Genomic DNA, 72,089 nt, shown 5'->3' with positions numbered 1-72,089 from the left:
CTTCTAGTGTTCAAGCTAATGTGGGTGAAGCTTTTACTTCTCAACCTAAGCCGAAAGGCAAGTGTAAGAAGAAGAAGAAGAAGAAGAAGAAGAAGAAGAAGAAGAAGGACTTCACTAAGCAAGAAGGTAAGCAAATTGCCTTAGGGGTTGCTAACAAAGGAAAGAAGCTCAAAGAAAAGTGTTTCCATTGTGATGAAAAATGACATTGGAAGAGAAATTGCTCAAAGTTTAAGGCTGCCAAAAGCAAGGGTATAAAAACTTCTTTTCTTCTTGAAATATGTTTGGTAGAGAATCCCACGGATTCCTAGTGTGTGGATTCGGGTTGTACTAATCATATCTGCAATTCTTTGCAGGGGTTTCAGGAGACTAAAAAGCTGAATGAAGGAGAATTGTTTCTTACCTTAGCGGATAGGAGTAGAGTTCTAGTTGTAACTGTTGGTGTTGTTAATTTATGTTTCGAGTCTAGGGTTTTAATATTGCAAGACTGTCTGTTTGTACCTAATGTTCGTAGGAATTTAATTTCTGCTACTTACTTAGGTAAACATGGGTATTGTATTATCCTGAAAGACAATATTGTAATAAAGAAGGATAATATGTTTATCTGTTCTGGCAATATTATGGATGGTCTTTATATTTTAACTCCTGATGAGCATGAATTATACAATTCTGAATTAGATAGTAACTCTCATGTAAAATCATTAAAGAGAAAGTTTCCTTCTACTAGTGAGACTTGTCTTTGGAACTTGCGTTTGGGTCATATTAATTCAAACATAATTCAAAGACTTATCAAAGATGGACTCTTGGGGCCCATGGACTTTGATGGATTTCCAGTTTGTGAATCATGTTTAGAAGGTAAAATGACCAAACGACCTTTTAATGCAAAAGGTAAAAGAGCTCAAGATTTGCTAGAACTAGTACATTCCGATGTATGTGGTCCTATGTCAATCCAAACAAGAGGTGGTTATGAGTATTTCATCACCTTCACTGATGATTACTCTAGATTTGGTTATGTGTATCTAATGAAACGGTAGTTCGAAACTTTTGACAAGTTCAAAGAGTTTAGGGCTGAAGTTGAGAATGAATTGGGTAAACGCATAAAGGCCATTCGATTTGATCGAGGTGGCAAATACCTTCTTGGGAATTTCAAGGATTAACTAATTCAAAACGGGATTATATCCCAGTTGACTGCACTTGGAACTCCACAACAAAATGGTGTAGTAGAAAGAAGGAATAGGACTCTTTTAGATATGGTTAGATCCATGATGAGTTATTTGACTCTACCAATTTCTTTTTGGGGACATGCCTTAAGTACTGCATTGTATCTTCTGAATTTAGTACCTTCGAAGTCTATTCCTAAAACACCTGTAGTTGTGGAATGGGCGTAAGCCTAGTATGAGACATCTCCATATTTGGGGCTGTTCAGGACATGCGTTAAAAGGAAAGTCGGATAAGTTACAGTCTAAAATAGAAGTTGTTTTCTTTGTAGGGTATCCATAAGGAACAGTTGGAGGTTTATTTTATAGTCATAAGGATAATAAAGTGTTTGTTAGCACAAATGCCAAATTCTTGGAAAATGACTATGTGAATAATTTTACTCCTAGAAGTAGAGTTGTCTTAGCTGAAATGAATGAACCTGTAGTTAAACAACCAATAGATGAAACTAGGGATGATGTGGTTGTATTGGATACACCACAAGATACTACTTATGAGATGTTTAGTACACAAGGGCCTCGTCGTAGTGGGAGAATTGTTCGGCTTCCTATGAGATTCATGGGTTTGGGAGAAACTTATGAAGCTATGTCAGAAGAGGCTGAATCAGATCCTTACACTTATGATGAAGTGATAAATGAAATAGATGCACATCATTGGCTCCAAGCTATGAAATCTGAACTAGATTCTATGTATTCCAATCATGTATGAGATCTTGTAGAGGCACTTAACGACATTAAACCTGTTGGTTGCAAATGGGTTAACAAGAGGAAGAGAGAGATAGATGGAAATGTTGAAACCTTTAAAACAAGACTAGTGGTGAAATGGTATACACCAAAAGAAGGTATTGACTATGGTGAAACTTTTTCGCCAGTAGCCATGCTTAAATCTATTAGAATTCTCTTATTTATTGCTGCTCATTATGATTATGAGATTTGACAAATGGATGTCAAGACTGCATTTCTTAATGGCAATCTTGAAGAAGAACTCTACATGATGCAACCGGAAGGTTTCATAGCAAAGAACCAAGAGCATATGGAATGCAAGTTGAATAGGTCCATTTATGGACTTAAGCAAGGGTCTAGGTCATGGAACATCAGATTTAATCAAGCAATCAAGTCTTTTGGTTTTGAACAAAATCTTGATGAACCATGTGTGTACAAAAGACATCGAGACAAAGTAGTAATGTTCTTAGTACTTTATGTTGATGATATTTTACTTATTGGAAATAATGTAGGGGTAATGTCATTGGTTAAAGTTTGGTTGTTTAGCCAATTTGATATGAAGGACTTGGGCGAATCTAACTATATTCTAGGGATTAAGCTTTGGCGAGATCAAAAGAATAAGATGTTAGGTTTGTCACAGGCTGGGTATATAGATAAGGTTCTAGAACGGTTTAGCATGCAAAAATCTAAGAAACGTTTACTTCCTTTTAGACATGGAGTTCTTCTGTCTGATGACCAAAGGCCTAAAACTCAAGAGGAAGAAAATTTGATGAGACAAGTTCCCTATGCTTCTGCTGTGGGAAGTCTCATGTATGCCATGCTTTGTACTAGACCGGATATTTGTTATTCAGTTGGCATGGTCAGCTGATATCAATCAAATCCATGACCTAAACATTGACAAGTTGTAAAGCATATTCTCAAGTATCTTAGGAGAACAAGAGATTATATGCTTGTTTATCGGTGTGAGGATTTGATTCCCATTGGCTATACAGATTCAGATTTTCAGTCGGATCTAGATTTCAGAAAATCCACGTCGGGATGTGTTTTCACCTTGGGATGTGGAGCCATAAGCTGGAGGAGTGTTAAGCAATCTTGTATTGCTGACTCCACCATGGAAGCTAAATGTTTTGCTACTTGTGAGGCGGCAGAGGAGGTTGTTTGGCTCAAGAAATATCTTTCTGATCTTGATGTTATGAGAATTGAGCAAGTTCCTATTACATTGTTTTGCGATAATAGTGGAGCTGTTGCACAATCCAAGGATCCAAGGAATCACAAGAAAAGAAAGCACATAAAGAGAAAGTATCACATCATTTGAGACATTGTTGCTCATGGAGATGTGGTAGTAGCAAAGATTGATGATGCAAAGAATCTAGCGGATCCCTTTACCAAAACCTTGCCTCAAAGGACTTTCGAGTCACATTTGGAGGAGATGAGAGTTAGATTAGTGCACAATAGTCTTTAGTGCAAGTAGGAGATTGTTAGGATTAGTGCTCATAAATCCAATTGTATGATGCTATGTATGTTATTATGTATGACATTATATATGACTTAATGTTGTATTTAATAAAGTTGTTTTATTATTATTTGAAATAATGGTAACATGAATATTGAGACATTATCATATAATCCATAAGATGCATAGTATGTGATTTATGTGAAAAGTCACAGAAGATATGAATCACAAGTTCTTTTGTAAACTCAGAATTGTAGTTTGTAGTCGGTGATGAAATTGGGCTTTTCATCTATGAAGATTATAATATATCAACTAAGATGATTTGTCTTGATCATGGACATGGAGATTTCTAGTTGGTATGTTGATATGTTTTAAGAGTTAAAACATATTGAACTGGACCGATGTGAGATTTATTATTCTCCTAACGACTGTCAAATGAATAATAAACTCACGACTTATATTTGCATGAACTCTTAATCCTGAGAGAATAATGGACTTGATCATGAAGTGTGGGTTGCTTTAATATATCAAGAGTGAGCTCTAAAGATACGATCAAAACTTCAGTATGTTGGGTAACCACATTTAATGTTGATGGAACATATATTCTCAAGATAGAATTCATAGTCTCTTAACAGAGATACAAAATATTCTCTTGAGATAAGTTTAATGGTTTTGTTATTCAGAATGTTAGGCCTAACTATTTTAGTAAATTGTTGCTAGAGTTTATATTTATGAAATTGGATTTTATAAATATATGATGAATAACTTAAAGGATTAAACCGGGTACTCAAAGATAAGATGTAGTAATTTATAAAGTGACAATCTACATTTATGATTTTGTATTACTACAAATATTTTATGAAGGGGTTGCATGTACAATAAAGTCTTGGATGTAATTTATAGATAAGGCCTAGAGTGCAACTATATTTATATAGTGGTATTAAATATAGTTAATGGTAACTTTGGACTTGTCAAGAGTTGACAGAAAAGCCCAAGGCCCATTGGAGCTAGTGTCTTAGTGGTTTCTTTTGGTCCCACTCCAAGCCACATACTAAAGCCCAGTTGGAAAAGCCCAAAAGGCCAGTCCAATTAGATAATTAGTTAGATACAAAGGGAGAAACATACATAAATTTTTGTAGAGATTTTTGAAAAAATACTATTGAGAAGTGGTGTAAGAAGTGTTAGACCCTTTGACATTCTCCATTTGGAACTGATTAAGAGACCACACATCTTGGGTGTTAGTGGAATTGGAGTGAAGATCAAAAGTATTTCCAAGTGCTTCAGATCTTTGTTTTGAAATTCAACACACCAAGGTACGCTCTCTTGTTCTTGAATTTTGAAACTTACATAGTGCATCTTATCGATTGTGAATGAAGTAGATCCGTTAAATTTCCACTGCGTATGTTTTATATGAGATTCAAACCATGTTTAATCCTACAGTCTGAACTTCCCTGCTTTCCAATCAGTCTGAAACTTGTGGTAACACTACCAACTGTTCTACTATTAGGTGTACTACACCCATCACAGATGCTACAACTATCATTTTCCTTGTTGATATTGCCTTATAAAATTCTTTCTGTTCTTCCTATCAAAAAAACTAGTGAAAGACAAAAACTTTTTCATGGGCAGTTTATTGGCCACTCTTGGTTGAATTGAGCTTTTTACCTTACCATTCCTTCTTCGTCTCCAGAGTCCAACACTTCCTTTAATAAATGTGACTTGGAAAGTGAAAATTTTGATGCACCCAGAAGTGGACGATCATCCCCGCAATCCAAGTTGTTTATAGTGCTTTTAGTGGTATCTTGTTCAGACTTCAATGTCTCTGTCCCACCTTGTTCATAGTTGCTTTTCTGTAAACTTCATCATTTTTGTCATTGGAAGAGCATGCATCTACTAATTTCTTTTTACCCATGACACCCGAGAAGACTAAGCCAACTTCTTTATCCCATTTCTTCTTGTTCTTACTGTGATCATCTTTGCATTGCATGATTTCGGCTATCAACTTGGGGACTTTGATCCTTATCTTCGGTTTGAAGTATGACATTGAAAGGTTTGATGAAATAGTAGGGTTCCTTCTTCTTGTTGTAGTGAGAGCACTACAAATGATAGGGCTTTTTCCTTTAATTTTCTTTGTGTGCAAAGAAGCTGCCATTGTTAGTGACCTTGAAAACAGGGCTGACCCAAGGCCCCACAAAAAAAAAAAAAATCCCAACCAAAAAAAGGCCCCATCCCCGCCCAAAATTTTATAAAAATATAACATTTTTTAAATAATTGGTACTTTTTTTTAAGAGTGATTTTAAAGATACCATAAATTTTATTATAGGTTTAAGTTTAACAGACATGTCACCAATCACATAAAAAAGTAATTCAAACACAAATGAATTAAGTTGTTGCAATTCATCAATTATAGTCATTATCACATTATATTTTGAGCATTTTGTAGTATCTTTAGTATTTTTCTTTTTCATTTTTAACAATGCTTCCAAAATAGGAGACCAACAGAAATTTAAACCAATTGAAACCCTAAAATGTTTCAAAAAAATAAATGCTGCAAATGTAGATCATCAATGATGACTAATCTCCTCTAATAGTTTGAGACTTAATTTTTGTAAACTACTCTCCTACAAAGCCACACACCAAATAATATCTATCTATATCTTTCTCTTGAATATATAAAATTGAAATTTAGATTACACTTGTAATTAACTATGCATAGTCATATATCAAAGTTAAAGTAAGTTTCTTTTTTTAAAAAATAATATTTTGTTTTGTTCTTTTTGTTTAAATTTATGGTTCAACTATGATATTTAATCCTTTGTATGAAATTAACCTTAGTTTAATTAGTATTATTCATCAACTTCTGTATTTACATCAAATTAGTCTTAATTTAATTAGTATTATATAAATTTATTTAATTAATGTTTGTTGAGGACTCTTTTTTCACCCCACGTGGCACTACTTTATTGGCAACCCATGCCACATCAACATATGGATTGGGCTCACACAATGAATCAAAACTCATGGCCCATATCACATCTCTTACACTCATGGCAAGCGGCTTCTTTAACAAGAGCCCATATTTACACAAAATCACAACAAAACCCGAGGTACGTCATCTCATCTTCGACTTATGATCCAAGCTTATAAGTCTCTTCGGGGAAACTTTGGGAGTCATGGTTTGGAGGGCCAAGATGTATGTTCAGTAAAGCTCCAGTGGTTTAAAGTTAATAAAAGAAACATGTTGCTTGGCATGTCTTCTCCAACTCCCTAAATTCTGACGAGTCCGTGTGTAGCGGGTAACATATGGTAAGCATCTCTTATCACATAGCACTTAAAATGATAAAATTCCCTATTGCTCTTCTCCTAAAAGTTAATATTCATCATATGACACATATTCAATATCTCTAGCCATCTAACTGCTGGGAATATAACTGCTCATTCAATCCCTAGCTGTTGCTATACAAATTTAGAAACTTCATTATTTTATTCTACATAAATCTCATTACTGCTTTCAACTAAAATCCAACTCAAACACATGGCCTAATCTGATTGACAATCTTTTATCTCCAACCATATACAAAATATTCATTATATCTTTCATACCCAGCTGCTGTCTGCCACAATTAGACCATATATTTCTCTGTCAGCTGCTAGAGCAGAATATTAAATACTCTTCTTGCTCACAAGGATTATGTCACAGCACAATGAGACCTCAATTAAATCTCTAAAGCTTCTTTACCTTTCAACCAATCCTTCTATTACTTGCTAAAAATGTGTTGTAATGGAATCTTGCACCAACAACACAAACACCCAAAAGGGGAAACATTTCTAGCCGAACCCCAGCAGTGTATTCAGCACTTGACACCTGATTAGGAGTGATATTAGCAGCCATTTAATGCTGAAATCCCAACTGTCAGCTATTATGCCCAAGATAGCAAGATACCCTTGAAAGAGATCTTACCATTTTTAGCCAAAACCATAAAGTAAATGCTGAGTGACCTCTCCAACACTCTGAAATCACCATGCTGACCTCTTTTGCTTCTACCTAAAGTGACAACTGTCTCATGATAGCTGTCACAGCTTTTCCTGATAGCTGGGACAACTTTTCCTGACAGCTAGGACAGCCTTTTCAGGACAGATGTAACAGATGACCCAGCAACCTTAGCATTACTATTTTTTCCACATTTGGCTAAAACCAAAACTAGCTAAACTAACCATATTTTTCTTGCCAAAATACCTTCCTATTCTGTTACTTTTTCTCCAGCAGCTCTTACCCGAAACAGCAAAAACATCTTGAACCGAAACTTACCATTTTTGCCCAAATCTTAAGATGAATTTTCTAAAGATTCATTGCTACTTGGGACAGATTTTGGCTGAGATTCTTTGCTAAAATATCCCCTTAAATTTAGCTTTAAATAGGACCCTTCATCAACACCTCAAAAGGGGACATCAAAAGGAGAAGAACTTTTTCACAAACCTCTCTATTCTCTCTCTCTAAGCTCTGAATGAAATTCTGAGTTTTTAGTTTCAAAATCAAGAACTAAACTCTTCAGCCCTTAGCTCATAAATGCCTTCATAAGCCCTCATCCATCCTCCAGCAGAAAATCCTAGCAATACATACCAGCAGAAAAGCCTAGTAGTAAATTCCAGTAGCAAATCCCAGCAGCTTTTCTAAACACACTACAGCCCTGTTACCTCTCTTATACTTATTCTCTCACTCTCCATATTCAAAAAATACACTTATCTTACTGCTCCTATCTCCAAATACCTAAACACATCTCCATACTCTTCTCTTACAAAATCTTTCCTCTTGGAAAGCAATCTCTACAACTTCTCCAATGGTTATAATCTCATATTTTTACTATCTTTAACCACCATATCTTTTATGCTTCAATATACCATACATATTACAAATACTACATTCCACAAAATATCACTTTCTCCATTTCTCTTACACAATCTCATACACATTTACTACACCATTACATGTAACACACTACACTCTTCTAAATTTCACTCTCATACTCTCTCACTCTGAAGTTCTATTATTTTGCTGCTTATAAACACATATCAATACTCTTCTCTATCTCTCTTATAAAAGCCCTTCTTATGGAAGGCATGAACTTCTATTACTAAAGCCGTTCTTTTAGAAGGCATCAAGATCTCATACCAAAACCCTTCTCATAGAAGGTACAAATTCATCTTACATAAAACCCTTCTCTTAGAAGGCACTAATACTCCATACAAAAGCCCTTCTCATGGAAGGCAACACTATTCATAAACAACAACTAAAAGAGCACTGTCAAGGAGAAAACTCATTTAAGTGCATGATAAGAGGGCAAGCTTAACCAGCCCCTACACACAGTTGGACATACTCTCTCTCCCTCCAGTTGCACCCATTTTTCCCCTAATCTTGAAGTTATCATGGCAAACTGCCTCTCTACCGTTGGGGTCACTCTGCTGGGATATTATCAGCTCACAGAAGCTGTATAGCTGGGCTACAAACCATACAAAGATAAGTGACTTTGCTTCCTTATCTTTAAATTTACATTATTGAGTACATGATTACTTCACATTTAAATACACATTACTTTATTCCAACTATTAACCAAGGCTTAAACTCATTTAAACGCATGATAGGAGGGGCAAGCTTAACTAGCCTCTACTGCTGGCATCTTGCTGGAATTTCATTAGCTCACTGATGCTACTCAGTTGAGCTACAAACCATACAAAGATAAGTGACTTTGCCTCCTTATCTTTAAATTTACATCATTGAATACATGATTACTTCACATTTAAATACATATTACTTTATTCTAACTACTATTACAACTACTAATCAAATCTATTATATCAAACACATATTATATATTTATTCAACCATTATCGTGATAATTAGACTTTGGCTTTAATGGTTTGGTAGGTTTAAAAGGTACACCGGTAGCCGTTGGACCACGTGGCCCAATGTTGAGTTTTGGGACGTAACTCCCCAAAAAGAACCCGGACCTAGCAAGGTCACTAATCTAGTGGATAACATGTGGCCGAGCAACCAAAAAAGTTTATCTTTATACTATTGAAAGCAACAATGTGTACTAATTAAAAAGTTAGAGTTGGTTGTTTTTTCCTTTGATGAATTTCCTTGAATGTGTTTGATTATAGTTGTCAATCGGACTCACATTTGATTCAAAAGAACAAAAAACAAGCCCTCCCTTAAAACTCCTTTTAAAGAGCAGAGAATGCCAAGAAGAAACCTGCACCTGACCATAAATTAGGATTTTTAAAATACGATTATTTCAATTAATTATGTAGATTGCTTAATCTATCCTTTGGAGCTTTTTCCCAGTTTCAGGCTTCTTTTTCCTTGGGTAAACAATATTGAACTTCTTCTTTTCTTTTTTTGAAGCTTCATCCTAATGCCAAACTCAGGAGTTACCCTCAAAATCAAAGGGATGTAATATACTGCCATTCTTGGTAATGATGTGGCTGAAAAGCACTTAGCATCAAAAAAGGATTAAAGGGAACATCCCAACAAACCTACAAGATAGCTTGAGGGGGATATTCTGTGTAGTTTGAGAGGGAATTTGCAGCTTGAAAGTGGATGGATTTACTGCATTTTGTATGTTGATAGTAATTTTCCATTTTGATTTGCAGGGACATTTTCACAAATTTGGAGACTACTACCTCCCTCTTGGCTCATCAGATATGTATTGAGTAGCTTACTTTACAATGAGCATAAAGCATGATATTCAATTTGTATCAATGAAAATGGTGTCCTCACACACTTTATACATAAAAGAAACTAAGGAAACATGAATTTTTTTTTATAGTTATATTTTTCCAGCTTCTTTCATCCCGTTGTAACAGAGAGATAGAACTAAGTTAATCATGCAAAAGGTTAAACTTTATTTGAATTTTCATGTTTTATCAATAATTTTGTTGTGTCTATTGCTATGAAACAAATTGGAAAGCTTAGAAAGGGTACTTTTTTCATCTTTGATTCCTATGTTTTTAGTTATTTTAATTTTTCGACTGAGTCAGTATAGCGTATTTAATTGTATTGTGGTTGTCTAGATTAGTTATATATCTGCTTGAATGCATCAAAACTTTCCTTATAATATCTATTGAATTTTGCATAAGAATTTGTATCATTATTACTAGCCTCTAAGTACGTGCTCACGCGCGTGCTAAAACAATCTTTTATTTTTTAGGGAAAAAGTTAATAATTTGCATCCATTATAATTTGGGATTACTACATTTTATAATCACAAAAAAACCTAAGGGTGTGATGAGTATGATGTGTTTGCAAGTGAAATAATTTTTCATTACATTCCTAGGTTTTTTTGTGGTTAGAGTTATAAGGTAATTGTGATTTTTGTTGATGGAGGACGAAGTGTTATATAATACTAGCATGTAACTCCATACAAACGCATGGATGCATTTAAAATTAAACAAAATTTTTATTATAAAAATATAAATAATTAGTCAAATTAATTTTTTTTAAAGCATGTAACACATGCATTCATGCATACATATAGATACATTTAAAATTAAACACAATTTTTATCATAAAATATAGATAATTAGTCAAATTATTTTTTTTAATGTAAACGTAATTAGTCACATATTAAAATTCCTATCTAAATTTAATACTACTTATGATCATTTTTTTTCTAATTTTTAATAAGATAGAACGTATGGTGATTTTAATTGAGTATATGTGATTTTTTTTAATTTTTAATTTTTATAGTTCTTTAATATTAGATTCTTAGTATTTTGCACACATTAAGTCACTTGACACAAAGATTAAAAAACTTAAGTAGACATATGACACAAGCTGAAGTGGTTAATTATGGTGTAGTTGTACATATATTTAGACACATGGTGTACAATTGGATTATAATTTCAAATTCTAAATCAATTTTCTCTAAACTTTACCTATATATATATATATATATATAGATGACTCATAAATTTGAATTTTTTTTAGTTATATGATTGTGTTTTTAATGGTTTATTATATTGGACTCCTCGTTTTCTACATTAAATTAACTAATTTGGCACAAAAATTTAAAATTTAGATTAGATGGGACACATGGCACAAAATTAAACTCTAATTAAAATTCAATTTTTATACTAAATTAACTCATTTGGTACAAAATTCTAAAATTTAGATTAGATGAGACACATAGCGCAAAATTAGACTTTAATTGAATTCCAATTTGAAATTTAATTGGATTTTCTCTTTGCTTTACCTATTATTATATATATATATATATATATGTATGTATGTATATATATATGCATGCACTCATAAGTATGAGTGGATGTAGCTGTATCTTGTTTGAATTGTTTTGCTTTGTAGATTTTTGTTTGGTTGATGAGAGAGTGGAGGAAGAGGACGGAAAACCAAAATTTTTGGAGCTGCAAAAGAAGAAGAAGTAAAAATAAAAATAAAAATAAAAATCATAGAGGGAAAATATTTTTTAATAAGTTTTTCGGTAGTTGCTGTGGAAGTAGAGGGAAAGTAAAAAAAGAGAGGGAAATTTGGGGTTCTCATGGTTGCTATTGATTCTTTTTAGTGCATAAAATATGAAATGGAAACTGATTTTTATGATAAAAAGAAATGATTATGGAATTTGGTGATGGTTTCAGTTGATTTGGTTTTGAAAATGGTACTTGTTAGTTTGCAGTTTAATGAAATGAGAATCTGATATAGTGAAACACTAGGGTCCCATTAGTATCCGTTCTTTGCTTCTTAATGACAATGATCAAGACACGAGCTGAATTAAGTAAGGCCTTGTCAGTTTCCAAAACTTCCATTTCTTTTTCTGGAAAGATTTGGCTTGGAATCTGCAAAAGGGGAAGTTTTCTGCCAATTTTTTCAACTGTTGGACTGCTCTCTAAGTATACAAGAGGCCTATTTATAGGCAATAAGTTACAGCAAAAATATTTTACAATCAGAAGATAAGGAGATTCTAGATTGTAGGGGCTAGCTTGTTCTTGACATTTGTCCAAGAGAGTTGGGGACCTAGAAATGTGTTGACGGGTGTCATCTTGAATCAGGGAGCCAGGGTCAGTAGTGATCCTTCTCCGAATATGCTGTTGATAGAGAGAGAAATATTGTCTGGGGGGAAAAGATAAGAACATTCTAGGTTCCTTGCATGCTTGACAACTGTAACAAGAAAGTGCTAGGGTCATGGTCTTCAGAAATATTTGGCAAAGAAAGTTTTCTATGGTTTGCTAGTGGACATAAAGTTCTCTGACAGATAATGCCCGTGCTTATGGACGTTTTTGGAACCTCTATTTTTTTTTTTAAGTGTTGGAAATATCTAGTCGTCCCATCCATCTCTTCCTTGGAACCATTCTTCATCAAAGGATTTGGCATTTTCCAATGGTCTTCATGTGGCCATTGTTGTCTACAGACGTCTGAATCTACTAGGACTATCTTAGGTAAGATTCCCTGGTTAAGGGATTCTGCTATTGTGAGAGAATAGTGACAAGATATCCAAGATACGTCCACGTGTGTGTGAAGGGTACCATTGGCATTTGTTATCCAATACATTTCTGGAGGCTGGAGGATTCCTTCTGCCTGAATATCTTTTTTGGAATTTAGCTTGGCTACTATACATGTAGAAGTAATTTTGTGACCAAAACGTGGGTGCTCTGTTTTGGAATACTTGAACCATTGACCATCACGAGCATCATTTTTCAAGATTTCAAACCAGAATTTGTGAAAATATTTATTTTCACGTGGGAAAATATATGAGTAAAATTTTGGCTCAAAATGAAGACACAAGTAAAATTCATTGAGTAAGTACCACATGTAGAGATAATGTACAACTGTCTAGTTTGTTATCCAAAAGGCAAAAGGGGTTTTCCATGGTTGTTCTATATTTGGAAAAATAGCAAGAAAATGGCGTTGATGCTCCTAAAGATAATTATGGAGGGCTCTAATGATTCTTTTAGATTTGGCTTCAAGGGTCAAGGTATTGATTTGGTCTTTTATTTCTAGGGGAAAAACCATGTGGAGGATATCATGAGGGGTTGTAGAGGAAGAACCTAAGGATGAGGATGGATTTGTGATTGGATATACACACAAGGGTGGAGGAACAATTATGGAAGTAAGGACAGGAGGTTTTCTAGAAAGATAGTCAGTGAGAAAGTTATCTTTTCCTTTGATGTGTTTGACTTGGAAAGACCATTGTAAAAACCAATTTGAACATCTAAGTAACTGAGGATGTGGAAGCATTTTTCTTTTGAACTGGAGCATTTTGGGAAAGGAAGACATGTCCATTTCTACTAGGAAATTGTGTCCAAGGAGGTGAAACTAGAACTTTTCAATTCCATGTTTTACGGCCAAGATTTCTTTGAAAGTGGAGTGGTAATGAAGCTCTGAAGGCTTGAATGCACCGCTTTTGTAACCACAAATACTTCTCTTGCCATCAACTTCTTTAAAGAGAGTTGCTGCCCAATATTCATCACTTGCATCTGTTTGCAGAATTCGTTTTCCTGGGCCTGGAATCTGCAAAGGGGGAAGTTTTTCTACCAATTTTTTCAATTGTTGAACTGCTTCTGTATGAACTGAATTCCACTCTAGAGGAGATTTTTTCAGCAATTTAGCTAAACAATCCCTGTATTTGGAGATTTTTGGGATGAAATCTGACATGTAATTAACAATTCCAAGAAACTGTTGTATCTGTTTGATACTTGTGAGCTTATCTGGAAATTCTCCTAGGGAAACCGCAATGTGGGGCTGTAAAGTATACTTTCCATCTGAAATGTTTACTCCCAAGAAATCTATAGAAGACACTCCAATGACCATTTTCTTTTCTGAAAGCATTATCCCTTGAGCGTTTATTAAATTATAGAATTCAGTAAGAAATTTTTCATGGGATTCTGCATTCTTTGAAAATAGGAAGATATCATCTACATAGATTAATGCATTTGACAAGAGCGGCTGGAACAAAGTTACCATTGCCTTTTGGAATTGAGATGGAGCATTTTTAAGACCAAAAGGCATAATAGTCCATTGGTAATGGTGGTCTGGGGTGCAAAATGCTGTCTTGTACCATTCTTCTAGATGGATTCCTAATTGCCAAAATCCTTCTTTAAGATCAAATTTTGAGAACACCTTGGCATTTGAAAGGTGCTGGAAAAGAGTACCTTTGTTTGGCAAAGGGAATTTATCGTTTGCAAGGAAATGATTAAGATCTTGGTAATTGATTACCAATCTAAGCTTTCCTCGAATTTGCTTAGCATGCTTGTTGACATAAAAAGCTTCACACGCCCATGGGGAGGTTGTGAGTTCAATGAGGCCTTCTGAAAGAAGAGTAGATAACTCTTGCTTAGCCAAGGACAAATGTTCTGGTTTCATTCTTCTGTGATTGACTTTTGTGGGGTTAACATCTTCATCCTTTTTGAAGGGTAGAGTTATGAAGAAAGACGGATTTGTCCACAAAGGGTTTGGATTTTTAAGGAGGAATTCAGAGTGAGTGGTTGCACAACATTCATTGATAATCTGAAGTCTCAAAGAGTCAAAGGGGTCAACCATGAATAAATGGGGCACTTGGGTCCAAGTGAGAAGATGTTGTCTATGTAAAAGGTCCTTTTGATGATCATCTGAGGCTAAGTATTTGATGAAGGAGATCAAATCCTATGAGAAGGTCTCTGCCGGTGAGAGGGGATCCAAGGACTTGGTGTTTAATGGTAAGGGTGGGAAAGATTCTGATGCGGATAGGCTTACTTTTTTGGGTGATTAGAAATGTTTCGCCATTAGCTGCTCTAAACATCTGATGATTGGGTAGCCAAAGTTTTCATGTAATATCTTGCGATGATGAATTGTTGCTGTTGCTCTTGTGTCAAACAAGGCTATTACTGGAATGGCTTTAGAGTGAGTGTCAAGAGGATGTGCACTTGGGCTATGGGTGTAGGGCCAGTTAGGGGGCTATAAGAGGCTAAGATATATAAATGGTTTGGATTTCTGGGTCTGAATCACCGTCTTTATCTGAATCTGAATCATCTTCTGAGGTAGAATAAGCCATAACTGCCAAGGCTTGGGGAGAGTAATCATCATCCAGTGAGAAGAGTGATTCTACGTCTGAGAACTGAGTATCATCTGCATGAATCTGGGCTTGCTCTAAAAGCTTTGCTACTTTTTCCTTTTTTGGACAATTTTTTGCAAAGTGACCTGGTCTTCTACACACAAAACAGACTTTTGAAGTTTTTCCTTTGAACTACTTTCTTCTAAGAAACTTCCATTTCTTTTTCCAGAAAGATTTCTTATTCTGGCTTGCATAGTGTCTCTTCTTCCAAAAATACTTCTTGAAGTGATCTCTTCTTTTTGTCGGACAAGCACAATTTTTGTCATAGCACTTTATCTACAAATCATTTCTTTTGCAGTTGTCTTTAAGCTTGCTATGGACCTTGCCAATTTCTGAAAGAAACTTTCTCTAATTGCAGAGTTTTTCAAAAGCAATAAGCACATGCTGGTAGATTTTTCTCAAAGAAGCTTGTTGTAGAGTTATTTTTTGAAGGTTCATCATACGGAGAGTTTCATCTCCCAATGGCTCTGGGAAGGAGTTAAGAAAGGTGTGCTTAGAACTGACATCATCCATACCATTAAAGGAGTAGTATCGACTTGACATTTTGTCAAAATGTTTTTCCAGATCTTTCCTTTCAAAGGAGCAACATTTCATTAGTAAGAATTCTTCTCTTGCTACATTTGTATAATGAGCCACTGAACCAAGGAATTCACTATGAATTATTTTGAAAAAATCTTCAAGAGTGTTACACTGAGCTGCCTGTCTTTGCCTGTATTCTCCAAGATTGATCCACCATTGTCTCATTCTTCCTATAAGTCTTGCAACAAATTTGGCAATGATTTATGTAACAGTGTTATTTAGGGCTTAGAGTTCAGCGCTGCACCATGAATACATGTTCAAAATCTCATCATGCCATTTTGAAGGGGGGATATTGTCAAGGGTGAATAAGTGCTTTGAATCTGTGGTTGATGAGTAGGTTAATCTTGTTTGGTAATCAGGGATTAAGGGTGGTGGAGGAAATATTGGTGGTGGTGGTGGTGGTGGTGGAGGTTGTTCAGGGTGAAGGACATCATTGTCTTCTTCCACCTTTGGGTCTGTCATAAATACTTCTTCTAGGTCAAGACCAGACAAGTCTAGATCTGTGTCATCAATGACTGGGAGTACAAAAGGTTCTTTTGAGTCTTGGAGGGTAAGGGTTTTAAGAAATGATGAAATCAGGTTTGGAGGATCAGGGTCTATGGCCAACATATTTATATCTGGAGGTCATGAAGAAGCACCAACAGTTAGATCTGGGGGATAAAGTCATTGACAGATCTTTATACAATGATGGGTGGGGTTGATATGTCATATAGACTTGCTTTGGAAGAGTTTGAGTAGCCACATTCTTTAAACTCTCCATAGACTGGAGTTGCATCAACAACTGTTTTCTTTCTTTTTCTTTTTGCCCAATAAGAGGGAAGGAGACAGACAAATCTTTTACTGTGGAGGCACTGGTTGCCAATTCTTGTTCAAATGTCTGTATTTTCTTCTTCAAATCTTCAATAAGGGAATTTTGTTCTCAAAGTTTCAAAGAACTTAGTTTTCTTGAGTCATCTTGTGGACGTGTGCGCCTAGAAGTGGTGTTTTAGTCCTGTTAGGTCTTAAGCAAACAGTTCTTTCTTTCAGAAACTATCATGGCTAGTTCATCTTCAGCAATTACTGATACTACTACACCTACTTGTGACCTTTCTCTTCGTAAATCCACCGCAAATAGGTTAGACTACTTGTATGAAATCTCCCATGTACCTGAAGATAGTAAGATTCCTATTACTGATTTTCCTATTGTAAATCCTTACACTGTGTTTGATAAACCTCAAAATACCTTCAAAAAATTCATAAAAATTTTTTTAGGTCCTTCTCACCCTTCTACTGTAAAAGAATATGTTCAAGCTTCTAAGTTTGATCAGTTCAACATTCCAGCAACTGAGAATAAAACTTTTATCACCCTTGCCCTTCCCCGAGAATTTGTAATCCCATGGCAAAAACAAGGGTACACCCACCTCCATTTTGGTGCAGTAAGACTGGCACTAACCTTTAATGGAAGAAAAGAGCTTCTGGAATTTCACTTCTCGATTCTAGATTCCTAGAATATCACAATGCAGTTATAGGAACGGTCCAAACCACTCTTAATGCAGGAACAATCTTTGTCACACTCTTTCCCAACTTTAACATGTCTCTTAAAGATCCTCACCTTTGTGATGCTCTTAAAGTTCAAGTCCAGATTACAGGAGCTTCGCAAGTGCACTATACTTTTGCAGCTACACTCCATTATCAGCTTGCCTACAGACTTCAAAACCATGCTTTTGATATAGCTGTACCAGAAATAGCTCAGTCTAATGAGGCTTTGCTAATCCATGTTGATCCATGCATGACGCCTATGTGTACATTTGTTCCGAGACAGTTAAACAGAGAGCAGATGACTACTCTCTTTCTAGAATCATGGATTACAAAATATGAGATGCTTCATCAAGTGGCTAAGCCAATACAGTCCAACAATCCTTTCTTCATCAAAAAAGAAAATGGTGAAGTTGAGATTAGATTTTTGACCACTACACCAGAAAAGAAGGAAGTCACAGTCTTTCCTACTCAAATTGCAATGATCTAGCCGGTATCATACGAGGGCCTCGATGGCCTTCAAATCAAAGCATTTCGAGAAGATGGAATGCCTTGTTATGAAGGAAAAACATCCTCTGGCCATATATGGTGGGATGTTTGTGACTGTGCTGATTGTCAAGAAGAAGAAGTTTTTGAAAATGATCATTCATGAAGAAAGAAGAAGTACTCTCAGCAGATTCTCAAAGAAAGGTATGAGGTAGGAGATCCAGAAGTTGACCTCCTAGGTGAACCTTCTGGAAAATTTGATTATTATGTCCTCTATCCCAAAACCAAGAAACAAAATCTTCCTTCTCCCTCTCCATGTAAAGAAAACCAAAGTCAAAACCAGAAACCTCCATTAATCCCATACTACTAGAAAGTTCTTCCCCAACTACCAAAATGTCAACCCAAACCTACTAGCCAACCTTATATATAGAAGCCCTTACCTTGTTACATATTTGACCATGCCTCAACTTCCTATTCACAGAATTTTCCTCCATTGGAAAACTTTGACCATCCCCAAACCAATACCAAACATGTATGGAAAATTAAAAATCCTGTTGGAACCAATCCAGATGGTACCAAGAAATAGGTTTCTTCTGCTGAAGCAGCTTTAAATTAGCAGGCAGAAAATGTTGTGGCACAAAATCAGGTTCTCTCAAAGATTCTTGATAATGAACAAAAGATGGCAGAGGCAGTTACTCAAACCTTCTCGTCCTCAAATTCCCTTATTGAAGATTTGAAGAAGAAAATACAGACAGTTGAACAAGAATTGGCAACTAGTGCCTCCACAGTAAAAGATTTGTCTGTCTCCTTCCCTCTTATTGGGCAAAAAGAAAAAGAAAGAAAACAGTTGTTGATGCAACTCCAGTCTATGGAGAGTTTAAAGAATGTGGCTACTCAAACTCTTCCAATGCAAGTCTATATGCCATATCAACCTCGCCAATCATTGTATAAAGATCTATCCACGCCTTTAACCTCACCATTCTCCCCAGTTTCTCCTTATCAAAACCTCTAACCACTAACCATGACACATCCTAATCACAATCCCTTTAATCCAAGTGGAATCTTTCCCAACATAACATGTTCAGCACCACTCCAATCAGAACCTCAAACCAAACCACAAAAAGAACCCTCTCTCATAAAAAAGGACAAAGAACCATTATACCAACCCCTAGATCCAACTGTTGGTGCTTCTTCAAGACCTCCAGATACGAATATGTTGGCTATAGACCCTGATCCTCCAAACTTGATTTCATCATTTCTTAAAACCCTTACCCTTTAAAACCCAAAAGAACCTTTTGTACTCCCAGTCATTGATGACACAGATCTAGACTTGTCTGGTTTTGACCTAGAAGGAGTATTTATGATAAACCCAAAGGTGGAAGAAAACGATGATGTCCTTCACCCTAAACAACCTCCACCACCACCACCACCACCAATATTTCCTCCACCACCCTTAATCCCAGATTACCAAACAAGATTAACCTACTCATCAACCACAGATTCAAAGCACTTATTCACCCTTGACAATATCCCCCCTTCAAAATGGCATGATGAAATTTTTAACATGTATTCATGGTGCAGCACTGAACTCTAAGCCCCAAATAACATTGTTGCACAAATCATTGCCAAATTTGTTGCAAGACTTACAGGAAGAATGAGACAATGGTGGATCAATCTTGGAGAATACAGGCAAAGACAGGTAGCTCAGTGTAACACTCTTGAAGATTTTTTCACAATAATTCATAGTGAATTCCTTGGTTCATTGGCTCATTATACAGAAGTAGCAAGAGAAGAATTCTTACCAATGAAATGTTGCTCCTTTGAAAGGAAGATCTGGAAAAACATTTTGACAGAATGTCAAGTCGATACTACTCCTTTAATGGTATGGATGATGTCAATTCTAAGCACACCTTTCTTAACTCCTTCCTAGAGCCATTGGGAGATGAAACTCTCCGTATGATAAACCTTCAAAAAATAACTCTACAACAAGCTTCTTTGAGAAAAATCTACCAGCATGTGCTTATTGCTCTTGAAAAACTCTATAATTAGAGAAAGTTTCTTTCAGAAATTGACAAGGTCCATAGCAAGCTTAAAGACAACTGCAAAAGAAAAGATTTGCAGATAAAGTGCTATGACAAAAATTGTGCTTGTTCGACAAAAAGAAGAGATCACTTTAAGAAGTATTCTTGGAAGAAGAGCCACTATGCAAGCCAGAAAAAGAAATCTTTCTGGAAAAAGAAATGGAAGTTTCTTAGAAGAAAGTAGTTCAAAGGAAAAACTTCAAAAGTCTGTTTTGTGTGTAGAAGACTGGGTCACTTTGCAAAAAATTGTCCAAAAAAAGGAAAAAGCAGTAAAGCTTTTAGAGCAAGCCCAGATTCATGCAGATGATGCTCCCTTCTCAGACGTAGAATCACTCTTCTCACTGGATAATAATTACTTTCCCCAAGCCTTGGCAGTTATGGCTTATTCTACCTCAGAAGACGATTAAGCTTCAGATAAAAATGGTGATTCAGACCCAGAAATCCAAACCATTTATACATCTCAGCCTCTTATAGCCCCCCTAACTGGCCCTACACCCATAGCCCAAGTGCACATCCTCCTTGACACTTACTCTAGACCCATTCCAGTAATAACCTTGTTTGACACAAGAGCAGCAACAACAATTCTCCATCCCAAGATATTATCTAAAAACTTTTGGCTACCCCATCATCAGATGTTTAGAGCAACTAATGGCAAAACATTTCTAATCACCCAGAAAAGTAAGCCTATCCGCATCAGAATCTTTCCCACCCTTACCATTAAACACCAAGTCCTTGGATCTCCTCTCACAGGCAGAGACCTTCTCATAGGATTTGATTTCCTTCATCAAATACTTAGCCTCAGATGGTCATCAAAAGGACCTTCTACATAGACAACATCTTCTCACTTGGACCCAAGTGCCCCATTTATTCATGGTTGACCCCTTTGACTCTTTGAGACTTTAGATTATCAATAAATGTTGTGCAACCACTCACTCTGAATTCCTCCTTAAAAATCCAAACCCTTTGTGGACAAATCCGTCTTTCTTCATAACTCTACCCTTAAAAAAGAATGAAGATGTTAACCCCACAAAAGTTAGTCACAGAGGAATGAAACCAGAACATTTGTCCTTGGCTAAGCAAGAGTTACCTACTCTTCTTCACCTCCCCATGGGCGTGTGAAGATTTTTATGTCAACAAGCATGCTGAGCAAGTTCGAGGAAAGCTTAGATTGGTCATCAATTATCAAGATCTTAATCATTTCCTTGCAGACGACAAATTCCCTTTGCCAAACAAAAGAACTCTTTTCCAGCACCTTTCAAATGCTAAGGTGTTCTCAAAGTTTGATCTTAAAGCAGGATTTTGGCAATTAGGAATCAATCCAGAAGAACGGTACAAGACAACATTTTGCGTCCCAGACCACCATTACCAATGGACTGTTATGCCTTTTGGTCTTAAAAATGCTCCATCTCAATTCCAAAAAGCAATGGTAACTTTGTTCTAGCTGCTCTTGTCAAATGCATTAATCTATGTAGATGATATCCTCCTATTTTCAAAGAATGCAGAATCCCATGAAAAATTGCTTACTGAATTCTATAATTTAGTAAAAGCTCAAGGGATAATGCTTTTAGAAAAGAAAATGGTCATTGGAGTGTATGTATAGATTTCTTGGGAGTAAACATTTTAGATGGAAAGTATACTTTGCAGCCCCACATTGTAGTTTCCCTTGGAGAATTTCTAGATAAGCTCACAAGTATCAAATAGATACAACAGTTTCTTGGAATTGTTAATTACATGTCAGATTTCATCCCAAAAATCTCCAAATACAGGGATTGTTTAGCTAAATTGCTGAAAAAATCTCCTCTAGAGTGGAATTCAGTTCATACAGAAGCAGTCCAACAATTGAAAAAATTGGCAGAAAAACTTCCCCCTTTGCAGATTCTAGACCCAGGCAAACGAATTTTGTAGACAGATGCAAGTGATGAATATTGGGTAGCAGCTCTCTTTGAAGAAGTTGATGGCAAGAGAAGTATTTGTGGTTACAAAAGCGGTGCATTCAAGCCTTCAGAGCTTCATTACCACTCCACTTTTAAAGAAATCTTGGTCGTATAACATAGAATTGAAAAGTTCCAGTTTCACCTCCTTAGACACAATTTCCTAGTAGAAATGGACATGTCTTCCTTTCCCAAAATGCTCCAGTTCAAAAGAAAAATGCTTCCACATCCTTAGTTACTTAGGTGGTCAAATTGGTTTTCATAATGGTCTTTCCAAGTCAAACACATCAAAGGAAAAGATAACTTTCTCACTGACTATCTTTTTCAAAAACCTCCTGTCCTTACTTCCACAATTGTTCCTCCACCCTTGTGTGTATATCCAATCATAGATCCATCCTCATCCTCAGGTTCTTCCTCTACAATACCTCATGATATCCTCCATATGATAGAAACCCTTCCCCCAAAAATAAAAGACCAAATCAAGACTTTGACCCTTGAAGCTAGATCTAAAAGAATCATTAGAGTCCTTCATAATTATCTTCAGGAGCATCAACACCATTTTCTTGCTATTTTTCCAGATATAGAACAATCATGGAAAACCCCTTTTGCCTTTTGGATAACAAACTGGACAGTTGTACATTACTTCTACATGTGGTACTTACTCAATGACTATTACTTGTGTCTTCATTTTGAGCCAGAATTTTACTCATACATTTTCCCACGTGAAAATAAATATTGTCACAAATTTTGGTTTGAAATCTTGAAAAATGATGCTCGTGATGGTCAATGGTTCAAGTATTCCAAAACAGAGCACCCACGATTTGATCACAAAATTACTTCTGCATGTATAGTAGCCAAGCTAAATTCTAAAAAAGATATTCGGGCAGAAGGAATCCTCCACCCTCTAGAAATGTATTGGGTAACAAATGCCAATGGTACCCTTCACACACACGTGGACGTGTTTTGGATATCTTGTCACTATTCTCTCACAATGGCAGAATCCCTTAACCAGGGAATCTTACCTAAGATAGTCCCAGCAGATCCAGACGTTTATAGACAGCAATAGCCATATGAAGACCATTGGGAAATGCCAAATCGTTTGGTTGGACATGATGACCCAGACCATTATAACCATGATCCAGATGCTAATGTTGATGAAGAATGGTTCCAAGGAAGAGATGGATGGGACGGCTAGATATTTCCAACACTTAAAATAAAAAAGAGAGGTTCCAAAAACGTCCATAAGCACGGGCATTATCTGTCAGAGAACTTTATGTCCACTAGCAGACCATAGAAGACTTTCTTTGCTAGATGTTTCTGAAGACCATGACCCTAGCACTTTCTTGTTACAGTTGTCAAGCATGCAAGGAACCCAGGATGTTCTTATCTTTTCCCCGAGACAATATTTCTCTCTCTGTCAGCAGCATATCCGGAGGAGGATCACTACTGACCCTGGCTCCCTGATTCAAGATGACACCCGTCAACACATTTCCAGGTTCCCAACTCTCTTGGATAAATGTCAAGAACGAGCTAGCCCCTACAATGTAGAATCTCCTTATCTTCTGATTGTAAAATTTTTTTGCTGTAACTTATTGCCTATAAATAGGCCTCTTGTATCCTTAGAGAGGCAGAATTATAATGCAATAACAAGCACGTTTCACCCAAAGCGACATGCAGTAGGCTCGAGTCCTGAATTTGCCTTCTCAAAAAATAAACAAATAATTGGGCTAAAGTTGTTTACCAATCACTTCTACTAAATCCTGTAAAAGTGAAAATTTCATGCTTTCTTGACTCATTTTTAAATATGCAAAATAGAAATGCAATATTGTATCTTCTGGTAGTTTGCTTGCACACACACTACATGCATTTAATTGGTCTGAAATTTAGGTAGTACATTATCTAAATTGGTCTTCTAAATTTTTAACATTGTTACCAACAACAACCGCACAACTTCACGGATCTTTCTAGAAAGTCTAGGTTGAGAGTGATTGAACAAATTGATAAATGAGTCGTCGGAGACTTCTGGTTTTTGTTGGACAATTGGTTATGGAAATCTAAGATCTAAATTGCTTCCACGTAATCTTTAAAGGTCTAGTTGTTTGCATACTTTGACATTAATTCTGAAATCCGTGGTCGCTGATTTAGCTAATAAAGTAATCAAGGATGACTTCTTCATTGGCTTTCTTAAAGTTTAGATGCAAAAGTAGGATTCTAAGCATAAAGAAATGCTCACCAGAAAAAGTCTAGGGACCACCTCTAGGTTTTTTTTTTTTATAGTATTTTTTTAGAATCTACCAATCACCTCTAGAATCTAGATGTTTGTTTTTACACATGCACGTGTGTCTATGTAGTGATGAACCTGAATATATGATTGCTTATTCAGAAGGGTGTGAAAAACATATGCTAACTTAAATATCAATGAGGCCATGGAGCAAATGAATTACAAGGCTATTAATAGCTTTCACCGCTTGAAATTACTGACTTGATCACACTAAAACTTGATGAGAAAGCAATAAACACATATTATTACTTGCATAGCTTTGAGATTTTTTTGGCAGAACAATCAAGACTCAACCCATTATTGAGGCTTGAGGCAGTAGCTAAACATGTGCTGGTGAGGTCTCATCAGAGGGCTTGGTTATAGAGTCTACTTTTCCACCTCTTTCGCTTACACTGGTCTCAGAAAACTTCAAGCTTGCTAGATGAAAGCCTTTCTCCTTCTCATTTGATTTCCATTCAGACAAGTAATACTCTTCTTCTGTGGCATTCACCTTTTTTGATGGGCCAGAAAACATTCCACCCCACTGTGGGAAGTATATTAAGAATAATGGGAGGGTGCAGCATATGATCATGGTACCCATTAGAGTTATGCCTGTTTGTTTTGAATATTTGGATCCTTTGAAGAAAATTAGTTGAGTCACAACTGCGCCCACACTTCCGCCACCTCCTGTCATACCGGAAACAACCCCCAATAACCTGAAAAATGGGATATGTAAATAAGAAACAACTTAATTGTTAAGGCTTAATAAAGAAAAGTAGACTCTTTGATGAGCCTATATAATTAACTTGTTCAGCTGTTTATTGGATTGTTTTAAAATGTGATGCACACGTTATAAAAATTCCTTAGATAATTAATGTCTTTGATCTTTTGACCCAAGTGGCTTAAGGATGAACCTGGCTCTATCATTCTTTTACTCTCCAAAAGATATTTTTATATCTGAGCTCTTATTTTGAAAATTTTGATTCTTAGCAATTGAATGTCAAAACAGGAAATTAGAGTAATTCTGAATGAAATATTTGATACACTACTTTGCTTAACAGCTTTTACACATCAGTTGGAAAAGATTTTTAGTGGGTCCACAGATGCACCTATATTTATATTGATATCAATGAAAGAGAAGGCAAATATTTTACAACAAAGAACTAGATTCTAAGAGATGCATTGCCTAAGATTCAGAAATAATAGTTATTGTAGAAAACATACCTTCGAGAGACAAAAGGAACTACTCCAAATGTAAGCCCACATGCAGCTTGGACAAACACAGAGAAAGCAATCATCACAATAATGGATCCACTTAAAGTCCCACTTGCCTCAAAATTATGCAGTGTTAGAAATACTGAATGAATGTATTGTATTTCTCAGAATAATAGTGTACGTTTATAGATCCCTTAAATACAAACAGATTAATCTAGTTATTTAGCCAAGTGATTAACTTAGGTAAATTATGCAATTCTAGGTTAACACATATCAATCATATTATTGTAAAGTGTAGAAAATAAAGAACACAACAATATGATGACCCAGAAAAACCAAACCGGTAAAAAACGTAGGGAGGATTTAACCAAACTATCCTCAAGGTAAAACTGAATCCACTATGAAAAAATTAAAGTTTACACAATAACGACTTAGACCACTAACATCATATTGCTACCTTGAGTAGGAAACTTACTACCACGACCACGTGATAGTTCCGAGTCTACGGACTACTTCTTTCTTAGATTCCCAGCAAGCACAAGCACTCCCACTTGTATATTTTTAAGCTCTTGAATCTGCAACTGAATTGATCGCCAAGCTCTTGACATCAATCTAAATCTTGATAACCATAAGTGTATGTGAAGGTAAACACCTCTAGATCTCACAAGAGATTCATACACACACACACACACACATAGCATAAAGAGCATTAGAGAGCTTTTGGGTACAAAACCTTAGATCCACAAAAGAGGCACAAAATGCACTCTAATCTCTCTAAAAAACTCTTTAAAAACGTGCTTAGGGTTCCTTTTATAGACTATAAGAAGTAGATCTAAAACCCTAATCCTTAATGGGCTTGAACTGATGTTTTGGCCGACTTAAAAATCTGCAGAAAATTCATGACCCACGATTCTCGATCGATCGAGTCTATTCTTCAATCGATCGAGCCGTGTAGAAATAGATTAGTAATTTCCTACAACTACTTGATTCCAAACTTACATTAGACCAAACTTTGAGCAAATCTAAACCTAGACTAAATATTTTGATCATGGTTTGTCAACACAATACACATTGAAGTTCTAATACATTAGTCCTTAAGGTCTTAGAATCTAACAATCTCCTCTTTTGGCAATCTGTGACAAAACACATACGAAAACAAAAATGCTTAAAATTACAAAACAGCCCATTATAAAATGCCCAAAAACAATACAACCTAACCACTATCTATCAGTTGCAAGTGTAGACAGTAGCAAGATTGAATCAACCTGTATATTCCTAAAACACTTCAACAAACACATAAACGCATGTGTGGAAAGAAAAACATAAAAACAGTAAATTAACAAATATGCAAACTAACTCTTCCCCTAAGTTAGATACATCAAAAAATTTATTTTTTGCCCCTTTCAAAAACAATTTCATCTCCTCCTAAACAAAACATTTTAAAATTTTCATCTATTTCCCCCCTTTTTGTCACGTATTGACAAAGACAATCTAATCAGAAGTTAGACAGAAAACATACACAACAGAGAATAGAGAATTAAGGGAACACATAACAACTCAACTCTATTGAAAATAGAGATAACTCTCCCTATGAACAACAAAGTTTAAAAACAAGCTTCTCCCCCTATAAAAATAGGAAAAACAAAACAAGGTTTGGGAAAAACAGTTTTGGGGGAAAATTAAGAGGTGGGGAAAATAAAAAGACACAAACCAAACTCAAAAAAAAATTAAGTTGAGGATACACATGAAGAAAAATATTCTCCCTTTCAATAAAAGCAAACTTAACACTATGTGACCCATAAACAATTGCATGAGTAGATAAAATATTTGCACAATGATTATCCATCATATCTCTTAAGAAAAATATTTTTTGTAGTTCACACATAAAAAATAGCATATATTAAAATGTACAAAGGACTCAAAAATTAATCAATCAATTTTTAAATCAAGTTGAGTACCCAATTTAGCAAAGTGTATGCATGTTATGTGTGAAAACAATGAGAGATATCACTGCAAAGCTGCAAGATGGATACAAAAAACAATGCAATGCATGTAAATCCTAAACATAAATGATGCATGAAAAAATTTGGTCAAAAACTTGAAAACTGAAAATTTTTGAATTTTGATCGATCGAGCATCGATCGAATACCAATCGAGTCAGGCAGAACCTAGACTTGAAAAATCTGGGAATTTTTGATTGATCAAAAAATAGATTCGATCGATCGAAATTATGGAAAACAGAATTTTTTGAGAAACAGCAAAAGATTTTGCAAAAACCACTCAAACCAAGTTATTTTAAGGATGAAATGCATGAGAATGAGTTTAAAAGTTTTTCAAAAACACATGAATTCAACCCAGATCTTCCAAAAACAAGATTTTCACACTTTTTGTCCATAAAATTCGATCAATGAACAAATTTTGTATCAAAATCAAAGAGCATATAATCTTGGATGGCCAAACCAAATTCCCACACAATTTCATGTACTAAATTTAGCAAGAAATAACTTGTGAAGTGTGTGCAACTAGCAATAGCTTAAGATACATGTGAGGTGATATGTAGATAGTAATCAATCACAATTTCTACAAAATTCATCACATAAATTTGAAAGAGACTATCACTCAAAGAGTTACATTATATAACTCTCACATCTCCTAGAGAATAAGTTTGCAATCATGTAAGTTTCTTTATTTGCCTCATAATGTACACACCAATTTTATTTGATCAGAAACTTATTAAAAAAATAGCCAGAATAATGTACACACCAATTTTATTTGATTGATTTAATTATAGTCCAATAATGTACACACCAATTTTAGCATTTAAACCGAGGCTACACCTTATGTTCCTTTTGTGCTTGTGTTACACTTTCTCAAGTACAAAATCTTACGATATGCATTAAGGTGTTCATGATTGGCTAATAAACAGTGGTGAGATGGTTATTTATGCCTTTCTCATTAAGATCAAGTCCGACAATCAAAGACATGTGACTTCAAAATCAAGACAAAGTGATAAAAAGCTATAAACATCTTCCCACACAACATGCACTACAAAGTTCAAACTAGTAAAGTGCAATAAAATAAGCTCATCCAAGTTAAACAAAGTACATAAACATGTTATGTAGAGATAAATTGACCAACCTCAATTACATATCCATGATATGTAATACAAAACACAAAAATCTTTTTGGTTTTAAAAAATTTTATGACCAAAACTAAAAGCACACATTATGCTCAATGATTAGAAATGCAGATGCAATACATGACAGTTCTTAACTAAGCTATAGAGGGTACACAAACAAAAAATATCAATTTCTTAATTAACCCATGAGTACATGTACAAACTAGTACATACTCACGCAAAATCATAAATAACTTAGCACTTATATAACACATGCTATCAAGTTTCTTCACAATGTCAAGCATGTTCTAAATCAAGAGAGAGATATCATAATTCATGCAATCCTCAAAACAAATAAAACAAGACACAAAATAAAATATTTTTGTATTTTTGAAATTTTTCAATGTTTTTGGATTTTGAATAATCAAAACAACCTAAGAAAATAAAATAACCAACAACTAAAAGAAAACATGTCCACAATTAATTGAAAGAATTAAATCAAGGACATGTAAACAACACTCACCTTAGAGAATCTTTTCTCACCCATATAGCACGAGTCTTCGGCTTTGTAGGTAAAAATCCATGATAATTCGAGTGTATTTGAGGGATTACACCAATCTTCTGAGAAAGACTAAAATCCTGCAATTTCTTTTCACAAGCCAACAAGTTTAAATTTTTCAAAAGCATATGAAACAATTTAGTTGGACTTATGGCAGGAGAAATATTATCACATATCCTAGATTGAAATATATAATATTTAAATTTCAATTTATGACAATTAAGACAAATATGACCGGAGACACTACAAAAGTGACAAACGTGAACAAATTTAGGAACATTAGTATTCCTAACAACAAATCTAGTCTCAGATTTTAGTTTTCTCCTCAACAAAGAACAATTTGGTCTAATATGACCAACAACACCATAAAGGCGACAGGTAGGCACAAAAACAGATTTGTTATGCTCTCTAACAGTAGGTTTAAACATAGGTTTAGAAACTTCAGTGTCTACATCAGAATTTTTACCTTTGTCTAACCTAACAAAATAAACATTTTTTTCATTATTCCTCTTGAAATGAGGGATATAAACTTTTCAGTTTTAGGCTTAAGAGAAAAAGAAACACTTTTGTTATCAACAACAGGCTTGGTACTATTCAAATTTTCAATTTTAACCTTAGATTCAACTAACTCTTGTTCCAAACTTTTCATCTTCTCATCTTGAGAGAAAATTTCATTTCTCAAAAATTCATTCTTTTTATTAGATTCATCTAATCTAACAACCAATTCCTCTTTTTCAAGATTAGCCAATTTTAACTCTTCCTTGAATTTCTTAGCAATTTTCAAAGATTTTGATAATTCCTTACGAAGAGTTTCACAAGTATGAAAAAGATCAATAGAAACAACAATGTCATTTTCATTCAAATCATCACAATCAAAAATAGTAAGACACTTAAAATTATCCATGATAACAGGGATCATGGACCAACTCTTAGATCAAAGGATCTAGACACTAGAGCTAACCCGCTCTGATACCACTTGTACGTTTTTAGATCCCTTAAATACAAAAAAATTAAACTAGTTATTTAGCCAAGTGATTAACTTAGGTAAATTATGCAATTCTAGGTTAACACATATCAATCATATTATTGTAAAGTGCGAAAAATAAAGAACACAACAATATGATGACTTAGGAGAACCAAATTGGTAAAAAACCTAGGGAGGATTTAACATAACTATCCTCAAGATAAAAGTAAATCCACTATAAAAGAATTGAAGTTTACACAATAGCAACTTAAACCATTAACATCCTATTGCTACCTCGAGTAGGAAACTTACTACCACGACCATATGACAGCTTCGAGTCCACGAACTACTTCTCTCTTGGATTCCCAGCAAGCACAAGCACTCCCGCTTGTATATTTTTAAGCTCTTAAATCTGCAACTGAATTGATCACCAAGCTCTTAACATCAATCTAGATCTTGATAACTCTAAGTATATGTGAAGGTAAACACCTCTAGATCTCACAAGAGATTCACACACACAGCATAAAGAGCATTAGAGAGCTTTTGGGTACAAAACCCTAGATCCATAAAAGAGGCACAAGATGAACTCTAATCTCTTTAAAAAACTCTTTAAAAACGTGGTTAGAGTTTCCTTTATATACTAGAAGAAGTAGATCTGAAACCCTAATCCTTAATGGGCTTGAACTGCTGTTTGGGCCAACTTAAAAATCTGCAGAAAATTCCTGATCCACGATTCTCGATTGATCTAGTCTATTCTTCGATCGATCGAGTAGTGCAAAAATAGATCAGTAATTTCCTGTAACTACTCGATTTGAAACTTACATTAAACCAAATTTTGAGCAAGTCTAAACCTGACTAAATGTTTTGATCATGGTTTGCTAACACAATACATATTGAAGTTCTAATACATTAGTCCCTAAGGTCTTAGAACCTAATAAATATAATATACATGAGTGCCTTTATATAGGAGGCAGATGTGTTTAGTACAAGTAAGAGTGCTATACAAGTAAACAAGGTGGGCCTAAAGCCCACAACCTAATAAACGTTAACTGTCACATCCCTGTCAGTTTTTTTTTTTTTTTTTTTTTTTTTTTTTTTTTTTTATATTTTAAAAAGGGAGAAGTCAGATTTTTGGCCCTCCCACATGCCCCCCACCTAACCCCATTACCCATCACTCTCCACCACTCATTTTTCTCTTATTCCTTCTCTCTTTTGGCCGGCTCTCACCTTTCTTTCTCTCTTTCATTTTTCTTTCTTTTCTCTTCACTTAAACACACCCATTCCTCAACTCACCCGCCAGCCTCCTCTCCAAAACACACCATCTCATCATCATTTTTCCGGCAAGATCATCGGAAAAATTCTTAGGAACCCATAAGCATCTTCATCATTTTATTTGAGGTAAAAAATTTCTAATCTTTTAGTGGGTTTTACACTTTTGCTTGAGGATAATTTTTATCTAAGTTTTGATAATGATACCCATGTGATTTATAAGCATTGGAAGTGATATTTATGTGTTTTTATGTATGAGTTTTGTATTGGTGGAATTTTTGATGAGTGGGTATATATATATTGTGTTAAAATGGCTATTCAAGGTTTATGTATGGTGGAAAAATTTAGGGGTTTTAAGATATAATGTATGATGGTTGGTAAATTTAATTTTGCCATTGTCATTGGGTTTATTTGAAGTTAGTGAAATTCTAAATTTCTTGTCTTGGAGGATATGTTGATTTTTGCTTACATGGATCTCTTAATGATGTAGTGTAAATCTTATGAAAACTAGTCATAATATTGGAGATATTATGAAATGGGCTAACTTTATAAATTGGAGTTGATACCTTGTGAATAAATTTGTTGTGAAACTTTGGGAATGGTATATATTATTATTGATGAGGTTAAATAGTAGGCTTGCCTAATTAAGTGTTTATTTGGAAAATTCTAAATTTTGGTTAAATACAATTTCAAGTTTTAGACTTATTGTGATAGGTTTACTTGATATTGTTTAGGTTCTAGCTAATCTCCTTGGAGCTTGGAGAGTTAGGCTTTTATGGTTGCGAGGTAAGTAGCTTCTTAATGGGACACTTTTGAAAAATTATCATATTTCACAAACGATGTTTTTGGGTCAAACACATTTTGGAAAATTATATATGGATATATGTTTTCTTAAAATTGTCGTGTTGTGACCCTATTACACATTATTATATATAAAAATGCATCATATTTGGTATTGCATTTGGGGAAATGCATGAATTGTTGATATGGAAAAATGAGCATCTTTTATTTAATCTTTGATAAGGAAATTATGGATTCTATGGTATAATAGAAAATTTAAAGATGCTTATCTTGTCTTAGTATTTGAGAAATTGATAGAAAATCTTTTTGGCAAGAATGAAGTTGAAAAACCTTACAAACTTTGTGGAAGTAGATTTTTAAGGTTTTTTCTGAAACTACTTGGATACAAACTATGTGTTTCAAAGTAATGTAACTTGTGAGCATCATGTAGTTTTAACACCATGCCATGTGTGATTTTCTAGTGATCACCCGATTTGGTTTTCGTAGTCTTTGTGACAACAGAATCAAATCTAGGCCAGTGCCCTTTTATTTTGGATGATGCGTTCTTCCCTGCTGTCCATGGGGGGAAGAGGTTCCTTGATTGTGTGTGGGTGAGGCTGCTGTCCATGGGGCCAAAAGACCACATGCAAGAGAGGTCCTATTTGACGCGCTCTCTCTGCTGCCCATGGGGAGAGAGAAAAACCTTGAGGGCATGGGTGAGGCTGCTGTCCATGGGGCCAAGAGTCTGCATACCAGAGAGGACAATATCATGCCAGTTGTGAATGGGTGGATCCCCTGACCGATCTATGTGGTAGTGTGGTATATTATTGTGATAATTTATCTTATATTAGATATTATGGCTTTGGAATTTATATTGTTAGTGCTCATAGATTATAGTATATTGTTTCAAGGTAGTTACTTAGAGAAATTTGGTATTTCATTATTTAACCATTCTTGTCATATTATTATTATTGAAGTTGGAACTTGCATTTCCCCCACCCCCATTAATTGTGCTACTTATTGGGCCCTGTCTCATCTCATTATTTTTATAAACTTTTCAGAGTAGGCAACAATATTTTGAGACAACTTTTGGTGGCTAATAGTAATTAGACTAACTACTGATGGATGCTGAACTTTTGTAATGGAGTTATTTGATGATGTACATTTTAGAATAGGCTTGACTCATTCTTTTGTATATTGTAGTGGTTGTGACTATATTTCCCACTGATGGGACAAGCTGTTGATATGTAATTATTATTCAGACCTCTATTCTTTTGTGGCCAATGGTCTTTGTAATTAATGCTTAGAGCTCTGACCTACTTTGAGAGTATATTCAATGGAAGTATTAAGATAATTCTTGATGTTGATACTTGATAGGATCTATATGGATTGAATTGTCAAAAAGTAAAAATTTACAGGTACTTGAGATGTCTTTCTCACGCTTTGAACCCTTTGGGGTTTGGGGCGTGACATTAACAGCCCCCCTCAAACTCAAGGTGGATCTGAGACAAACTTGAGGTTGCCAACCAAAGCATGATGGCATCCTTTAGGATGTGACTTGGTGAAGATATCTACAAATTGATCTTTAGAGGAGATCGAGAATAGCTTGAGTGCTGCACTATGGATAAGATGATAACGGATAAAATGATAATCGATCTTGATGTATTTAGTCCGTTCATGGAAAACATCATTGTGAGAAATATGAATGGCACTCTAGTTGTCACAATAAAGAGGAGTAGCAAAGGATGTGGACACACCTAAATCCTTAAGAAGCCATCGTTGCCAAAAGAGCTCAGATGTGGTATCAGCAAGGGCATGATATTCTGCTTTAGTACTAGAGCAGGCACATGGGTTTGTTTCTTGCTACGCCAAGAAATTAGAGAAGAACTAAGAAGAAAGAAATAACCAATGGTGGACCTACGATTAGTGGGATCTCTCGCCCAATCGGCATCAGAGAATGCACGGAGAATAAGAGAAGACTGAGTTGAGTAGAAAAGGCTATGGAAGAGAGTACCCTTCAGGTATCGAAGAATGCACATGGGTTTGTTTCTTGCTTCACCAAGAAATCAGAGAAGAACTAAGAAGAAAGTAATAACCAATGGTGGACCTGCGATTAGTGGGATCTTCCACCCAATCAGCATCAGAGAATGCATGGAGAATAAGAGGAGACTGAGCTAAGTAGAAAATGCTATGGAAGAGAGTACCCTTCAGGTATTAAAGAATGCATAGAACAGCAGCATATTGAGTCGATCGTGGAGTAGACAGATACTGGCTTACCTAGTGAATAGCATTGAAAATTTCTGGACTAGTGACATTGAGATAAACTAGACTGCTAACCAATTGTCTGTAAAGAGATGAATTAGACAATGGTTTCCCCCCCGAGGGAGTCAGATACGTATTAAGTTCAACCGGAGTGTCAACAATCTTGCTATCAGTGAGACCAGTTCTAGACAAAAGTTTAGAAGCAAACTTGGCTTAAGTAATTTTAAGACCATTTGTGGAATGAGTGATTTCAAGACCTAAGAAATAGCTGAGATGTCCAAGATCTTTCGTGTCAAACTACTGACTGAGAAAATCCTTGAGGTCTTGAATGCCACTAAGGTCATCACCAGCTATGATCATATCATCCACATATAAGAGAAGCAAAATGGTGCCTTTATCAGTGCGACGAAGAAATAAGATAGAATCATAAGGACTAGCAGTGTAACCCAAGTGAAAGATGGTGGAGCGAAACTTGGCAAATCGAGCTCTTGGAGCTTGTTTAAGGCCATAAAGAGCACGTCGAATGCGACAAACCTTATTTGATTCAACAGAGAGACCAAGAGGAGGTTGCATATAAACTTATTCACTTAAATCCCTATTAAGGAAGGCATTTTTGACATTCATCTAAAAATATCTCATTTACTGGCAGCGGCAACAGCTAAGAGGGCACGAACAGATGAAATACGAGCAACTGGAGCAAAGATCTCTTCATAATCAATCTCATACTCTTGTGTAAAACCTTTTCCAACAAGACGAGCTTTATTACACTCAATGGACCCATTAGAGCAAGTCTTGATCTTGTAGATTCACTTATAACCAACCACAAATTTCCCAAGGGGGAGAGTCACCAAATCCCAAATATGGTTTTTAGATAATGCATCAAGTTCCTCTTTCATTGCAATCTGCCATAAAGAATCAGTAGAGGTCTCACGATAGGTGTGAGGCTCGTGTAGTGTAGCAAAGGTAGTATAACAATGATAGTCAAATAAATGTGCAGAAATGGATTTTACCCAAGTTGAGTGACGAGGTGGGATGTCCTATGCAAGATCTTTAGGTGGAGCAGGAGCAAGGGACCTAAGTTCAAGGTTGTATGGCTCATCTTCAACTTGCTTATCTTCCACTTGTTCATTATAGGGTGATCCAAGAAAGGCATAAAAAATATCTAGTGGTTGGACAGAGAAGTTTATATGAGGATTAGGAGTAACTATAGAAGGAATGTGTGGCTTATCTGGAAAAAGATCTAAGACAAAGGAGGTATATAGGGAGGACCGGAAGTGAGAAAGCTTAACAAATGAGCGATGTTCCCAAAAGACCACATTGCGGGAGATACGAAGATGATGAAAGACAGGATCATAACACCGATACCCCTTTTGAGTTTCACCATAGCCAAGAAAATAACAAAGTCTAGACCGAGGTTCAATTTTGTTATGCTCATGTGGTTGAAGAAGAACGAAACAGGCAAAGCCGAAGGAGAGAAGGTGGTGATAGTCTGGAGGTGACCCAAAAAGGCGCTCATATGAAGTTTTATTTTGGATGATAGGACTGAGAATGCAATTAATGGTATAAACAGCATGAAGGTCAGCTCGCCCCGAAAAGGAGCAAGAACTTTGGCAAAGAGAAGGAGAGCACGAACGTTTCAAGAATATGATGAAATTTTTTGTTTGACTCTACCATTTTGTTGAGAGGTACCTAGACAAGTTAGTTGATGAACAGTGCCACAGGAATGTAAAATAGCTTGGAAAGCATATTGAGTGTACTTAAGAGCATTATCAGATCGAAATTTTTTGATTCATTTGGAAAATTGAGTTTCAAGCTTTTTTTACAAAATTAGAATATACTTGCAATAATTCAAATTGATATTTCATATTAAAAAACCAGCTATAGCGAGAATAATCATCAACAAAGACAAAAAAATATCGAGATCCACCAATACTAGAGACAGAGAAAGGCCCCTAGACGTCAGAATGAATTAGGTCAAAGATATCAGTGGACATTGATTCACTAGATTGAATGACAAAGCTGGTTGTTTTCCTAACTGACACGAAACACAATCAAAGTTTTTAGTGGACATCGAACCTAACAAACCTCTTGAAGCCAAGTGTTGTACTCTAGAGGAAGATGCCTGACCAAGTCGAGCGCGCCAAAGTTCAAGAGAAGGAATAGAAGAAACTGCAGCAACAACAGAAATACGCCCAACTCTGGGATCGGTCCTAAGCTCCAGTCCCATCCTTAGATCCAGCACAATACACCCAAAATAATCAAAGGTAATGTGGTAACTCAACTCAGCTAATTGCCTCACAGAAAAAAAAAAAAAACTGTAAATGTTAGGAACATTAAAGACCCCAGGAACAGAGAGGTTGGAGGCCGAGATAGAACCTATATTATGACCAAACATTGTGGAACCATTTGCTGTGCGAATATTAAGAGGGTGTGGTGCAGGTTCAAGTTGAGAAAATAAGGATGAGTGAGGTGTCATGTGATTGCAACAAGTAGAATTCATAAGCCAAGAGGATTGAGACATACAAGATGAAATAGAGAGAGAAGAGGAATAAGATGCATTACCAACCATACGGATGGTATTAGCGATGCTATTTTGTAGGTCAACTGTGGAAATGGTGATAGTGGATCCAGAAGACTTGGACTTTGTGGAGACTGGAGCCATTGGTTGGATACTCTTAGTGTTAGCAACAATAGCAGCAAAAATGGAAACAGCTGATTTGTTGTGTTGATTGCAAGTCTCAATATTATGGCCAAGACGTTTGCAAAAATTGCAAAAACGTTTGTTGGATTATCATCGATGATTGTTGCAATAAAAAGAAGACATGTCCTTATTCTTCATTTAGAAGCAAAATATGAAAAAATGGAATCTACGTGAAAAACTAAGTAAGAAGCACCTGACTGCAAAAAAATCAACGGTCAAAGTCAACGGTCAAAGGCGGCGGTCAATGGTCAACAGAGGCTGACATAAGCAAGCTAACCAGGTGCTGACGTCAGCAAGCTGACATAACCGCAGGTGGCAGAATCAGCAGATGACATCAGCAGGGGTGGCTAATGTGGCAGATGACGTCAATAGGCGAGCAACTAGGGCTGACATGGCAGATGACGTCAGCAAGTGACGTCAACGAGTAGCAGGGCAGCGCATGTGGTGCGTAGTTGATGTTGTAGAAAATTTCAGGTGGCGCGTGAGGGCATGTGAGAGGTCTGATGATTCTGATTCTTTCTCGACAATGTAGATTGGAGAAAGACGATTTTGACAACAGCAACGGCGACAAAATTGAAGCAACACTGATGGCGCGTGAGGTGCATGAATGAATTTGCACAAACTTTGACCAGCACATGGGTGGTCGGATGATGATGTTTCCAGCGGCATTGTGTAGAAAGGTTGAAAATCTACTCAATGATATGTCTTATGTCCTAATCCGAGCTACGATGTTAAAGATCCGACGGAGGCAGTGGTCTTGGCGGCAGAGATTCAACCATGAGTACTTTTGACGGCGATGGAGCAACCAAGAGAGAGAACATAAAAAAGGTTTACTGACTGAAGAAGTCGAGGCAGCAGAAAATACCAAAAAAGACAAGACACAAGAAAATTAGAGCAACGGCTCGATATCATGTTAGAAATACTAAATGAATGTATTGTATCTCTCAGAATAATAGAATATACATGAATGTCTTTATATAGGAGGTAGATGTGTGTAGTACAAATAAGAGTGTTGTACAAGTAAATAAGGTGGGCCTAAAACCCACAACCTAATACACGTTAACATGTAGAAAACACCTCCCAAGGTTTGCACCACCCACAAGTTCCATAGCCTTCCCTTCATTCCAAACCTCTTTGCCACTATGTCTGAGAGAATCCCTCCCCCAAGTCGAGAGAACAGATTTGCTAACCCGAAACTTGCTGCTATTATTCCTACAATGGAGAGATTTAGATTGAATCTATCAAAAAAATACTCTGCTATTATGTTATCCACTGTCAGTTCTACCCCAAAGCAATAGCCATAAGTCAAAGCCATAATCCATCCTCTATAATTTGTGATCCCATAATAGGAAACCCATGAAAATTTATCTCTTGCCTTCTCTCTAGATTTTTTTCAGGCCATGGAAGTTCCCATCAAGCATGTCCTGACCAAAGATAAGAACTGCAAATGCTGATAATGTTTGAAAAAAAGCAGGTATAAAAAAAGCAATTCTCCAAGCTGTAAATTTGACTAGAACAATGTCACGGATGACCCCAAACACTATGGGCATAATCAGCTGTGTTGCTCCACCACCTAGGTTTCCCCAGCCACCAGCAACACCATTGGCAATACCAACCACTGGAGCAGAGAACATAGAGTTCATCTAGAATTGAGTAGAGACAAAAGTTGCTAAGGAGAAGCTTGTGAAAAATCGCACTAGAAGGAAAAAGGTAGGAGATGAGGCAATGGAAGAGCATAAAACCGCTGGTGGAGCGAGGAGAATGAGGGAAGCTAAGGCAAGGCAGGATCTTGGTATTTAAATAGTGTGCCACCTAAGTAAAAATCATGTGCAAATCATGTACTATTAATTTCTATCTAAATACCAATGTGCTCCCTTGGTGAGGTGGTCACTCCACGAGTACAAGTCTCCAGGAGGATAACAAGGGTTATAGTTTAGGGTGTAAAGTGTGCATTTAAATAGTTAAGGTACAAAGTGTAATCTAGTGTATAAATTAGGATGGTAAACTATAATTTCTTCAAATTTATTTCATTTTGTTAGTCTGACCCAATCTTTACGGAATCAGTATGTATCTATATATTGATCTTGTATCAAAATCAATGTGAATCAAGGAAACACATTTCCAATTCCATTAAGCTCTCTCTCAATTTCTTTGCTCTGTTTTATTATTTCCTTGGGTTGCTTGAATTTCTGTTCAATATAGACCAATCAGTTTTGTGAATCTATTTTTCATTGGGTTTCTATTCTTCTTCAAATTTTCTATTATTATAGTTGATTACTTCTTAAATTCTATGAAATTTTTCTGCCCCTAGATATAACAATTCACATTGATTATCTATACTACTATTTAAGGGGCTTCCTTATTTGGACCGGATTTTTTTTTTTCCAAAATACCTCTATTTCCCTAAGTTTAAGTAGGGACAAAGCTTGAGAAAGTGGTTTTTGTGGTGTGCTTATTTTTTGCCACTATTTCTGCCACTTATTTTTTATGTATAAAAAATAAGAAAAACTAAATAAAAAAATGACTGAATTGTTTCATTCCATTGATTGAATACAAAAAAGATACAACTTTGAAAATTTGAACTTTACATAGCTTTGGGTCCTATTTACAATCTACCAAAAATACACGGCATTTTATCCTAGTTATAATCTACCCAAAATAGAAATAAAGATAAAGCAAGATTTACTTAACCAAAAAATTCTAAATCCGAAGGCTAGGTTACAGAATGAGAAGGTGTTAGGCACTCATTCCGCCTGAACGAAGTCTGGTCTTCTAGACTCTTGTGACCAATGTACCATTTTATGCATGTCATGATTGATATGTTGAACATGTGAAATAAACTAAACCACACAAAACCATTTATGAATGTATCCTCTTTTTGTTTCAAAAAATTTCAGATCTGTTTTAATGATTAGAAAGAATTGATTTTGAAAACTCAGATCTGTTTTGTATGTGTAAAAAAAATGGTTTTTGAAAAGAAAATTCAGATCTATTTTTATTTAATAAAAACAAAGTCTTTTGGTTGGTTTAAAAATTCGAATATGTTTTTATATTTGAAAAAGAATTTTTATTTTTATTTTTATTTTTTTATAGAAAGGATCTCATTCACAAAATAATTTCATACTACATGACTCAAACAAAACAAACAACAAGACAACAATTCATGATCTCTTTCTTTATTTCAAAAATCTGCATGCAAAAAATTAGATCTGTATCTAAAAAGATACAAAATCCCTTTTTATCTTAAGAAAAATTTAGATCTACATCTAAGAAAGATATAGATCCGTTTTATTTTGAAAAAAAATTCAGATTTACATCTAAGAAGATGTAGATTCGTTTTATTTTGAAGAAAAATTAGTTTAGTATATAATAACAATAAAAGAATCAAGAGCATATTTTGATAATCTAAACTAACAAATCAGAATATGAATATTTAAAAACAAGAAAGCATGCATCATCATGATTAGAGAAACATAAAAACAAAAGGACTAGAAAGCAACCTCTTGCATGAGCACTCTTTTACTTGCGAGAATGTTTTAGGGTTCAAAGAAACTTATTAAGTTCTCTTTAAAACCTAAAAATCCTAATTCTTGTAGTAAATCTCAAAGAGGATTAAAGAATATAAGCAATTTGTAAGTCTAAAAAAGTATTCCTCTTAGAGCGTAAAAAAAAAGGTGTTGAATGATGTGACCCAAACTCTATTTCTAGAGGCCAGAAATCTCTAAAAAATAGGCATGGACGATTAGGATGTGATTCCTGACTCATCCTTTTGCAAAAAGGTTGAAAAGCGTATGCCTTATCGACGCCCGAAGGCCATTGGGCCAAATCTCACATGATGGCAATTTGGCACTCCAAAAGTGCCGAATTGGCTCTTGGATGCCGAACGTACTTCCATGTTTGAGTGCCATTTGGACTCTCTTTCTAGGGTTTTTTGACCAATCCTTGTATCTATACGTATTTTCATCCCCCGTCCATAATTTTTTATCTCTTTTCCAGATAATTCAGGCTTTTTAAGAACAATTATCTTGTGGATAAATCCCTTAAAATAAATCCTGATAAAGTTCAGATTATCTACAATTTTATTGTTATCCAATCATCCCTTTTATTCCCATGCATGCATCCCTATCTTAAACACTAATTATCAATCAATCACAAAATTATTTAATTAATTTTAATTGTTCAACCAATTAGAACTAATTTAAATTAATCGTGTGTGGTCGACTCTTCCTAGACGCAATGCATATGGACCATGCAAACTTGATCATACGATATCTTTCGATCCGATGGTTTGATTTAGAAATTAGACACACTGTTACGATCATTAGAATCTCAAGATCATTGTTATGATATGCAATGAATGAATTGATGCATGCAATGCAAGAAAAAATTGATGCATGTGATGCAAAGACAAATGATACATGTAATGCAAGAATGATTTTTTTTTTTTGGTACATGGATGGTCACTCCAATCATCTTCCTTGATTAAATCATGGGTGCAAAATCGATTGTCTACACACGTGTTATTCACATCTCCCACCTTCTTCACTCCACAAATAATATTCAAATTAAACAAACCCACCAGTTATAAACTTATCATGGGCAAAGATTCTTTCTACCTCTCTCTCAGCCAGTACACTTTCTTCAGCAAAACTACAATACCCAAAGGTTTGCCTTTAAGTTTTTCTTTCACATGTTTTTCTATGGTTTCGCTTCAATGATGTTAGGAGATTCCAACCGAGTTTTCCAAGAACAGTAGTTTTTAACTTTAATTCACAGTGATGTTAAATTTCAAAGATGTCCAAGGGAATTTCGTTGCAATGTTGCACTAGATCCCATTATTTTCCTTGCTTTGTAATCATTTAAAAAAAAATTGGATATTGAGATGGAAGTTTTTACAAGCTGTTGGGTAGCGTATATTGTAAAGAAGAGTGTGGAGTAATTGTATGTCACACAAGGAGATTTGGTTTTATGGTTTGTGAGGTCTTTTATAAATCTCTATGCAGACTTTATTGCATTAAAATAGTTGGGTTTTTTTTTTTTTTTTTGCCACTCTCTTTTTGAGGTTGACTCATTTACAAATTTATTAGATTGCGCATAGGCCAAATTGGAGTAGTTTCGGTGAGAGACACTATTACTTAATTGTATGATTTCAAGGACAATTTGGAGTGGTTGTAATTTATGTGGATGTTGTTAGAAATTACCTTTATAAAACAAGGACACTAATAGAAGAGCCTTTGAGCGACCTAAAGTCTAAGAAGCATGGGTACGATTAGGTATGGTTTTCCCTTTATTGAACTCTCTTTCTATTTGTGTTTTAAAGTTTGTAAAATTAATGGATTGGTACTTTGGGTATCTATCTATGGAGGAAAATGTTCAAATTAGTTGAATGGGAGGGTTTTATTGTTTTAATACTTAGGTTGGATTTTGATTTGTAATTTTTCTTGAAGTAGACAATAATCGCTGATGATTAATTTTAATTTTTTTCCTCTAGGTGTTTGTGTTTATCTACTATGGAGTTTGTGAGTTACCTACTATGGAATTTGTTAACTCACAGATTCTTCAATTCTTCATCCTCATTTATGACACTATTTCGTTTCTTCTCCACCACTAAGTTTTTTTTCTTTTCTTTTTTTTTTTTTTTTCTTTTCGCTCAAGTAATAAAGTTGTGAGAAAGCAAGATTGGTGTAATTACTTTACCTGATAGTATAAATTGATGGACCCAATAGCAATTTACTAGAAAAATATATACTAATGTGGATTTTGTTTACTCATGCATCACTAATTGTGATTTAAGAAGTGAAACCAAATTAATAGAGGTTGCTTACTGATTACAAATTTACAATAACTTCATTTCTTTGCATATAAACTTTTCATTTTTATTTAATATTTCAACTATTTCACATTATGTATTAATTATTTACACTTTACAGAATCCTCATATGTATGTGGTTAATACTTTATTTTTTAGGTTTTCATTGTACTTTTCATTTTGCATCTATATTCTACCATGCTGATTCACTGAAATCATAGTTTAGATGTGACACAACTTATGTTTTCATGGTATTTTAATAGGTCATAATTTGGTATATTTGCATTTAAAGGACTAAGGTAAACATACTGCAACTATGCAGCAAATAAATTTCACCAATTAGGTTCTCCTCTAACTATTTAAACGATTCTTAGCTTATTGTACATAATTTAGTAGGCCATTGTGTACAGGATGAAATTAAGCTAAGCTTGCCCGCTTTATTTTTGGGGCTAGAAGTCAAGAAATTGTCTCTTCAGGTATGATCTACATTGTCAATTTCAAGGCATGACATATAGGTAGAACCAAGTTAGTTTCTTCAATACTTCAAAAGCTGAGCAGTTGCATTGATAAATTATAATATGTTTGGGTTGTTTGTATTTTTTTAAAACAACATATGTTTTGGTTGTTTGCAATCTCGTGAACAAACTTTATTTTTGTTAAGAAGCAGCAGTAGACGCACAAAGTTTATTTAAAGAGATTTTTGGTATTACAATATTTTTAGCCAGCTTGCTTTAGTAACCTCACTTAGAATTACACCTGTGAACAAACTTTATTTTTGTTAAGAAGCACAAAGTTTATTTAAATAGATTTTTGATATTACAATATTTTTAGCCAGCTTACTTTAGTAGCCTCACTTAGAATTACAAGATTTTTTTTTTTTAAATGATATAAACAAATCATATACATTTTAAAAAATATATAAATAACCTTCTAATATGCAATTTCCATTGAACATGATCTATGTTCTTGGCAAAGAATGCGACATAAGCTACATACACATGTAGACATAAACACACATACCTATTTACAATGTTATGTAATTAGGACACATCAAAAAAACTCAATATGTTAGGTTATAATGATAAAGAGCCATTGCTTTCATGTAACAAAGATAAAGGATGCTTAACATATCTTGCATGGAGTTTCTCAAATTATAGTTTTTTTAATGCTTATGTTGGGATTGTTTTATATAATAATTCGACTGAAAAAAATTTATATAATTATCATGCAACATGCATCCATATTAAAGAAAAAATTAAAAGTCTCCATGGTTTCGATCCAATATTGATCAATTTGTTTAGGAAGTTATTGAATACAAAGCATGATTTGATAAACTTTTCCTGTCGTGAACTGAGCTTCTTAGATTGATTTTTTTAAGTTGGATTTTGTTGAATATAAGTGCACAACATCTCATTAGAATCTACAACAATTGAGTTCTTGAGGAGATTTTCTTACCATTGGTCCGTATTTTATATAATTGTAATTATCTAATCAAAATTAGTGTTAAAATTTGATGTCAAAATTTCTGGACTATTTACAGTTTTATCTTAGCTTCAATTGATCAATGTCTTTGGATGAAGGAGTATTAAGATCCACGAAGTGCAAATGACAACAACCATGTTTCTCTATCAAACTGCTTCCAAGGATATTCTCACCATTTCTTTTAGCTAGGATTTTTTTATGAATGACATTCTTCCTGACGGGTATAGAGTGAAGAAAGGGGATGGGCTATACTACATGGCTTATGCCATGAGTAGGATGCCTTATATTTGGGGAGAAGATGCAAAGGAATTTTGTCCCAAAAGATGGCTAAAGAATGGAATCTTTCAATTTGAATCGCCATTCAAATTTGTAGCATTTCACGTTTGTATTATTATTTAGTTGAGTAAAGAAGTAGACCTATTCCATGATTCAGATCTAATGAATTATTTTACAGTTTTACCTTATGTAAATATTTCAATTTTCTACATTGATGCATCAACTTCTTTATAATAGCTTTTGTAAATATCTTCACATGTATTTTGTAAGTAGTTTAATAATTACAATTTCATTATGCATTTTCAATATATGTAAATTTATAAGATTTTCAAAGGATCTATTTTTTCCACCCCTAAAGGTTAATACTAAATTATAGCATCATCTTCCAATCAATAAAACATTGATTACTACATAAACAAAATTGCCAAAACCATATGATAATTACGGAATTTTAGCCTCTAAGCATGTGCATGCGCAAAGGCTCTTTTATTTTTTTTGGGAAAAATTTAATAATTTGCATCCATAAATTAATATATTTTCCAATCACAAAAAAAAAAAAAAAAAAAAAAAAAAAAAAAAAAAAACTTAGGGGTGTGATGAGTGTTAAGCGTTTGTAGGTGAAATAATTTTTTCATTACACTCCTAGGCTTTTTTGTAATTGGAATATATATTAATCTCAAATTATAATAGATGCAAATTATTAACTTTTTCTCAAAAAAAATAAAAGAGCCTCGCACGTGCTCAGAGGCTAGTTATTTTTTAAACGTTAACCCATCTTGATTTTTTTTTTTTTTTTTTGAAATCCATCTTCTTTTTTTGATAAAAATTTGAAACCCATCTTGATCATTGATACTATGTTTTCAATTTAGTTTTCTTATTATTGTAAATTAAGACCAAAGTAGTATTTCCTAAATTATAATCATTAAAATGATTGTGCATGACTGCTAATTTATTTGGTAGGTTGTTATTGGGTGTTACACATAGGCAAAAAAGTAAATTTAAGTTGTGGATTCAAATTAGAGTCAATAATAACTTACCATTTATAATTTGTTGTAAAAGTGTTGTACACCTAACACTTCTCATTTAAAAATAAAGGGCAAATTGCAACTTACTTACTTGTGGTTTAGCCAAAATTTAAGTTGCCTACATATGATTTGAAATTTGACACTTTACCAACTTGAGGTTAGCTTAGTTAGATTTCCTTAACCCACCTTTGTTAAAAACATGGCTAAATATATAATTTTGCTCCACTTTTTTGTCTCTTTCCTCCAAAAACACAAAAAACATATAAATACAAGATCAAATAAGACCAAAAATAATCTAACGGAACACTTGCATCATGAGATTTCAAACCACAGATAGGCAACTTAAATTTCAGTTGGATTTCCTTAACCCACCTTTGTTAAAAACATGGCTAAATATAGAATTTTGCTCCACTTTTATGTCTCTTTCCTCCAAAAACACAAAAATATAAAAATACAAGATCAAAAATAATCCAACAGAACACTTGGATCATAAGATTTCAAACCACAGGTAGGCAACTCAAATTTCGGTCAAACTTCAAGTAGGTAAAGTGTCAAATTTTAAATCACAGATAGGCAACTTAAATTTCAGTAAAATCATAAGTGAGAAAGTTGTAATTTTCCCAAAAATAAATAAATCCATAAAAAATGATTAATAAATAAAGATCTCATCCCTTACACGCATTGTTTAATACCCCACAAAGGGCAATTCTACGGTACTCCCCAAAAAAAGGGGAGGTACGGTACCCACTAATAAGCAACCTACCATACCAAATTTTCAAAATATCACATTTGATGGTTTCATTCTCACATTGTGCAATTTCAACATTACATGTGACTATTCTTTTGTCACATTTGGCGGTTCCTTTATTTTTTCTCACATTTGACGGTTCCATCGTCACATTTTGCAGTTCCAACATCACATTTAACAATTCTTTTGTCACATTTGGTGCTTCCTTTATTTTTTCTCACATTTGATGATTCCATCCTCACATTATGCAGTTCCAACATCACATTTGATAGTTCTTTTGTCACATTTGATGGTTCCCTTTTTTTTTTCTCACATTTGATGGTTTCATCCTCACATTGTGCAGTACTAACATGACATGTGATTGTTCTTTTTTCACATTTGGTGGTTCCTTTATTTTTTTTATTACATTTGATTGTTCTATCCTCATATTATGCTGTTCCAACATTATATTTGACAATATTTTTGACACATTTGGTGGTTCCTTTTTTTTCTCACGTTTGACGATCATCCTCACATTGTTCAGTTCTAACATCACATTTGACAGTTCTTTTGTCACATTTGGTGGTTCCTTATTTTTTTCCTCACATTTGATGGTTTCATTCTTACATTATGCAATACAAACATCACATGTGATTGTACTTTTGTCACACTTGGTGTTTTTTTTTCTCACCTTTGATGATTCCATCCTCACATCATGCAGTTCTAACGTCACATGTGACTGTTCTTTGGTCACATTTGGTGGTTCCTTTATTTTTCTCGCATTTGATAGTTTCATCCTAACACTGTGCAATTTCAACATCACATGTGACTATTCTTTTGTCACATTTGGTGGTTCCCTTATTTTTTTTCTCACATTTGATTATTCCATTGTCATATTTGGCAGTACTAACATAACATTTGACAGTACTTTTGTCACATTTGATAGTTCCCTTTTATGTCTCACATTTGACAATTTCATCCTCACACTATGCAGTACCAACATCATATGTCACTGTTTTTTTGTCACATTTAGCGGTTCCTTTATTTTTTCTCACATTTGATTATTCCATTGTTACATTTGGTAGTACCAACATAACATTTTATAGTACTTCTATTACATTTGGTGGTTCATTTTTTTTCATATTTGACAGTTTCATCTCACATGATGCAATACCAACATGACATGTGATTGTATTCTTGTCACATTCGGTGGTTTCTTTATTTTTATTTTCTTATAGTTGATGGTTACATCCTCACATTGTGCAGTTCCAACATCATGTGACTGTTCTTTTGTCATATTTGGTGGTTCATTTATTTTTTTCTCGCATTTGATGGTTCCATCCTTACATTGTGTAGTTCCAACATTACATATAACTGTTCTTTTGTCATATTTGGTGGTTCCCTTTTTTTTTCACATTTGATAAGGCAAAAATATATTGACCCCTTGCAAATTAATTAATTAATTTCAATTACATGCAATAGCGTGGTAGCACAAACAAATCACCAATTATACTAAATGCAGCGAAAAATAAATTTGACACGGGTGATTTATTTATGAATGGGGAAAACCACAAAGGAAAAAACTCCATCGGATGATTTTAAGGTCATCACTCCCAAGAATCCACTATTATCAATCACAAGTAGTTACAAGTATAAGGAATCTTACCAAACCCTTTAGCCTATCCCGAAATACCAACCTACAATTGAACACTTACCCCAATACCAAATTGAGCTTGTATTGTAACAGTAATCTTTCCATTTAATGCATGAATCCAGTATGTGACTAACCAATGATGTACGGATCCCAGTACGTGACTAACTCCTTTGCACGAATCCCAGTACGTAACTAACTCCACAACAACCCTTTGATTGATGTAGTTGATTTATAACAATTTCGTATAGAAACACCAATAAGATCTTCAATGATGGTGTGAGAGACTTTGCTTGGCTATAGAACCTAATGGCATACAAAAAACGCAGCAAGAACTTTTTCTTCTATAGGAGGCGGCTAAGGTTTCAAAAAGAAAACCTTATGAAGCTCTCTAAGGTTAGGTTTTTTTCTCCACCTCCTTATTTAAATAGAAGCTCAATGGGCTCTCCTATTCCAAATAGGTATACATAAACCTTGGGCTTTCCTAGTCCAATAAGAATTATAAAAACCCATAAACAAATAGCATTTTATAATAAAAACATTGCTGGCTATAGTCTGAATCTCTTAAGCTCAATAGATCAAGACATGTGTCGAGCTTTAATGAATCTCGACAGATCGAGCTTCTGTTGAAGAGGTATCGAGACCCGTAGATTGCACATTTCTTAAGCAGTTCTTGAGTAATCTTCATGTCTTCAATGTAACCACTTGTAATGATCATCTTGAATCTACTTATATTTACCGAAATACAAGTAAAATGCGTTTTGTCAAAAGATATGTCAATTACATAAAAATATGTCCCTTACAACATTTGATAGTTTCATCCTCACATTGTGCAGTACCAACATAACATGTGATTGTACTCTTGTCACATTCGGTAGTTCTTTTATTTTTTCTCATATTTGATGGTTTCATTGTCACATTAGGTAGTACCAACATCATATTTGACTGTACTTCTTGTCACATCCAGTGATACCTTATTTTTTTCTCACATTTGACAGTTTCATTATCACATTGGGTAGTACCAACATCACTTCTTATCATGTCCTATCATTTCCTCTAATTTCCCTTTTAATTTTTAAAATAACATATAAGTGGACACCCTACAACTTATTTAAACCAAAGAATGTGAAACAATAATTTACAATGACAATGATTTTTAGCCCTAATTGATTAAAAAGGCATGAAAACACTCACATATTGTAAAGTCAATATGTTTGCAATTTGGTGTTTTAGTCTATATATCACAATAACATGACATCTTAATCTCGTTATATTGAGAAAGAATGGCATCATCTTTCTCACAAAATGTGAACTATTTAATGTCTTTCTCACAATATAAAAACTCAATATTAAGAACTTTATCATTACGAGATTCGCACTTTGTGAGAAATGATGCAATCGTTGGATACTTTGTATTATTACGAGGTTTGTACGTACTTTGTGAGAGATGATGCAATTATTGGATACATAAGATGGCAGCACACTCTTGCAAAGTACCTCCACATTTCAACCCATTTACTCGCAATTTAGACTTTAACCTTTCCATGCCAAGAACCTATCATTTTAATAGTAGAAAAAAAGAAAACATTAGACTGATGTTGTAGAATCAGTGCCCCACTGACTATAATCTGGGATTAGGATAAGCAATGATAGTGACATTACTGGTAATAAAATTGACACATGACCAAATCTCACCATGTTCATTTGGTATTTTACTGCCTATATTCTTCCCATGTTGCTCTCAGATGGTGCCAATGGTGTTAAAATTAGTGCCCTTAAATCCTATTATATGATGCTATGTATAACTTAATTTTATGATTAATAAAGTTGTTTTATTATTATCTAAAATAATGGTAACATGAATATTTGGACATTATCATATAGTCCATGACATAGTATGTAATTTACTTACAGAAGATATAGATCACAAGTTCTTTATAAACTCAGAATTATAGTTTGTAGTCGGTGATGAAATTGGGCATTTCATCTGCAAAGACTATAGCATATCAACTAAAATGATTTGTCTTGATCATGGAAATGGAGACTTCTAGTTAATATGTTTTAAGAGTTAAGACATATTGAACTGGATCGCTGTGAGATTTATTATTCTCCTAACAACTGTTAAATGAATAATAAATCTCACGACTTCTATTTATATGAACTCTTAATCTTGAGAGAATAATGGGCATAATTATGAAGTGTAGGTTGCTTTGATATATCAGTAGTGAGATTTAAAGTAACAATCAAAACCTCAATATGTTGGGCAGTTACACTTAGTGTTGATGGAACATATATTCTCAAAATAGAATTCATAATCTCTTAACGGAGATATAAAATATTCATTTGAGATAAGTTTAATAAGTTTGGTTATTCAGAGCGTTAGGCCTAACCACTTTAGTAAGGTTAAAGTATATATTTATGAAATTGAATTTCATAAATATATGATGAATAACATAAAGGATTAAACCGGGTATTCAAGGATTAAGATGTAGTAATCTTCAAAGTGACAGTGTATATTCATGACTTTGTATTACTACAAATATTTTATGAAAGGGTTGCATGTACAATAAAGTTTTTGGATATAATTTATTAATAAGGCCTAGAGTGCAATTATATTTATATAGTGGTATTAAATATAATTAATAGTAACTTTGGACTTGTCAAGAGTTGACAGAAAAGCCCAAGACCCATTGGAGTTAGTGTCTTATTTGTTTCCTTTTGGTCCCACTCCAAGCCACATACTAGAGCCCAATTGGAATGGCCCAAAAAACCAACTTAATTAGATAATCAGTTAGATACAAAGGGAAAAACATACAGAATTTCATAAGTTTTTTAACAATGAATGAAATGGTGTGTATATGAGTGTAAGTCATTCTCTTATTCTCCCTTGGAAACTGATTGAAAGACCACACTTCTTGGGCGGAAAGTGGAATTGGAGTAAAGATTAAAAGTGTTCCCAAGTACTTCTAATATTTTGTTTTGAATTTCACCGCACCAAGGTACGCTATCTTGTTCTTGAATTCTAAAATTTACATAGTATATTTTATCAATTACGAATGAAGTAGATCCATTAATTTTCCACTGCGTATGTTTTGTATGCGATACAAACATGTATTTATCCAACAATTGGTATCAGAGCAGTCGTCAATTTCAAATTTGTATAACATGTTTTGTGAGTTTTGGAATCAAAGATAGTAATTTCATAATGTTAGAAGATTATGCAATCAATTTTTTGCATGGTTATTAAAATTATTGTTTGATGAAAATTGATATTGATGTTATGATGTAATTTAAGTTTGATGTTAAGTATGTTAAATTGAACTTTAAGGCTAAAGCATTAATGGAATTCAGTTTTGATATCAAAATTTGTCTATTATGTTCATATGATGGTTGTTTGCTTATAAAAAACCATTAAAAACTGCTATAGAAAAATTCTAGAAAATTCGAGTTTCACAAGTTTCATTCGATCGAAAATTTCTTTTGATCAATCGAATGAAACAGTAACCATTCTGTTTGATTCTATTGATTTTCGATTGCTAGTCGATTGATCGAATGTTCTTTTTCAATCGATTTTTCTATTGATCGAGTAGCGATCGAGTACTAATTGAACCAGGCAAATTGTTAAGTACAAATTTTTAATTTTTTCGACCGATCGAGGGATACATTCGGTCGATCGAAAGTTGTGAATTTTGAATTTTTCTAAGTGTTTTCACACTTTTTAAAATGCAAGGCTGTGTGTAATGAGATAACACATGATTTCTAATTTAAAAACCTTTCTTTTAAAACATCTAGTGGGAGAGAGATTCAAGGGTTGACTCTCACAGCGTCCATTGTCGGTTTATAGTAGTATGATTAACCACCTCGCCTTGGCGTATATGTCTTGCTCCCTTCGGAGGGTGTTTAATTCATGGTACTACAGATTAAACTTCTTAATGATGAATGATATGTGTTTTTTCATTAAGAACGACCACACCACCATGGAGTTACTTAATGACTTACATAGATTTCAAGCAATGGTGTACACTAGACTAAGTTTAATGTTAACCTTCCTATGGAGCTATTTCATTGTTACTTAGAGGTCAAAGGAAATGTGGCATATTATTAGTGTTTGATAATAGTTATCATGATGAAATTAATAATGAGAATAGTTCTCAATCAGTCATAGTGTTTATAATTTACTTGCTACCAAGTAATTTTAAACATGGGATTGGGTTGTCGTTGCATATTTTATATTATGGTTTTATTAAAGTTCCATACTATATTTTTATATGTTAAATTGATAATGTCCGGTTTACTTATTATATTCATGTCTGTTATTTTTAGATTTAAATCATGACATCTTTTAGCCCACTTGTTGCTATTCTTAATCAAAACAAACTGACTGAACCCAACTTTGTGGACTGGAAAAGAAATTTGGATATTGTGCGAACTGCTGATGAGCACAAGTATGTGCTTAGTCAACCTTGTCCTAACTTTCCATCATTAGATGCTCCTCTTAAGGAAAAATAGTAATATGATCGTTGGTAAAAATCTAATGAGATGGTCAAGTGCTATATCCTAGCATCTATATCAAATGTTCTATAACATCAAATGCAAGATGTAGAACTAGTTTTGGACATAATGCAAAGTCTGAAGGAGATGTTTGGTGAGCAAGATCATTTTGCAAGGCAAGAAACTGTGAGACAAATTTATAATACCAAAATGTCTGAAGATACTTCAGTGAGGGAGCATTATTTATGGATGATCTCTAATCTGAATACACTGGAAGTTTTAGATGCCGATATTGATGGAGAATCCCAAGTGGATATGATACTCCAGTCACTACCAAAATTATTCAAGGAATTCAGACTTAATTATAATATGAACAAAAAGATTTATTCATTTTCTGAATTAATGAATGAGTTGGTAGTGGTGGAAGGCATTCTTTGTACATCTAGTGTTGATGTCAGTATGGCTAAAGCTTCTACTTCTCAACCTAAGTCGAAAGGCAAGAGTAAGAAGAAGAAGAAGAACAAGAAGAAGGACTTCACCAAGCAAAATGGTAAATAAATTGTCTTAAGAGTTGCTAACAAGGGAAAGAAAAAGGAGTACACAAAAGGAACGTGTTTCCATTGTGGCGAGAAAGGTCATTGGAAACAAAATTGTCCAATATTCAGAGTTGCCAAAAATAAGGATATGAAAAGTTCATTCCTTCTTGAAATACGTTTAGTACAAAATCTCACGGATTCTTAGTGTGTGAATTCAGGTTGCACTAATCATATTTGTAATTCTTTGCAGGGGTTCCAGGAGACCAGAAAGTTAAATGAGGGAGAACTGTTTCTTACTTTGGCTGATAGGAGCAGAATTGTAGTTGTATCTGTTGGAGTGTTTAATTCATGCTTTGATTCTAGAGTTATAATATTGGAAGACTGTTTGTATGTACCTAATATTTGTAGGAATTCAATTTGCAACTTATTTAGGTAAACATGGATATTGTGTTTATGCTGTAATAAAAAAGGATAAAGTGTTTATTTGTTCTGGCAATATTGTGGATAATCTTTATATTTTAACTCCTGATAAACATGAATTATACAATTCTAAATTTGATAATAAGTCTCATGTAAAATCATTAAAGAGAAAGTTTCTTTCTACTAATGACGCATATCTTTGTCACTTACATTTGAGTCATATTAATCCAAACAAAATTCAAAGACTGATAAAAAATAGACTCTTAGAGCCATTAGAACTTGATGGACTTTTAGTTTGTGAATCTTGTTTGGAGGTTAAAATGACCAAAAGACATTTTAATGCAAAAGGTAAAAGAGCCCAAGAGTTGCTTGAATTAGTTCATACGGATGTATGTAGTCCTATGTCAACCCAAGAAAAAGGAGGTTATGAGTACTTTATCACTTTTACGGATGATTACTCAAGATATGGTTATGTATACCTAATGTAACGAAAGTCCGAAACTTTTGAAAAATTCAAAGAGTTTAGAGCTGAAGTTGAGAATCAATTAGGTAAACACATAAAGGCTATTCGATTTGATCAAGGTGGTGAATACCTTCTTGGAGATTTCAAGGATTACTTAACTTAAAATAGGATTGTATCGCAATTGACTGCACCTGGAACTCCCCAACAAAATAGTGTAGCAGAAAGAAGGAATATGACTCTTTTAGAAATGGTTAGGTCCATGATGAGTTACTCAATTTTACCAATTTCTTTTTGGGGGTATGCCTTAAATACAGCAATACATCTTCTAAATTTAGTTCCATCAAAATTTGTTCCCAAAACACCCATGGAATTATGGAGTGGACGTAAGCCTACTATGAGATACCTCCACATTTGTGGTTGTCCGGCACATGTGCTAAAAGGGGAGACTGATAAATTGGAACCAAAATCAGAATTATGCTTGCTTGTAGGTTATCCAAAAGAAACTAGGGGTTATTTATTCTATAGTCGCAATGATAACAAAGTTTTTGTTAGTAAAAATGCTAAATTTTTGAAAAATGACTATATGAATAATTTTACTCCTAGAAGTAGAGTTGTTTTGGATGAAATGAATGAACATGTAATTAAAAAACCAATGGATAACACTAGGAATGATGTGGTTGTAGTGGGAGATGACTAGTACACAAGAGCCTCGTTGTAGTGGGAGAATTGTTCGGGCACCTATAAGATTTATAGGTTTGGGAGAAACTTTTGAAGCTATCCTAGAAGAGGCTGAATCGGATCCCTACACTTATGAAGAGGCAATGAATGATATAGATGCACATCATTGGGTCAATGCTATGAAATCTGAATTGGATTCTATGTATTCCAATCAAGTATGGAATCTTGTAAAGGCACCTAATGCATTAAACATGTTAGTTGCAAATGGGTTTACAAGAGGAAGAGAGGGATAGATGGAAAGGTTGAAACCTTTAAAGCAAGACTAGTGGCAAAATGGTACACACAAAAAGAAGGTATCGATTATGATGTGTTAGGACATATGTGGTTCACTTGATAAGAACATATGTCATTCTTTTATGTAATTGGCTAATCCTTTGACAAAATGCACTTTACTTTGAATTGGGTAAATCTAGGATGTTTTTGATACTTCAAGAAACTAGTTTTCAAGATCAAGTGTTAAAGCCATGCAAGTCTGCCCAAGAAACAAGCTGAGAAGTGCTCTTCATTAAAGCTTGACAACTGGCTCGACAGCTGCATCTATCTAGTTTTTAGAAGCTGTTCTAGCCCGTGGCTTGACAGCTGCTCGACAGCACCTCGACACCTCTAGCTGTCAAGATTTAAGAAAAATAGTTTTTCAGTACTATTTTGACTTTAATCCGTGGACATGTCTTTAGGCCTTCTTTTCTCATAACCCTAGACATATAAAATGATTATTTTAAGGGTCATCAAAATAAGCACAAGTTGCACAAGCATTGAGCAAAGTCTGTTCAAGCAATTTGTGACCGGAGACAAAGTTTGCCCTAGTTCATCTCTTTGTGAAGAAGTTGCTGTGTCTTTGTACCATAAGGTTTTGTAATCAAGCATCTTCTTGTTCTTCATTGTGAGGATGAACTGAAGAACTACGCAATCAATGTCTTCCTCAAGTTCGTGATTGAAGTTGCGTACTAGGTTCCGCACAATTGGTTAGTCACGTAATAGGAGCCATGCATTGAAAATGAGAGATTGTCACTATAAAACAAGTCCAATTGGGTATTGGGGTAAGGGTTCAACTGTAGGTTGGTATAAGGTACTGAGATTCCTTTACTTGTTACCGCTTGTTGTGATCATAGTGGATTCTCGGGAGTGGTGACCTTAAAATCACCCGGTAGGGTTTTTGCCTAGGAGCTTTTCCCCATTCGTAAACAAATCATTGTGTCAAATTTATTTTTCCGCTGCACTTTAGTTTATTGGTGATTTGTTTGTGCTACCACGCATATGCATGTTAAATTGGTTAATTAATTAAACTTGGCTAATTAATTAATTAATCCATTACAATGGGTTAATAGGTTTTTGGCCTATCAAGTGGTATCAGAGCAGGCACACTCTGATTAGGGTTTAATCCTTGTGTGTGATCCACTGACCCCTGTTGTCATGGATTGAGGACAATCTCTTATTATCCCTCCTTTTTTTGCAGTCTCTAGATGAGAAGGTGTGGCAAGCTGTAAAGATTTGCTAGACCAAGCCAAAGGAAGCGCCGGCCGATTGGGATGAGGCAAAGATCAAGGAGGCAAACTTCAACAATAGGGCATTAAATGCTTTGTTCAGTGCAGTCAGAAATGAGGAATTCCAGAAAATATCCTCCATTGAAATTGCAAAGGAAGCATAGACCATTCTCTAAACAACCTATGAGGGAACAAAGGATGTCAAAGACTCAAAGCTTCAGAGGCGCACTATAAACTTCGAAGAGATAAAAATGGAGGAGGATGAGTTATTTGATGAGTTCTATGTAAAACTCAAAGACATAGTGAACTCTGCCTTCAATCTTGAAGAAACTATCCCAGAACCCAAGATTGTGAGAAAAGTGCTCAGATCTTTGCCCGAAAGATTCCATGCAAAGATCACTGCGATTGAGGAATCAAAGGATATTGACAAAATTCCTTTGACATAGCTGGTTGGAAATCTATAGACCAATGAGTTGGGTTTGTCTAGAATCGGAAAGACGATCAAGAGCAAGAATATGACACTGAAGGCCAAGAGCAGTGAGATGGAAGAGTCTTCAGACGATGAAGATTCTAAGATGGAGTCCTACATCACCAGGCAATTCAAGAAGTTCATGAAGAATGCCAATGGAAAAGGCTTCAACAAGGACCGTAGGCAATCAAGTTCTTCTTAGTTCAAGGGTCAAGACAAAGGGAAGAAGGATGCGAGGGATGGCCGTCATAACACTGTTCCTACAGGACCTAAGTGCTTTGGGTGTCAAGGCTTCGGACACATGAAATAGGAATGCCCAACGTATCTCAAAACAATTGGGAAAAACAAGACATTTGCTGTTACGCTAAGCAACACCAAGCCTGAAGATGATTCCGACAATGAGGATGACGGAATCTTGAATGCCTTCACTACCACAGTTAATCCTACTGAAGGGATTGTTGAAGATGTGGATGAAGAAAAGGAATTGGTGGAAGCCAAGTTTGAGAAGATGGATGATCAAGATGACATTCACACAGCCTATGCAAAATTATATAAGATCTCAAAAAAGTATGAGAAACTGTATAGGTTGACCACCAAAAAGCTTAGTGATGTGGAGCTTGAACGTGAAGAGCTTTCCACAAAGTTTGATGAAGCAAATCAAACTATTGGAGCACTGAGGTTCGAAAATAACTTCTTGGCTAAGAAGACTAAGAATCTTGAGGCAGAACTATTCTAAGTCAGAGCTTAGTTGGAAAGGACTTCAAGTGCTAGGCTCGATGAGATGCTCGATTTTCAAAAATATGCTTCAGATCGAACAGGTTTAGGGTATGATTTCTCTTTCTCTAATATTGCTTCTGCTAATACTACTGTTTTTGTTCCCCCTAGCAATAATGTTGAAGTTAAGAACACTAATGTTAAAACTGAATTAGCTAGTGAGAACATAAACAAGGGTAAATCTATCTTAAGAGCATCGCCTAAGCAAGATAAGAAGGAAGTTAAAAACCCTAGGGCTAAGAAGGCTATCTCTCAAAGGCCTAAACAAAAGAAGCAGCATCTTTGTCATTACTATGGAGCAACTGGTCATACTAGACCAAATTGCTATAAGTGGTTAGCCACTCAAAATAGCAACAACATGTTGGCGTCGAGAAACCAGAATCAGTTTTCGTCCTCATTTGCTCCTTTTGGAGATCTTCTTAAAGCCCTTATGTTCCTTTCGAACTTGAACGGTATAAATTCTTCCCCTTCATCGACGGTTCAAGGGTTCGCAAAGAAGAAAGGTTCTTCAAAGGTGTGGAAGGAAAAGGGTTCCAAGTGATCTAATCACTTTTTCTCTCTATTCATTTTTTTTTCTTTGTTTTTGCATTACTTGTGTGTTTTGCTTTAATGTTTTGAGTCAGTCTAGTTTTATGCATTGCTTTGTTTTGTCTTGCATGTTTTTGGTTATTAATTTTTCAATTTTAGTTATTTTGTTTTAATTCAAAAAAAATTGAAAAATACAAAAATAGTGTGTGTTTATGTACATCGGTTCTTGTGAACCTTAAAATGGCCATTGAAACAAAGTTCTCTAAACTTTGTATCTCTTGTAACTTAGATGAGCATTTTATACACAAACTAAGCAAGTGAGCTTTGTGGCTCTTTGTTTGTGATGAGTAAGATTAAGTAATTTCTTGTACTTAACACTCGTATCACTTTTTTTTATGGGAAAAACTAGAAAATCCTAAGAGAAAGGCATAAATAACCATCTCACCACTGTTACTCGCCAGTCATGATATGACATCTGTATGCTTCGGCATAGCAAAAGTACAATGTCAAAAGCTTAAAATAATTGGGTATTTCTTTTTTCTCCTTTGTATACCCATGCATGGTTTGCTTAATAATAAAAAATATGTAAAAAAATAAAAGCAAAAAGAACAAAATGCTTTAAATATGATTGCAAGCGTGTTTTCTAGGAGATATAGGAATTATATGATGTACTTCGAAGGTGATAGTCCCCATCAAACAGTTATGATTGTGTGTGAGTTAAAGTGATTTTCTCATATCTCAAATTGTCATAACATCGAGACACTTAAGTAATCTTGCAATGATTGTCACACACAACACGCAACATTCTTTGTTACTCTTGATACATGTGCAGGTACAATGTGATTTGGCCATCATGAGATTAACATGTGTTGATGTATGCTCATTAATCTGTCTTAACTTGTTTTTGAAATATAAAATTTGTTAGACTTGTTTAGTGTGTGTGTGTGTGTGTGTGTGTGTGTGTGTGTGTGTGTGTGTGTGTTTGGAGCTAAATGCTTAACTCTTTGTTGATTGAGAGATGTTTTGAGAGGTTAAAATGTTGGTTGGATCATTGGTTGTGTTGCATATTTGATTGCATTCATATCTTTTTTTTTTTCTCCTCTTTGAAAAAATGTTTTTAAGCCATCTCGATACCTTCTCGACACCTCTCGATACCTGGCTTATCTATCGAGGTCTTCAGTTGCATCTTATTGCAATCTCGACACCTCTCGATAGCTGGTGGATTGATCGAAAAACTTCCTGGCCTCTCAATAGCTTCTTGATAGCCTCTGGATCAATCGAGAAACCTTCTAACCTCTCGACAACTTATCAACACCTTGTGGATTGATCGAGGTTCTTTTTTGTGTCTTTCTTCTATTCCTCGACACCTCCCCGATAGCTGCATCTGTCAACGTCTTTTCCTCGACACCTATCTCAACACTTCTATCTGTCGAGATTTACTGAGGTACTATAAATAGGTTCTGTGCGATCTGGACTTCATTTCTCTCGATCTCTCTCTCGATAGCTTCACTTTCTCTCACTCATACACTTTCCTCAAGGTTTCTTCAAACTTTTTCAAGATTTTCTTCTCTTGGTAAGCCTCTTATCTTTCATTCTATGTGCATTTCATGTTTCGAAACCTAGGATTTTGAGTTTTGAAAATTTTTGGGGTTTTTCAAAAGTGTTGAGTTTTTGTGAAAAATTGGGATGGGTTTTTGCCTAAATGAGTTTCAAATCTCATGCATTACATCTCATAAGCATAATAATTGTATTATCATGCATTTAGATGTGTGCGATTTGATCGTGTGCTAGTAGGATTGGATTGGGCGGAGCCCATGATGTCTTTTTAACGGCATGTCATATGTTCATGCATTTTTCATGCATACGTTCTTTCCTTTTAATATACTTGTTCTATTTGAACTATGTTGGAACTTTTTTGTGTGTTTCCTTTCCCCCCCTCTCTCTCTCTAGTTTACGTTAGTGTGTCAATGGCACCAAAACGTAAGTCTGCTCTTGTCTAGAACCCTCTGTGTTCTAGGGCTTCTTCATCTTCTGATCCTACTCCCTCCTCTGTCAGGTTCCGTGATGAGAAAGCCCAAAAGGACTTCTTGAAAAACTTCTCTAAACGAGGTGTTCATTCGGAATGCCAAGTTGTTTTGTCGGATTTTGTCGACACTGACCTTCCCAATGTCATTCACAGACAGGAATGGGAGTCATTGTGTGACGTTCCGATCACATGTCCTTTTGTGCTAATCTAGGAGTTCTACTCCAACATGCATGGAACTGATACTTCAGTACCTCTCTTTCATACTCGCGTTCGAGGTACGTGCATTGTAGTCACACCAAAGTTGGTATCCGATGTACTTCATGTTCCAAGGGTTGTGCATCCTGACTACCCTGGTTGTGAGCGTCTATGGACTGTGTCCAAAGACGAGATGATCTCTGCTTTTTGTGAGCACCCAACTGATTGGGGTGAGCATCAATTTACATTATGTCGACCTTTTGCTAAAGGTCCTCGTTTCTTGAACATAGTTATGACTTTTGTGTTGTATCCTCTCTCTCACCACAACTCCATTACAAAGTCTTGTTCTTGTTTTTGTTGTCTCTTCTTGAGGATCTTTCCATAGCCTTTTCTTCACATTTTATCATTCTATCATAGATGTGTATAGGGATACGGCTACCCATGATAAGCTCATCTTTCCTTCTGCTATCACTCGGATCTTACGCCACTTCTCTGTTCCTTTTCCTTCATTCGACCACCTCTCTTTCATGTGTGCCATTGACTATGCTACCATTAAATGGAGCGAGGCGTAATTTCATGCGAGGTGGTCCGGTTCAGCAGCTCCTCCCATTCCTTTAACTCCTTCTACCTCCGCTCCCTCTTCTTTAGCGGGAGGTGTGACTTTGGATGCGATCATGGCGCAGCTTCAACGCATGGATGCTCGTCTTAATACACTTTCTACGAAGTTGTATCAAGTGAACACTCGTGTTGGCCACATTGCTAGACGGCAAGCTCGCCTTGGTGGTTTTGTGGAGTCTCCCTTTCCTCCTCCCGAGGCACCCGAGACACCTGATGATGGTTCCGGCGATGATGATGAGGATGGAGATGCTAGCTCTTCCTGTTCTAACGAGATATCTACTTGACGCTTTTACCCTTTGTCACTCGTGACAAAAAGGGGGAGTAGTTTTGATATGAGAGTAGTTTGTCTTAGGGGGAGAATTAGGATATTTTTGTTAGGGGGAGAGTTTGTTTTTGAGGGATGTAGTAAGGATTACATGTATCTTTTCTTTTCTTTCTTGTTAGAGATACATTGTTCTTGTACATAGGTCTTGTGACCATTTTTTACATACATGATGTTTATCAAGTGATATATTTATATATGTTGATGTATGTATTTTTCACCTACCTCTACATGTGTTGTTTCTTTTCTTTCTTTATACACATGTTTCTTTTTTTTGCAATCTATCATTTCTGCTTCACACAAAGATGCCTTGATATGTTTTGTTTAAAGTGTTTTAGAAATACAAGTTGTCAAAGTCTTTCTTGCCATGAACTCTCTTCTTGCAAAGTTTTTCAAGAGTTTATGTTAGGACAAATTTTATTGTATATCAACAAGTGAGTATGAGTTGAGTATTTTATGACTTCTCTCATATATTGTTTTTTTTTTGTGGTTTTGTCACGGATTGTCAAAGAGGGAGATTATTAGGATATATGTGGTTCACTTGATAAGAACATATGTCATTCTTTTATGTAATTGGCTAATCCTTTGACAAAACACACTTTACTTGTAATTGGGTAAATCTAGGATGTTTTTGATACTTCAAGAAGCCAAGTGTTAAAGTCATACAAGTCTGTCCAAGAAACAACCTGAGAAGTGCTCTTCATTAAAGCTCGACAGCTGCATCTATCGAGCTTTTAGTAGCTGTTCTAGCCTGTGGCTCAACAGCTGCTCGACAACACCTCGACACCTCTAGTTGTCAAGATTTAAGAAAAATAGTTTTTCAGTACTGTTTTGACTCGAATCCGTGGACATGTCTTTGGTCCTTCTTTTCTCATAACCCTAGACATATAAAAGAATTATTTTAAGGGCCGTCAAAGTAAGCACAAGTTGCACAAGCATTGAACAAAGTATGCTCAAGCAATTTGTGACCGGAGACAAAGTTTGCCCTAATTCATCTCTTTGTGAAGAAGTTGTTGTGTCTTTGCACCATAGGGTTTTGTAACCAAGCATCTTCTTACTCTTCATTGTGAGGATGAACTGAATAATTTTGTAGCCAATGTCTTTCTCAAGTTGGTGATTGAAGTCGCGTACTGGGATCTGCGCAATTGATTAGTCATGTACTGGGAGCCGTGCATTGAAAAGGAGAGATTGTCACTACAGAACAATTCCAATTGGGTATTGGGGTAGGGGTTCAACTGTAGGTTGGTATAAGGTACTAAGATTCCTTTACTTGTAACCGCTTGTTATGATAATAGTGGATTCTCGGGAGTGGTGACCTTAAAATCACCTGGTGGGGTTTTTGCCTAGGAGGTTTTCCTCATTCGTAAATAAATCACCATATCAAATTTATTTTTTCGATGCACTTTAGTTTATTAGTGATTTGTTTGTGCTACCACGCATTTGCATGTTAAATTGGTTAATTAATTAAATTTGGCTAATTAATTAATTAATCCATCACAAGGGGTCAATACGTTTTTGGCCTATCATGATAAAACTTTTTCGCCAGTAGCCATGCTTCAATCTATCAGAATTATCTTATCTATTGCTACTCATTATGATTGTAAAATTTGGCAAATGGATGTTAAGACTGCATTTCTTAATGGCAATCTTGAAGAAGAAATCTGTATGATGTAACTAGAAAATTTCATAGCAAAGAACTAAAAGCATATGGTATGCAAGTTGAAAATGTCCATTTATGGACTTAAGCAAGCATCTAGGTCATGGAACATCAGATTTGATCAAGTAATCAAGTCTTTTGTTTTGAACAAAATCTTAATGAACCATGTATGTACAAAAGATATCGAGATAAAGTAGTAATGTTCCTAGTGCTTTATGTTGATGATATTCTACTCATTGGAAATGATGTAGGGTTAATGTTATCAGTAAAGGTTTGGTTGTCAAGCCAATTTGATATGAAGGACTTAGGTGAAGCTAACTCTATTTTAGGGATCAAGCATTGGCGAGATCGCAAGAATAACATGTTAGGCTTGTCAAAAGCTAGATATATAGATAAGGTTCTAGAACAGTTTAGCATGAAAAATTCCAAGAAATGATTACTTCCTTTTAGATATGGAGTTCTTCTGTCCGATGACCAAAGGCCTAAGACTCTTGAGGAAGAAAATATGATGAGACAAGTTCCCTATGTTTCTGCAATGGGAAGTCTCATGTATATCGTGCTATGTACTAAGCCGGTTATATGTTATTTCGTTGGCATGGTCAGCTGATATCAATCAAATCCAGTACTTAAATATTGGCAAGCTGTAAAGCATATTCTCAAGTATCTAAGGAGAACGAGAGATTATATGCTTATTTACCAATGTGAGGATTTGATTCCCATTGGTTATACAAATTTAGATTTTCAATCAGATATTGATTTCGTCCACTTTAAGTTTTGTGTTCACCTTAGGAGGTGGAGTCATAAGTTGGAGGAGTGTTAAGCAATCTTGTATTGCCGACTCCATCATGGAAGCTGAATATGTTGCTGTTATTTGACTCAAGAAATTCCTTTCTGATCTTGGTGTTGTAAGAATATAGCAAGTTCCTATCACATTGTTTGGAAGATACTTTTGGTCAAAGATCAGAGAACAAAATAGAAAAATGTGTGAGAAATAGAAAAATAGCAAGAGATAGAGAAGAGAGTGGTAGCGGTGCCCACCATTTATGATTTTGTCGTCGAGAAACCTTTGGTGGTGGGATGGAAACTCTTAGGGGTTTGGCTCTTTCGGGCTGAGATTAAGTTGAGGGAGAGGTTTGAAGGTGAGGAAGTAAGAGCAATAGTTGATGATGCCCGACAAGAGGCTAAGTTCTTGGAGCTTGGCCATGGAGGCTTGGGTGAGACAAAGAGCTACAAGTTTAGAGAGAGTAGAGATGTGTTGAGGGAGGAGAGAGATAAGTTAATAAAATAAGAATAAATTTTTTTAGCATTGTTGTCCGTACCATTCCAATAGTAGAATGGTACTATAGCAAATGCCAAATTTATTTAGCATATGGCCATTGTTTTGAAACTTGGAAAATACTCTTTGAGTTCTTTGAGCTTGGTCATGGAGGCTTGGGCAAGATAAAGAGCTACAAGGTTAGAGAGAGTAGAGATGTGTTGAGGGAGGAGAGAGAAAAGTTAATAAAATAAGAATACAACATCTTAGCTTTGATTTCCGTACCATTCCAATAGTAGGATGATACTGTAGCAAATGCCAAATTTATTTAGCATATGACATTGTTTTGAAACTTGGAAAATATGCTTTTGCCAAGACTTGAACTTGCTTTAGGTGGCGAATTAGCATGTCCAAAACTGAAACTATTGGACCACATGCATTCTCTTTGTAAGGAATACATTGATATATGGGTGATGCATGAATATGGGATCGAGGATTCTCCAAACAACTTGTTGTAGGACCCCTATTAGGAATTCAGAGGCCACTACAACTTCTTGGGAATAAGGAGATTCTTCTGGTTGATGAAAATAAGACATTGGTATTGTATAACATTGGTTCTCAAGAAATGAAGATTCTTCAACGCACGGGGTATCCAAAAATATTCATGCCAACGCAAGCTATCGTTTATGTGGAGAGTCTTGTTTCATTCACTGGTGGAAATGTGTTTGAGTTAATTTTCCTGAGTTCCTAGTTATTTATATCATTAAATAATTTTTCAGTAAGTTTTGTGTGGCTTAGAGAAGATGATATTGCATCTGATATGGATGATGTGTTTGTTAATTTATTTAGAGTGAGTGCTAGTTAAGGGTTTGAGTAGCTTATTCTGCAATAAATCTCTGCTATTGTTAGCTTTGTTGTCTATGTGTTCCAGTGAAATTTACAAGACTTGGTCACTTGAGGGTTTGTACCACTAGGTAATGTGACAAATTAAACTTTCATATATATATATATATATATATATATATATATATATATATATATATATATATATATATATATATATATTTTGATGTAAACCATATTTATTGGAGGTAGATGACTCTATTGCTAGTTTTTGTGAAATTGTTCATGTTCTTTATTTTTTTACAAACAAATTTAGATGGATAGGTTTTCATGTTCTGTTATTCATTGTTATGTGCTCCTTTTAGCCAAGCCACAGGTTTGTGTTTTGTTCAACCTTGTTTCCATGTGTTGTTGCAGCAGTTGGAGTTCTTTGTATTTAGGTGGGAGATTCACCTAATAAATTTTGTGGATGGTATACTATACCAAGAGCATTCTAACACTTTCATGACATTGTTTTTTCTTCTTCTTAATCCTCTTAACATGATCTCCTTATTATCCTTGTCCATTGCACTCCCAAAACTCCAAAACATGAGGCATTGAACACTATTACAGGTTGTCCATTGCTCCCAAGATTTCTAATAAGAAATAACCCACTGTTTTCCTTCCTTTCCATTCTCTTCTTTCTCCTTGGAATCTTATTCCAAACACAAACAACATTTTAGACAATGTTGTATTCTGGAATTTATATTTTAAACTGGCCAACCTACACTTAGTGTGATCGCATCTTTGGGAGTTGTCACCATAGGTTTACTCCAAACGCTTGGCAGCAACTTTAGTGCCGTCAATTAGAATCCCTTCAAAAATTGTGCCAAATCCACCTTCACTGAGCTTCTTCTTGTAAGAGAATATCTTGTGGGCATTCCTGGTACATAATCTAAATCATACTCCTCAACTTCATCAAAATATTTGCTCTTCCGAAATGAAAAAACCAAGACCAAAATTAAGAAGAACAGACCAAACAAAGATGCAATTGATCCCAATACTATTACAATCCCATTTCTGTTTTTTTGCCTACTCTGCACTTGGGACATTCTGCACCTTGATGTATGCTGTAAACTCATAATAATCACTAATATTGAACATCGTTATCGCATTTATAAGTGAAAAAACTTGGGATTTTAAAGAGCAAACCCCGAAAGAGTAATTTCGATAAGGGTTTTGTACGAAAATAGCAGCTTTGCAAGAACAATTTTTTAAGCATGCTTGTTTACAAAACTTTAAATTTATGTTTTGGAATTTTGCAGCTTTTGTTATTTCAGTAAAGTATCGTTCTCGAGCTCCAAAAATTGCCAATTTGGGGGAGATCACAAGAGAAGGGGGGGGGGGGGGGGGAGGGAGAGTAACTAAGGAGCATCCATTATCAAGCTCCCTGTCATTCACTTGATTAAAATAATCTGTCCCATTTTTGGGTAAGGGACAGCTATACTGCCCATTTGTATAAATTCCTTAACTACTGCAAACCATAGGGTAACCACATTTATCTGTGTTGAGAAGATCAGCCACTTCCACTGACGATCATCTTGGTTCCACTCATACAATCTCTAGTGTCGATCAGGCCCAAATCTCATGCACTGCAATGATAATGTTGATGGCATTTTAAATTGATTATTATTTGGATATGATTTTGCGGGATCTGTGAAGAAAGCGAAGCTTCCATTCTGAAATTGATTATAGCTTGTATTAGGTAAATTGAAAGAAAATATTGTTCTGAAGCATTAGAGAGTCTATGAAAGCGAACAACCCCTCCCCAAAGAGGTAAAACGAGAACAATATGATATTTTGCTAGAACACTAGAGGTGAATCTCTGCGCTACCATCAATTTTTGCCCAGGAAGCAGCGAGTCAATTGGGTGATCGAAAGACTGCCAAATTGTTTTGTTATTTTGATTCAATAGCATAAGGTTACCCATGTCAGATAAGTTCAGGCCAGCAACTGATTTTGTGCCAATGTTTGTGTACCACACTATAGTTCAATTGGCATCTTCATCTTGTAACACCAAACCTCTTTCTCAACTGAGCCACAAAGTCGCATTAATGCTAATCGGATTCTTCTAATTAGCAGACTATACATGCTACTTGTGGAGCAACATCCTCGTGAATGTTGCCGTCAATATAAATAAATAACAAAAATGGCAAAGAGAAGGCCATTGCAGATTTCTTTACAAACGAAGTCACAAGCAAATACTGGGCCTAAGAATCCACTGTTAAGGATGATTCTCACAGTTGATCTGTCGTTGAATTGGACAGAAACAGGAGTGGAGAGAGTGTTGGTCCATGAAATAGGGGGGTTTGCATTAAGATAACCGTGTGGTGGCCAAAACACCGGCGAGTCGATTGGGTGATTAAAAGAACGCCAAATTGTGGCATTATTTTTGTCCAAGAGCACGAACATACCAGTGTCGGTTAAATTTAGGCCCGCCACAGATTTGTTGACCAAGCTGTAGTTTCGTCAGAATCTCTTAATACCAAACCACTTTCTAAATAGTACTCATTCAACTATTAAGCTTTCTTGACACATCAGATATACTAGTAGCAAGGGAATATATCACTATTTTATAATTAGGTGTAATATATAAAAAAAAATATTATGTTCATAATATTTTCATAATAATTTTATAATAAATTTTAAGTGATAAGTTGTTATGGGTTGCTATTGGTGGGATAAAAGAGTAATTTTAGTAGTATGTTCAAATTTGAACCAATAACAATTGACCACCTATGATTTGTTAAAAATAATTTGTGAAAATGTTGTAAAGGTAGCACTTTTCATATATATAAATAGCAACAATTGTTTCAAATTTTGTCTATTCTTTTTTAAATAATTTTACAATTATTTTTTATCTTTTATTCTCTACAAATATATTTTTAGGGTGTTTGATTTTTTTTTTTTTTTTTAGATGAACCATATTCTTCTAACTTCTATTGTAGTTTATTATATTTACCTAATAAACAACTAAACTTCATAAGTTTCAAATTTCTCATCTTTTAATGAATAAAAATGAAATTATCATGATAATCAAAACTCATCACAAAATTACAACATTAACTTAACCAAAATTTAAATGAAAACAACTGAATAAAAATAGACTTTATAATAATTTACTACTTAAAAAATTGGCAGGAACATTCAAATCAAAATCCAACCAAAGCTATAAAAGATTAGAAAGAAGACTTTGTGATAGAGAATTAAAAAAAAAAAAAAAAAAAACAGTACCAAGACATTTTAAAATAAAATAACTAAATTAAAGTTATAAGAAATGACCAAATTCCAGAGAGAGAGAGAGAGAGAGTACTCATAGTTCTTGTATGGGAAAAAATAAATTAAATGGGAGAAATGATACTCAATCTATACAAAATAAAATAAGTATAAGAAGAGTCAAAATATAAGAGAAAATGATAAGGGACGTGTAACGGAAAATAAAGAGTTGTGGAAACTAGAAACACAAAGAAACTAGAGTTTTTTTTTTTTTTTTTTTTTTTTTTAATGATGGAAAGAAAATGGTGATATGACCAATATAATTCAATAGAAGTGTAGTAAGTAGCAACAATAAATGTTATGTTTCAATTAATTAGGAATGTTATAGATTTACTTACTCTAGTTTATAAATATTCATTTAATATACTTACTTGTGGCAAGACAAATAAATTGAGTTGCTTTTAAGTGCTTCTAAAATATTAAAGTGTTCAAGAGCTTCTCCTATCTTATTACTAAAATATTAAACTGTTCTAGAGTTTCTCCTATCCTATCTGTAAATACTTGTGTGTGACTTCAAATTTTAAAAAGTGATATCAAAGTCACAAGTTTGTGGAAAATAAGGTAATAAATAGAGTGCTTCCATTCCAATTTCCACGCTTACCAAAAATATATTTAGTCAATAAGGCAAAATAGATGAATTCATTATATCAAAGAGGGATTATATAGTGTTTACCACTTAAAAGAGCATTTCAAAATATTTTCTACACCCTTTTGCCAATGGCAACAATTCCTTTGTAATATTATTTGTTTATAAGACTTCAAAATCAATATTTTGGTGTTTAATGAATACCTTTCTTCGTAGATATGTAATACCAATTTACTTCATGGTAACAAACTTCCTTCTACAATTTTTTTTTATATAAATAATTTGATAGTTACAATAATGGAGGGAAATGAATCCTGATTCTTACTAACACATCAATATAAATGAAAATTTGATGGTAAAGAAAACATGAGGACAAGCGATGGGCCTCAAACAAAAGCCACTTAACCTCTAGCTCCAACTTGCAGAGACAATGTATCCGTTAGTAATGATATTACAGTCAGTGGAATTAAGAACAGCATGTTAAAAATTAACAATTGACTATTTTATGAGAAAATGTTTCTTCCGGAATAAACCATAACTCATTGCAATTATTATTTACATCCAAGAAAATGAAGCCGCCGACTAACATAATGAACGATTGGAGGGAAGGGGAAAAAAAAAAAGACAAAATGAAAGTCAATCTTAGCAGCTTCCTGTTGCAATGTAAATCCTTTTATCTTAAGCAGAAGAAGAAATATAATGCCAAAAGCTGAACCAGCAACAATCTAATAAATAAATAACATAAATTGATCAACAAAGAAGCAGACAAGGATGAATAATCTAGAATAAAAGGCATGTGATAAGTTCTCATGCTCTAGACATTTTAATTTTCTTTAAAAAAAAAATAATGATAAAGTTAAGCTTCCTACATGTAACACCCTATGGGATTATGTCAATAAATGCTTTGATTTAGATAACGACCAAACATACAGAAACAAAAGTCCACAAGTGAATAGCCGACATTTTACAATTGGCTGGCCAAACCCGAATTTACCACACCAATCAGAGTGCCACTCATGACTCCACGTGTGCATGAGTACTATGGGATTTGGATTCTTCTATCACTGGCATAAAACTATTTTAAATGTTAAATCCTGTAACAAAACTAGTGTCTGATAACTTTTTTTTTTTTTTTTAAATTAAATGGCAAGTTATGCATGTACCCAAGGAGTCTTGAACAAACAGTTAAAAGAGTTCAAGACTCAGGCTTGCTGTGTCAACTTATCAATAACATGGTATTTCCCAAACGACATACCAATTGAACATTTCACTTTTAAATATGCTACCACTAACTACTCAGATGCAGCTCTCTTGAAGAAAGTTTCAACTACTATAATGGAAGTAATATTGCACAGTACTTTCTGAAGAAATATTAGAGGCACTCATAAAAGCCCTGCAAATTCATAAGTGTTTCAGAAATTGTGACAAGCCTCATATTGAAAAGATATCAAATCCCAAAGATAGAGTAAGTTTTGTTAGAAGAGTGCAACAACTCCCCAAAGTAGAGCATCATGGTGCACACCTAAGAACATAGCATCCTTTTAGAGACACATAAGTGGTGGGCTCAATGGACTTAAAAGGATGTGCAGTAACCACTAAGGCCCAAGCTTAATCCACCACACTATCAATCCATAGGGTTTTCATGGTATTGCATGGATAGGGAGTGAAATAGTCTGCTTGAAAGCTAGGACACACTTCCTTATATTAGGGAAAAAATAAATAAATAAAAACCACCCAATTAAGACAAATGCCTTCTTTTTTTTTTTCAAGTTCTACCTAGAGTAAGCTTTTTCTTTTTAAATAATAATAATAATAATAATATAAAGCTTATACCATAAACCTTCAGCTATTATTCAAAATCACACGAAGGAAGAATCGAAGGGTTGACAATGTGCAGCTGCGCCATCAGATACAAGTTGATGTCTGCCTAGAGAATGACAATGATAGTTTCAAGGTATTCAGCTCCTTAAGGTCTTATGAGAGGACCCTGTAGCCAGTGCTGACTAGAATGCTCAATCCCCTAAAAAGATTATAAAGACCTATATTTGATGAATAGGTGTTTGCTTGTTCTCAGGTCTTGAAAGATTCTGGAGATAGATTTGATATTTGCAGAAATGTTGTGTAGAGGGAACTGGTTCATAAAGATTTTATATTTGGTGCATGTGAAATTTGCAACTACCCATGTAAATTCCCAATTGCAAACCTAGTCATCCAAACAAGCACCTTTTAGAATATGGGATAGTAAAGCCCTGCATTTCAATCCTCATCATTTCAAACAAGATAGAGTTTTCCGAATTTCTTATCTCAACACACTACAGATGCTACAGGTGCAAAGCAATGAAGCACAAAATTCTAGGGCAAAATGGCCAAATACCATTTTTGGCAAAAATTATTAGTGTTCTATCACTGTTTGTGAAATAATTAGTGATCTACCACTATTTTGAAACTCTAATTTTCCATGTAACTTGAGTTCCAAGAACGTGAGTTACATACAAAATAGCCATCAAGTTTGCCGTGTAACTTGATAGCTATTTTTTATGTAACTCGAGTTACATAGCAAACTCGAGTTTCAAAATAGTGGTGGATCACTTTATTTCGCAAATAATGCTAGAACGCTAATAATTTCTGCCAAAGATGGCATTTGGTAATTTTAACTAAAAATTCTAACTCTATTCAAGCCTAAGCGTGTAGCACACGGTAAGGCATGATTTCTCTCTTTTAAGAAAGAGAGATACTACATCCTCAACACTTTCACAACACTTTAACAATAAGTCATAGGTGGTTACTTATTATGAGTTTGAATCTACTACTAAAATTATTTTTTTACCCCACCAACAACAACTCATGATAACTTAACACTTACGTGGCGTTTGGTACAGGGTAATGTTTTAAGATTCCTAAAAATGTTTAAAAATTCTCATGTTTGGTTGCAAATTACGCTAAGGAATCAGATGCTAGGAGAATCTGGATTCACCCTTAAACCCCTCTTAGTAGGAATGTGGATTCCCTTTAAAACAGATGAGAATTCAGATTCCTAAGTTTAAAGGAAATTGTATTTTTTACAAATTGACAATTTTAACCATTTTTCATTATCATTTAAGCAATTAAGATAAAATATAAAACAAATTATTATGGATAAAACTCTTTTAAATTATTATTAAGAATAAAAGCATTTGAGAATTTAAATAGTTATT

At 34.7% G+C, this 72,089-nt stretch overlaps 1 long non-coding RNA gene and 1 pseudogene across 1 annotated transcript; one reads left to right on the top strand and one right to left on the bottom strand.

Annotated features, from left to right (window-relative positions):
- Positions 1 to 24,390: 24,390 nt before the first annotated feature.
- Positions 24,391 to 56,476, bottom strand: LOC142634919 (high affinity nitrate transporter 2.5-like; annotated as a pseudogene).
- On the top strand, positions 31,434 to 33,193 carry LOC142637013 (uncharacterized). The gene is made up of 3 exons (XR_012844457.1): positions 31,434 to 31,594; positions 32,200 to 32,251; positions 32,753 to 33,193. It is a non-coding gene; the product is annotated as an uncharacterized LOC142637013 (long non-coding RNA).
- Positions 56,477 to 72,089: the final 15,613 nt, after the last annotated feature.

The sequence above is a fragment of the Castanea sativa genome, chromosome 5 (genome assembly GCF_040712315.1).
Source record: "Castanea sativa cultivar Marrone di Chiusa Pesio chromosome 5, ASM4071231v1".
In the NCBI taxonomy this organism is placed as follows: domain Eukaryota; kingdom Viridiplantae; phylum Streptophyta; class Magnoliopsida; order Fagales; family Fagaceae; genus Castanea; species Castanea sativa.
This window is presented reverse-complemented; position numbering and strand designations above follow the sequence as displayed.